Source organism: Psammomys obesus, unplaced genomic scaffold (assembly GCF_907164565.1).
Source record: "Psammomys obesus unplaced genomic scaffold, mPsaObe1.curated_primary_1811, whole genome shotgun sequence".
NCBI classification, from domain to species: domain Eukaryota; kingdom Metazoa; phylum Chordata; class Mammalia; order Rodentia; family Muridae; genus Psammomys; species Psammomys obesus.
The window spans coordinates 5,466,507-5,538,595 of record NW_026596460.1 but is presented as its reverse complement, the minus strand read 5'-3'; the positions used below and the strand labels follow the sequence as shown (position 1 = coordinate 5,538,595).

At 40.4% G+C, this 72,089-nt stretch overlaps 1 pseudogene; it reads left to right on the top strand.

Annotated features, from left to right (window-relative positions):
- The first annotated feature begins 49,508 nt into the window (after positions 1 to 49,508).
- LOC129669941 (sorting nexin-9-like) lies at positions 49,509 to 55,332 on the top strand (annotated as a pseudogene).
- Positions 55,333 to 72,089: the final 16,757 nt, after the last annotated feature.

Here is a 72,089-nt window from a genome sequence, read left to right as displayed (position 1 = left end):
GCAACAAAGACTTCATGGATTCATGCAGACTCTAAGCTCTAATGCAGGCAGGAGCATTGTGCTCAGCCGCCACTATTGAGTTCCCCTAGAGTACTGAGACACACAGCTGCATTCTCAGACCTACAAAGGCCAGAGAGCCATTACAGCAGCCCTCAGATACTGTGCCAAGGATCAACCAGTTATCCCTAGCTAGACTATCAAAACTGTGGGAATCCCTGATCTTTCAAGAGGGCTGCACCCACAGCGTCTGGACCAGAGCAATGCCTGCAGCCGCCATCCCAGACAGGGACACACAGCTTCTGGTCCAGAGTGAGGGACCCAGCCTCCAGACCAGAGCAGCACCCCCAGGCACCAACTCAACCTAGGTACACATTCTCCAGGCCCAGAGCGGAGCACTCAGCCTCTGGCCCAGAGACTTGCTGTACGTACCTCTCACTTTCCCGGACAGAACTGTGTGCCCCAGGATAACAGACTGAGTTTCCCTATTGGGAGAAAACCCCACAGCTAGGGAATCAGCAGGTTCTTCAAGAGGACTGTACCTGGAAATTTAGTGAGCAGCAGCACGCTAAATTTATAACGAGAAACCCAGCAGTGGGGCAGCTGTCTTGAGAACTTCTATGGGTACGAGGAGATTCCCCCCTGCCTAACAAAGACCACAGCTACTACACAGGGCTATAAACCTGAGGTAAGCAGTGGCAACTCCGAAGAAACACTGGCCATACAGTGACCATAACCAAAAAGCAGAGGAGGACTCCTTCAGGAAAAATCATCTTCTGGCCAAGGGGATTCTCCCTACCTCAAGACTCCAGGAAGCACAGAAACTAACAGCCAACACCTAAATCAGCCCAATGGGTAGAGGTCAGCATAAAAGCTCAACCAACAAAAGACAGAGCAATATAGCATCTCCAGAACCCAGCCATCCAGGGGCGAACAGCCCTGGACAACCCAGCATAATAGAAAATCAAGAAGATGACCTCACATCTATGCTGATGAAGAGGATAATAGAGGAAACAAATAAAATACGTAAAGAATTTGAGGAAGATAAAACCAAACAGATCATGGCTATCCGTAAAGAACTGGAGGAAGTTAAAGACAAGTAGATTATGGCCATCCATGAAGAAATACGGGAAGATGCAGCCAAACAGTTTGCGGCCATCAGAGAAGAAATAATTAAATCACTGAAAGAAATAAAAGAGACAGAGTTGAAGGAACTAAAAGAAAACAGGAAAATACAACCAGACAGGTGAAGGAAGTAAACAAAAGAACTCAAGACCTGAAGATAGAACTGGAAAAATTAAAGAAAACACAAATGGAGGAAATAATGGAAAGGAAGAATTTAGGGAAGAAAACAGGAACTACAGAGGTAAGCATAACCAACAGACTACAAGAAATGGAAGAAAGAATCTCAGGTGTAGAAGATACAATGGAAGAAATCGATGTATCTGTCAAAGAAAATGTTAAATCCAAAAAATTCCTGACACAGATCGTCCAAGAAATCCAAGACAATATGAAAAGATAAAACCTAAGAATAATAGGTATAGAGGAAAAAGAAGACTCCCTTCTCCAAGGCCCAGAAAATATTTTCAACAAAATCATCGAAGAAAATTTCCCCAAGTTACAGGAGAAGCCAATAAAGATACATGAGGCCTACAGAACACCCAACAAATTTGACCAGAAAAGAAAATCCTCCCACCACATAATAATCAAAACAGTAAGTATACAGAACAAAGAAAAAATACTAAAAGTTTCAAGGGAAAAAGGCCAAGTAACATATAACAGCAAACCCATTAGAATCACACCTGACTTTTCAACAGAGACTATGAAAGCCAGAAGGGCCTGGACAGATATCATGCAGACCCTAAGAGAACACAGATGTCAGCCCAGGCTACTATACCCTGAAAAACTCTCAGTCCTCATAGACGGAGAAAACAAGATATTCAATGACAAAAACAAATTTCAACAATATCTACACACAAATCCAGTATTACAGAAAACACTGGAAGGGAAAATACAACCCAAGAAAATTAGCTTCTTTCAAGAAAACACAGGAAATAATTAACCTTATTACAGTAAAACAAAAAGGAACCAAGCACAAAACCTTATGACCACAGCCAACATCAAAATCAAAGGATCTAACACCCACTGGTCATTAATCTCTCAACATCAATGGACTCAACTCTCCAATAAAAAGACACAGATTAACAGAATGGATACGTAAACAAAATCCAGCAATCTGTTGCATACAAGAAACACACCTAAGGCACAAAGATAGATATTACCTGAGGGTAAAAGGTTGGAAGACCACTTTCCACACAAATGGACACAAGAAACAAGCAGGAGTAGTCATTATAATATCTGATAAAATAGACTTTCAACCAAAATTAATAAAAAGAGATGGGGAAGGACACTTCATACTCATCAAGGGAAAATTCCACCAGAAAGACATCACAATCCTGATCTATGCCCCAAATACAAGAGCATCCACATTTGTAAAAGAAACATTGATAAATTTAAACCACATATAGATCCCCACACATTAATAGTGGGAGACTTCAACACCCCACTCTCAACAAAGGACAGGTCAACAAAACAGAAATTAAACAAAGAAACAATAACTCTGACAGAGGTCATGAATCAACTTGACCTAACTGACATTTACAGAACCTCACACCCAAACACAAAAGAATTTACCTTCTTCTCAGCACCTCATGGAACCTTCTCCAAAATAGACCATATAGTTGGTCACAAAGCAAGCCTCAACAGATACAGGAAGACTGAAATAATCCTTTTTATCTTGTCTGATCACCATGGAATAAAGCTGGACTTCAACAACAACAGAAATAGCAAAAAGGCTACACACACATGAAAACTGAACAACTTGTTACCAAATGACAGCTGGGTCAGGGAAGAAATAAAGAAAGAAATTAAAGTCTTCCTAGAAATCAATGAAAATGAAGACACAACAAATCCAAACTTGTGGGACACAATGAAAGCAGTGCTAAGAAGAAAGTCCATGGCACTAAGTGCCTTCAAGAAGAAATTTGAGACAGCTCATTCAAGCAACTTAATGGCCCACTTAAAAACCCTAGAAAAAGAAGAAGCACACACACCAAAAAGGAGTAGACGGCTGGAAATAATCAAACTCAGGGCTGAAATCAATCAATTAGAAACAAATAAAACAATTCAAAAAATCAATGAAACCAAGAGCTGGTTCTTTGAGAAAATCAACAAGATCGACAAACCCTTAGCCAAGCTAACTAAAAGGCAGAGAGACACCACCCAAATCAACAAAATCAGAAATGAAAAGGGGGTCATAACTACAGACACTGAGGAAATCCAGACAATCATTAGGACTTACTTCAAAAGTCTATATGCCACAAAATTTGAAAATCTAAATGAAATGGATAATTTTCTTGATCGATTTGACTTACCAAAGCTGAATCAGGACCAGGTAAATCAATTAAATAGTCCTATACCCCCAAAGAAATAGAAACAGTCATCAAAAGTCTCCCATCCAAAAAAAGCCCAGGATCAGATGGCTTCAGCACAGAATTCTACCAGACCTTCAAAGAAGAGCTAACACCAATTCTCTTCAAACTATTCCACAAAATAGAAACAGAAGGAACATTACCAAACTCATTCTATGAAGCCACAGTCACCTTGGTACCTAAACCTCGCAAAGACTCAACAAAGAAAGAGAATTTCAGGCCAATCTCCCTTATGAACATTGAAGCAAAAATACTTAACAAAATACTTGCAATCCAAATCCAAGAACACATCAAAGATATTATCCACTATGACCAAGTAGGCTTCAACCCAGGTATGCAGGGGTGATTCAATATACGGAAATCCATCAATGTGATCCACCATATTAACAAACTGAAAGAAAAAAAAAACACATGATAATCTCCCTAGATGCTGAAAAAGCATTTGACAAAATCCAACATCCATTCATGTCTTGGAGAGATGAAGTATACAAGGCACATATCTAAACATAGTAAAGGTGATATACAGCAACCTGATAGCGAACATCAAACTGAACGGAGAGAAACTTAAAGCAATCCCACTGAAATCAGGGACAAGACAAGGCTGCCCACTCTCTCCATATCTCTTCAACATAGTGCTGGAAGTCCTTGCTAGAGCAATAAGACAGTTGAAGGAAATCAAGGGATACAGATGGGAAAGAAAGAAGTCAAATTATCACTATTTGCAGAAGATATGATAGTATACATGAGTGACCCCAAAAACTCTACCAGGGAACTCCTACAGCTGATAAACACCTTTAGCAAAGTGGCCGGATATAAAATTAACTCAAAAAAATCAGTAGCCCTCCTGTATACAAAAAGACAAAAGGGCTGAGAAGAAATTAGTGAAACAACACCATTCACAATAGCCACAAATGACATGAAGTACCTTGGTGTAACCCTAATCAAGCAAGTCAAAGACTTGTATGAAAAAAATTTCAAGTCTCTGAAGAAAGAATTAGAGGAAGATATAAGAAGATGGAAAGATCTCCCATGCTCATGGCTTGGCAGGATTAACATAGTAAAAATGGCCATCTTACCTAAAGATTTAATGCAATTCCCATCAAATTGCCAACACAATTCATTACAGACCTGGAAAGAAAAATTCTCAACTTCGTATGGAATAACAAGACACCGAGAATTGCTAAAACAATCCTCTACAATAAAAGATCATCTGGAGGTATCTCCATTCCTGATCTCAAGCTGTACTATAGAGCAACAGTTATAAAAACTGCATGGTACTGGCATAGAAACAGAATGGTGGATCAATGGAATCGAACAGAAGACCCAGAAATAAACCCACACACTTACAGACACCTGATTTTTGACAAATGCCAAAACCATACAATAGAAAAAAGATAGCATCTTCAACAAATGGTACTGGTCCAACTGGATGTGTACATGTAGAAAAATGAAAATAGATCTATACTTATCACCCTGCACAAAACTGAAGTCCAAGTGGATCAAAGACCTCAACATAAAACCAGACACATTAAATCGGCTAGAAAAAAAAGTGGGGAATACCCTAGAACTCATTGGTACAGGAGAAAACTTCCTGAACAGAACACCAACAGTACAGGCTCTAAGAGCAACAATCAATAAATGGGACCTCATGAAATTGAAAAGCTTCTGTAAAGCAAAGGACACCGTCATCAAAACAAAGAGACTGCCTACAGATTGGGAATCATCACCAACCCTTTATCTGACAGAGGATTCATATCCAGTATATATAAAGAACTAAAGAAGCTGAAAAGCAGCAAACCAAGTAATCCACTTAAAAAATGGGGAAGAGAGCTAAAGAGAGAATTCTCTGTAGAGGAATATTGAATGGCAGAGAACACTTAAAGAAATGCTCAACCTCATTAGCCATTAGGGAAATGCAAATCAAAACAACCCTGAGATTTCACCTTACACCCATCAGAATGGCCAAGATGAAAAACTCAAGGGACAACACATGCTGGAGAGGTTGTGGAGAAAGGGGAACCCTTCTCCACTGCTGGTGGGAATGTAAACTGGTACAACCACTCTGGAAATCAATCTGGCGCTTTCTCAGACAACTAGGAATAGCGCTTCCTCAAGATCCAGCCATACCACTCCTAGGCATATACCCAAAAGAGGCTCAAGTACACAAAAAGGACATCTGCTCAGCTATGTTTGTAGAAGCTTCATTTGTAATAGCCAGAAGCTGGAAACAGCCCAGATGCCCCTCAACTGAAGAATGGATGCAGAAATGTGGTACATCTATACAATGGAGTATTACTCAGCAATGAAAAATAAGGAAATCATGAAATTAGCAGGTAAATGGTGGGACCTGGAAAGGATCATCCTGATTGAGTTGTCCCAGAAGCAAAAAGACACGCATGGTATATACTCACTCATATAAACATACAACATAGAATAAACCCACTAAAATATGTACATCTAAACAAACTAAGCAAAAGAGAGGACCCTAACTAAAATGTTCAATCCCCATCCTGAAAGGCAAAGAGGATGGACATCAGAAGAAAAAGAAAATAGGAAACAACCTCAGAACCTGCTACAGAGGGCCTCTGAAAGCCAGAAGAAAACAAGAAACAACCTTGGAACCTGCCACAGAGGGCCTCTGAAAGCCTCTGCAGTATAGACTATCAAAGCAGATGCTGAGTCTGATGGCCAACTGATGGGCAGAGTGAATGGAATTTTATGCAAGAAGTGGGAAATAGTAAGAGCTGGAGGGGATGGGAACTCCACAAGGAGAGCAACAGAACAAGATAATTTGAACACAGGTAACTTCCCAAAGACTCATACTCCAACCAAGGACTATTCGTGGAGATAACCTAAAACCCCTGTACAGATGTAGCCCATGCCAGTTCAGTGTCCAAGTGGGTTACATAGTAATGAGAAGAGGGACTGCCTCTGACATAATCTGATTGGCCTGCTCATTGATCACCTCCCCCTGAGGGGGGAGCAGCCTTACCAGGCCACAGTAGAGGACAATGCAGCCACTTTTGATGAGAACTGATCGACTAAGATCAGAAAGGAGAGGAGAACATCCCCTATCAGTGGACTTGGGGAGTGGCATGCATGCAGAAAGGGGAGGGAGGGTGGGATCGGCAGGGGAGGTGGGAGGGGCTTATGGGGGGATACAAAATGAATAAAGTGTAATTAATAAAAAATTTAAAAAAAGAAATGCAATACACAGGTGAAGAAAAATAGTCTCTTCAGTGAAAGCACAGGAAAGAATACATTTCATAAGAGGAAGAGGTGAACAGAGTTCATGCAGTAGAGAACTGATCCTGTCTAATACAGTAAATCAGAAGAGCCCTCATAATGCCAAGGAAGGTTCAATAGAACTATCAAATAGTTCAATCATAATAACCAAGAAAACCATGGGAAATAGCAGAAATATCTTGATAATAACTTTAAATAAAAATTCCATTAACAATTAAAAATGCTGAACAAGTGATGGGATAAAAAATAAGTTTCAACTATCTACTGACTACAAGAAGCATATCTGTGTAGCAAAGACATCCAAAAATTTATACCAAAATTATTGGAATAAAGCTATCAGTCAAATAAAAGCTGTAAATAATCTTGAGTCATGATCGTTATACTTGATAAAGCAGAATACAAAACTAACCATAAGAAATAATGGCATTTTCTACATATAAGCAACAGAACAACTCATCAAGAAGACATAACTGTAAGAAATACTGATTCCCAGAAGCAGAAAGACTCTATCCAGCAGGGCATCAAAACATATGCTGATACTCATAGCCAAACTTTGGGCAGAGTGCAGGGAATCTTATGAAAGAAGGGGGAGAAAGACCTGGAGGGGACAGGAGCTCCACAAGGAGAGTAACAGAACTAAAATATCTGGGCATAGGAGTCTTCTGTGAGACTAACCCTCCAAACAAGGACCACTCATGAAGATAACCTAGAATCCCTGCACAGATGTTGCCCATGGCAGTTCCGTGTACAAGAGGGTTCCCTAGTAGTAGGAATACGGACCATCTCTGACATGAACTCATGGGCTGACTCTTTGTTCACCTCTACCTGAGGGGGGAGAGGCTTTGCCAGTCCACAGAGGGAGACAATGAGGCCAGTCCTGATAAGACCTGTTAGACTAGTGTCAGATGGAAGGTGAGGAGGAGCTCTCCTGTCATTGGACTGGGAGAGGGGCATAGGAGAAGAAGATGGAGGGAGGGAGATTGGGGAGGGGATGAGGTAGGGGGCTTCAGTTGAGATACAAAGTAAAAAACTGTAGTTAATAAAAATAAAATAAAATAAAATTAAAAAAAATATTTTAAAAATCAGGATATTAATTACCTGTAGGGAGCAGTAAAATGGAGAAGAGATACATACCAATATGGTCTTTCAGAAATGTCATTTCTGTTTTGTTTTGTTTTTTTCTGTTGTAGTAAAATCTTTTTTAAATTTTTATTTATTATTAATTACAGTTTGTTCACTTTGTATCTCGGCTGTGGCCCCCTATCTCATCTCCACCCAGTCCCATCCTCCCTCCCTCTTCTCCCACTGTGCCCTCCCCTAGTCCACTGCTAGCAGAGGTTCCCCTCCCTCCTAACTGACACTGCCTGTCAGGTCTCATCAGGACTGCCTGCATCATCTTCCTCTGTGGCCTGGCAAGGCTTCACCCGCCCCCAAGGGGAGGTGATCAAAGTGCCCGCCACTGAATTCAGGTCAGAGACAGCCCCTGCTCTTCTTACTAGGAACACACTTGGAAAATGAGCTGCAGAAACACACAGCCAAATGTTGGGCAGAGTGCCGGGAATCTTATGAAAGAAAGTGTAGACAGAAAGACCTGGAGGGGAAAGGAGCTCCACAAGGAGACCAACAGAGCCAAAAACCGGAGCCAAGGGGGCATGCACCGACCGATAATCCAACCAAGGACCATGCATGGAGAGGACTTAGACCCTCTGCACAAATGTAGCCCATAGGCTGCTGAGTTTCCTTTTTTTTTTTTAATTGCTGACTTAACAATTCACTTAAAAATTTTCAGTATTGTATGTTTATGTTTCAGGAATTTCTATGCTTCTATATTCAATAATAAAACATGTTTTTAAGAATTCAAAAAAGGGTGATTTGACACGATGTCGGCGCCGGGACAACTCTCCTGACCAGCAGCACAGCAGGATCGGCACAGTGACCAGCAGTTAGAACTCGAGGCCATAAAACACAAGTGATTGTGTTTCCCAGGTGAGAGGATACCCCACGGTGGGGGATTCAATCAGCTTTAACTCACCCAGCTAAACTGTGGAAGAGATCCCAGTTCCACCAGACACTTGGTCGCCAGCCCAGAGCCACACGCCAGCGTGCTCTGATCACTGTCCCAGACTGAACTGTGGGCACCACAACATCAGACACTGAAATTTCCAGTCGAGAGATAACCCCACGGTGCAGGAAACAATTGGGACTGACCTTAGGTCACCCAGACCATCCCTGAAAAAGACTTGGGGTTTCGCAGGTGCCCAGCAGCCAGACCAGAGCCAGAGCCGGGGACCCAGGTGCCCGCACAGAGTTCTGCCTGCAAGCCTGATTCGCTGCCCCAGATAGAACTGTGGGCCCCAGGGCACCAGAGACTGAGTTTCTCTGTCGGGTGCAAACCCACAAGGAGGGGAAAGGCTGGTCTGACCTCAGAGCACTTAGCCGATACCACCACCCCAAAAAGGTCTCCGGAAAAATTACCCAGTTTCGGCAGATGCCCAGGCACCCAATCCCCAGAAACACCAAAAGGCAGAGCCACATAAGTCTGTGCCTGCGGATTCTACTCTCCATCACAGACAGAAAGGCTGTCCCCAAAGCAAAGACTGGGTGTCCCTATCAGGAGGAAACCCCACAGCAGGGGGGATCATCAAGTCCAATGCTCAGGATACCCAGCTCCAAAAGACTTTCTCAATTCACGCAGACTCTAGGCTCTAGCCTTCTACTGCAGGCATTGAGCGCTGTGCTCACCCAACATTATTGAGTACCGACAAGGCACTGGGGCACACAGTTGCATCCTCAGACCTACAAAAGCCAGAGAGCCATTACAATAACCCACAGATACTGTGCCAAGGATCAACCCGTTATCCCTAGATAAACTGACAAAACTGTGGGAATCCCTGGTTTTTCAATATATAAAGAACTCAAGAAGTTAAACAGCAACAAACCAATAATCCATTTTAAAAATGCGGAACAGAGCTAAACAGAGAATTCTCAGTAGAGGAATATAGAATGGCAGAGAAACACTTAAAGAAATGTTCAACGTCTTTAGTCATAAGGGAAATGCAAATCAAAACGACCCTGAGATTTCACATTCCACCCATCAAAATGGCTAAGATCAAAAACTCAAGTGACAACACATGCTTGATAGGAAGTAGAGAAAGGAGAACCCTTCTCCATTGCTGGTGGGAATGAAAACTTGTACAACCACTTTGGAAATCAATCTGGTGCTTCCCCAGACAGTTAGGAATAGTGCTACCTCAAGATCCAACCATACCACTCCTAGGCATATATCCAAAAGATGCTCAAGTAAACAACAAGGACATTTGTTTAACCATGTTTGTAGCAGCTTTATTTTTAATAGCCAGAAGCTGGAAACAGCCAGATGTCCCTCAGTTGAGGAATGGATAGAGAAATTGTGGTATATTTACACAATTGAATACTACTCAGCAATTAAAAACAAAGAAATCATGAAATTTGCAGGCAAATGGTGGAATCTAGAAATGATCATCCTGAGTGAGGTATCCCAGAAGCAGAAAAACACACATGGTATATATTCACTTATAATTGGATATTAGACATTTAATATAGGATAATCATACCAAAATCTGTATACTTAGGGAAGGTAATCAAGGAAGAGAAGATGAGTTAAGATGCTCAATCCTCATTCAGAAAGGCAAATGAGATAGACATTAAAGAAGGAGGAAACAAGGAACAGGGCAGGAGCTTACCACAGAGGACCTTTGAAAGGCTCTATCCAGCAGGGTATTAAAGCAGATGCTGAAACTGATAGCCAAACGTTGGGCAGAGTGCAGGGAATCTTATGAAAGAAGGGAGAGATAAAAAGACATGGAGTGGACAGGAGCACCACAAGGAGAGCAATAGAACCAAAATATTTGGACACAGGGGTCTTTACTGAGACTGATACTCCAACCAAGGTCCATTCATGTAGATAACCTAGAACCCCTGCACAGATGTAGCCCATGGCAGCTCAATATCCAAGTTGAGTTCTCTAGTAAAGGGAACAGGGGCTATCTTTGATCACTTCCCCCTATGGTGTGGGGGGGCAACCTTATCATGCCACAGAGGAAAACAATATAGACAGTCCAGATGAGACATGATAGGCTAGGGTCAGATGAAAGGGGAGAAGGACCTCCCCTATCAGTGGACTATGAGAGGGGTATGGTAGGAAAAGGGAGAAGGAGAGTAGGATTGGGAGGAGATGAGGGATGGAGCTACAGCTGGGATACAAAGTGAATAAATTTTAATGAATAAAAAAGTGAGATATTCAACATTTTTGCTATTATTCTTTCATGATGTTTATGACATTTGATATTATTTGATAGTTATTTAGTAAATTGAGAGTTCCCATGAATAGTGAATCAGTTTTTTAAATTTTTTTACTATAATATTTCATATTTATTTTTTAAAATTCTTTATTAATTACACTTTATTCACTTTGTATCCCCCCTGTGGTTCCCTTCCTCCTCCCCTCCCAACCCCTCCTTTCCTCCACCCTCCCCAAGTCCACTGATAGGGGAGGTCTTCTTCTCCTTCCTTCTGATCCTAGCCAATTACATCTCATCAGGAGTGGCTGCAGTGTCTTCTGTAGCCTGGTAATGCTGCTTCCCTCTCAGGGGGAGGTAATTAAAGAGCAGGCCAATTAGTTCATGTCAGAGACAGTCCCTGTTCCTAGTACAATGGAACCAACTTGGATACTGAACTGCCATGGGTTACATCTGTGCAGAGTCTTAGGTTATCTCCAGGCATAGACCTTGGTTGGAGTATCAGTCTCAGGAAAGACTCCTGTGCTCAGATTTTTTGGTTCTGTTGCTCTCTTGTGGACCTCCTGTCCTCTCCAGATCTTACTGTTTCCCACTTCTTTCATAAGATTCCTTGCATTCTGCCCGAAGGTTGTACTTAAGTCTCAGCATCTACATTGATAGTCTGCAGGGCAGAGCCTTTCAGAGGTCCTCTGTCTCAGGCACCTGACTTGTTCCCTCTTTTCTTCTTCTTCTGATGTCCATCCTCTTTGCCTTTCTGGACAGAAATTGAACATTTTAGCAAGAGCTCTCCCTCTTGATTAGTTTCTTTAGGTGTACAGATTTTGTAGGTTTATCCTATATTATATGTCTATATGAGTGAGTATATACCATATGTATCTTTCTGCTTCTGGGATAGCTCACTCAGGATGATCTTTTCCAGATCCCACCATTTACCTGCAAATTTCATGATTTTCTTGTTTTTTATTTGCTGAGTAATATTCCATTGTGTAGATATACTACAATTTGTGCATCCCTTCCTCCACTGAGGGGCATCTGGGCTGTTTCCAACTTCTGGCTGTTACAAATAAGGCTGCTACAAACATGGTTGAGCAAATGTCCTTATTGTTTACTTGAGACTCTTTTGGGTATATGCCTAGGAGTGGTATAGCTGGATCTTGAGGAAGTGCTATTCCTACTTGTCCGAGAAAGCACCAGATTGATTTCCAGAGTGGTTGTACAATTTTACATTCCCACCAGCAGTGAAGGAGGGTTCCCCCTTCTCCACAACCTCTCCAGCATGTGTTGTCTCTTGAGTTTTTTATCTTGGCAATTCTGATGGGTGTAAGGTGAAACATTAGGGTTGTTTTGATTTGCATTTCCCTGATGACTAATGAGGTTGAGCATTTCTTTAGTGTTTCTCTGCCATTCGATATTCCTGTATTGAGAATTCTCTTTTAGCTCTGTACTCCATTTTTTTAATTGGATTACTTGATTTTTTTGCTGTTTAACTTCTTTAGTTCTTTATATATACTGGATAATAGCTCTCTGTCAGATGAGGGTTGCTGAAGATCCTTTCCTAATCTGTAGGCTGTCTTTTTGTTCTGATGACAGTGTCCTTGCTTTACAGAAGCTTTTCAGTTTCATGATGTCCCATTTATTGATTGTTGCTCTTAGAGCCTGTGCTGTTGGTGTTCTGTTCAGGAAGTTGTCTCCTGTGCCAATGAGTTCAAGGCTCTTCCCCACTTTTTCTTCTAAGTAGTTTAGTGTGTCTGGTTTTATGTTGAGGTCCTTGATCCTCTTGGACTTTAGTTTTGTGCCGGGTGATAAGTATGGATCTATTTGCATTTTTCTACATGTAGACACCCAATTAGACCAGCATCATTTGTTGAAGATGCTGTCTTTTTTCCATTGAATGGTTTTGGCTTCTTTGTCAAAAATCAGGTGTCGATAAGTGTGTAGATTTTTTATGTCAGAGTCTTCTATTCAATTCCATTGATCCACCATTCTGTTTCTATGCCAGTACTGTTGTAAATGGTTATTAATATTTACTATTGGTTTATCTTCTAGTAAAGCTTGTTGCTAATCTTAGACAGCTGTATAACCAAATCACCACACAAAGACTGGGTTTTTAGTTAACCTAGAACACAATGTTGGGCAATATTTACTCCCTCCTAAACCTGCAATCCCTCAGTTTCCTAACATTTAGAGTTCCCACATTATACTTGCTTTTGGTGAAATCGTAGGTCTGGCTCATGCTCCACGTCCCCCAAGATCTCTCCGCTGTTGCTGTTCTTACACTGTTTTCTAAGCACAGCCCTCCTCAGGAACCTAAGAAGCCCATGGTTTGGTCAGTTTAGTCTGGGATAACTGGTTGCACCTTGGAGCAGTATCTGGAGGCTGATCCCTGAGACCGCAGGCTTCTGTAGGTCTGAGGCTGGAGCTCTGTGCCCCATTACCCAAGCGGTCATCAGTGGCAGGTGAGCACAGCTCTCATTCATGCAGCAGGAGGCTGGAGCCTGCGGGAGCCCAGAAACTTTTGACGATCTGGGTGTCCTGAGGTCGGACCTGATGTTTCCCCGCTACTGTGGGGTTTCCTCCCAACAGGGAGACCCAGTCTGTGGTGTTTCGTGGTCCACAGTTCTGTCTGGAGTAGTGCATAGAGCACACAGGCACAGGCAAGTGAGGGCTCCAACCTGGCAACTGGGAGCCTGCAGGAACCTGGGAACTTTTCCTGAGAACTTTTCTGTGGGGAAGGGGGGTCGGCTGAGTGCTCTAAATTTAGACCTGCTGTTTCCCTCACTGTGTGGTTTCCTCCCAACAGGGAAACGCCGTCTCTGGTGCCCTGGGGCCCACAGTTCTGTCTGGGATATTGACTCAGATAAGCAGGGAAGTCACTGGGCTGGCAGCTGAGCACCCCACTCTGGGCCGGCAGCTGGACCCTGGGACCTTTTCTAGAGATTGACTGGGTGACCTGAGGTCAGTCCTGATTGCTTCCTTCACTGTGGAGTTTTCTCTTGACTGTAAATCCAGTCTCAGGTGTTTTGGTGCCCACCGTTCGCCATGGAAAAGTGATCAGGACATGCAAGCATGTGGCTCTGGGCTGACGACCAAGTGTCCACTGGGACCCAGGAACTCTTCTGGGTTTTAGCTGGGTGACCTGAACCCAATTGATTCCCATACTGGGGGTTTCCTCTCACCTGGGAAACACAATCACTTGCATTTTAGGGCCCAGTTTAGGTCTGTTGGTTGCTGTGCCATAACTGTTGTCCTGCTTCTTAGACACAGTGTCCTCCTGGCACTGTCATCTTGGATCTTCCTCTTAATCTTTTTAGAAAATATTTATTTATTTTTATTTATGTGTGTGAGTTGATGACTGTGCCTAGTTTCTACAAAGACCAGAAGCTGGTGTCAGGTGTCCTGGAACTGGAGTAATAGATGGCTGTGAGGCACCCATGTTCCTCTGAAAGAGGTAAAGCAAGTGCTCTTAATCACAGAACTTTATCTCTAGCATGCAAAACTTCATTTTGTAACTCTTTTCTAAATGACCAAAGATAATATTGAAGAATTGTTAAAGAAATTGAGCAGGAGGTGAAGATTTTAGAAAACTGAAGAAAAAAGTAGACACAGGAGTGATGGTGGAAGCAATGTGTTTCGGTGAGTATTGGGAGTAAGCCGTCACCTTGAGGGACAGTTCACAGTCATCTCTTCTATATTTCTCATAAATGAGAAAGGTTGTTGATTGGTATCTTTTTTCATTCTCCTTACTAGTGCATTAGGTTGAGTCAAGGAGTGATTGGAGATAGGAACATGAGACCAACAGTATTTCTTGGTCAGTGCTACTCAGTCATATTTATCATTATTTCATTGCCATCTTCCTTGATGTTTTACTCTTCCCAATCTTTTTTTCCACCTCAATTTTCATCTTGATTCTTTGTGAAGACCCTTAGTATTGGCCTACCTGCTCAGATGGAAAGATGCCCTGGGACTCAGGAGCCCAGGAACCACACAGCTCTGAGGTGGGACAAAGTGCCTGTGAAATGGCATCCTAACACACAAAACTCAGCAAACAGACAACTCTGAGAGGAGGCTTCCTCAGCAGAGATTTTGAAGCTCCCAGAGGAGGGTATCCCCAGCTGAGGTGAGTTGCTCAGGAACTTCAGTCCTGCTCCACTTTGTCACTACTTCCCTTCTTCTCTTTATTGCTTTTTAGCTTCTTCTGTTGAGAAAGTCACATGAGCCTGCAAATCTCATTTAAAGAAATTTATTGGAGGAGAGTGTCAGGGGGTGAAGAAATAAATCCAGGAAAAAACAGCAGGAAACTGAGGAAACAGCCTTTATATAGAATTTCCTAAAGAGTAGAGCTCTCTAGGGCAGAGCTTTCCAGGATGAGGACTGATGAAATTTCAAGTCCTGAGCTTAGAGAAGTTTAGGGATTGGTGTGTTTTCCTGAACTGAGATTGGTGGGGTTTCCTGCTCAGGGACTACTGGCTTTTTTGTTGAGACTTTTCACCTAAAATTATCATAATCTGGGAAAGTCCCATGGGGGTGGGGTTAGAGAAGACAGTTACAAAGGTTGAAAATACCATTATGATAGTTAGAGAGGTGTGGGAGAGGGGCAAATTGACTTATGACTTAAGGGGTTTGCAAAGACTTGAACTATGAGCCAAACAAAACAACTTTGTTTAAATAAACTATGAACTTCTACTGAGGGGCCAGATTCTTAGTACTACTTCCTGGCTAGTAGGGACAGACCATGTAAAGCTCCTTGTCTTGGGGAAATGGCTAGTTTACATATTGTTGCCACAGAGATGGCAACAGAGCTCACAGACTAACTCTGGTTTATACATTATAAGAGGGCATTTGTAAGGCACTCTGGGAATTGAGACAGTTTTTAGTTTGTCCTACATGACCTCTTGGACTTTTTCATAATTTACCACTTTAAGGGCAGCCTTACTAACTAAGTCTGGCCAAGAGACAAGTTATGAATTGAGCCCTAGTTCAAATGTCCCCTGGGTATTGTAATCCCATCCACAGTCCCAGCTGAGAACTGCTTCATTCCTGGTGGGATGGACAGCATCAGTTTGATGAATTTCGTGTGTGTGTGTGTGTGTGTGTGTGTGTGTGTGTGTGTGTGTGTGTGCCCTAGCCTGATCCCAGACTTGTCTGTGCTCCTCAGGGGAAAAGTGTTTGTAAGATTCATGTAGACATTATGGAAGGCAAGATGATAAGATTGGGCAATATACTGGAATTACTTAATAAAGGTGGGATAATTAGCAGTATAGGACCCCAATCTCTTCTCTATTTGTGAGAATTAACTTAATTAAAAGGGGACATGTACTCTGACCAAGTCTTAGCAACTTCCCACAAAAAAAGACCAATGGCTGGTTTAGGCAAGGTGCAGGGAGGTAAAGGAGGTCCTTTATCAGAGCAGGAACTAGTAGCAGGAAAAATAGGGACTGCTGGTATGCTCAAAGTAGATGCCCAAGAGAGTTCATTTGGGCCACCTGTTGCTGAAGAGAGAGAAAGGGAAACTAGGTAGCTGGAGGAGAGAGAGATCTAGGTTTTGGCCAATAAGCAAGAGCTTCATTGGCCAGATCAAAATAGAATAATCTTGTTCAGGCTTCATAGCTAAAAGAAACTGTGGGAGAGGGGGGGAGACAGGAAAAATGGAAAGAAGGCTTGGAGCAGAGAAAAGAGAAGGCTTGAACATAAGGAATCTCTTTCGAATTTTCTGATTGCTGGCAGTGTTTGTAAAAATCCCAAATGTATTGAAATCTAGGGTGTTGTTTTCTGGGCATTTGGATTGTTTAATGCGTATTGAGGCCAAATTTGATTGCAAAGGTGAATAAATTTGGAGCCCTTCAGGTGCCAGATAGAGAGGTTGGATTTTTTCTAAAAGGATTCTCAAGGGTGAATAAGAGGGTATAGAAGACTCTGTCCCCATGAATGAGAAAGGGAAAAGAAGAATGACAAGCCATTCAGTGGGACATCACACACTCAGTGGGGGTCAGAGCTGAGGTTGGCTAAGCCCAGAGAGATTTGGTGCCTGATACCTGGTACCAGGACTTTTGATACTGCCCAAAGGCAAAGGGCATGAAAAGCAGAGGCCACCATTTGCTCTCTGTAATTGTCAATTAAACATCCAGCCAATGCTGAGCAATGGAGAGAACAGGGTGGGACATCCTGGTCCAGAGGGGAGGAGAAAGAAAGAGAGCAAAGATCGGCAGGAGAGGAAAGATGAACCAGACCTAAGATATGACTAAAAACAAGTATAATGAGGTAAATCTGAATGGGAGGAAACTATGCTGGCTTGGAGGTTTAGGATGGAGTAACCATTGACCAGCATTGTGCTCTAGGTTAATTAAATAAAACCTAAGCTTTGTGTGGTGAATTGGGTATATAGCTGGTTTAGGAATAACCACTGTTTAACTAAAAATAAATCAATAATAAATATTAATAACCAATAACAAGAGCCTAAGGAAACTGCAAGGTTGCAGCTCTGAGAGTGTTGAGATAAGCTCAGGTAAAGAGGGCAGGAAGGGTCTCCATAGCCCAGTAGGACCTAAGGGAACTACAAATTGCAGTTTCAATGGTGCAAGAATGGGGTCAGGTGAAGAAAGCCAGATGTGGCCTTAAAAACCATGGCTCAGGGGTACTTCTTTCTCCAAGAATACCAGAGAGTTGCTGGACACTCAATGATTACTTCCTCAGACCCAGGGAAGCCTTTATTCTGACCAGAATTGGAAGCTTAACTAATTGTCATTGGTGGGTGGGGTTTCAAGCGATCAGTGAGCTGGAACGTGAGTCTGCTGCAGGCCAAATGGAGAGGGACAGGATCCCAGTGTGGCTCAGACCACAAGGGGACCACAAAGCACCAGGAGAGCCTATCCAAGTCACAACAACAAATGTTGGCCTCTCTTTTTAGATGGGGAGGTGTCCTGGGACTCAGGAGCCCAGGAACCACACATCTCTGAGAAGAAAACATATCTCTGTCAACGGGGATAGTAAGACAAGCAGACTGAAGAACCTCACAGTTCTGAGTTGGGACAGTATCCCAATGGAAGGGCATTCTGAGAGACAAGGAACCGGGAACCACATAGCTCTGAGAGAAGGCCACATGCAAATGCGTTGCAGCTCCCAGGGGAGGGTATCCCCAGCTGAGCTGAGAAGCTGAGGAGCTCAGAATCTCAGGCCCACTCCTTCTTCATTGTTCTATCTCCTAAGGGAGCTCTCAGTTGTGATTATTAACATTTTCTTGCCACCTTCTTTGATTTTCACTCTTCCCATTCTTTTTTTTTCCACTTCAATTCTCATCTTGAGTGGTTGTGAAGACCCTTAGTCCACAGCTCAAAGCCCCCCTTACCAATCTTCTTCATGACACGTACCTTTTGAGTAGAATTTGTAACATACATTTCTAACATTTTCTGAATTTTAAAACTATATACAAGAAATCACCTTTATTTTAATATTTCATTTTCCTGTTAACTATCAAGTATTCTCTTACAGATGTGCATTTTTGTACATTGTTTGTAATCATGATTGTGAGCTCAATATTTTGCCTGTTTCTTCAGAGAGACCTTCTTATTCAATGAAAGTAGATTATTCCTATAACAATAAAAAGGTAGAAACAAAATCACATGAAGTCAAAAAGTAGAGAGAATGAGAGAGAATGGAAAGGTAGAGAGAATACCAAGGGCCAAGTGTTAGGAGACCATGTTTATTATTATTATTATTATTATTATTATTATTATTATTATTATTATTATTATTTACATTTTATTAACTCTGTATCCTAGCTGTATCGTGCTCCCTCATTCCATCCCAATCCCACCCTCCCTCCCTCATCTCCTCCCTGCCCTTTTCCAAGTCCACTGATTGGGGAGGACCTCTTCCCCTTTCATCTGACCCTATTTTATCAGGTATCTTCAGGACTGGCTGCAAAGTCCTCCTCTGTGACCTAGCAGGACTGCTCCTCCCTTGGCGGGGGTGGGGAGGTCAAAAAGCCTGCCAGTAACAGGACAGGAGCCTACCACAGAGGGCCTCTGAAAGAGTCTACCTAGCAGTGTATCAAAGCAGATATTAAGACTCATAACCAAACCTTTGGCAGAGTGCAGGGAATCATAAGAAGGGGAAGTCAATATGACATGGGAAGGATAGGAGCTCCACAAGGACCAAATATATCTGGACACAGGGGTCTTTTCTGAAACTGACACTCTACCAAGGACCATATATGGATATAACCTAGAACCTCTGCTCAGCTGTAGCCCGTGGTAGCTCAGTAACCAATTGGATTTCCATAGTAAGGGGAACAGGGACTACTTCTGACAAAGACCATGCTTCTAGTCAACATACCGAACGTCCAACAGGATGAAGCAATTGTAATTCAGAATAAAAGGTGGCATTCCCGGTCACCTGGTGCATATGAGGCAAAGCTACAGTTTCTTTGTTCCTAGTCAGCATTCCATAATAGGCATTTATGACAACAATTGTCCTTGGTGTGCTTCATTTTCTTTCTGCGTTTATCTAAAAATTCCCCAGTGTTTTCTTCCTTCCAAAAGTGAAGTACTAGGATTTTACATCCCCAGAGTCTGCCAGATCCATTGTATGGATCAACCCAGCTTCATAGCAATAACTGATTTACCTCAGCATTTTTTCTTCCTCTGACTGCTCTTTTGGTCCAGCAGACAAAAATTTGATTTCCCAATGCAGATCCTCTTGATGTCATCCCTTCTGTTGCCCAGTCCTCTGCCTCTCTACAGAAATGTTCTCCCTTGGCAGGTAAAATTTCCCCATCCAAACCTCCCTGGGATCATTACCATCTGGTAGATTCTCCTTTCCCACATGATTCTGTGCACTGCTAGTGAACTCTTATTTCTGTAACTCAATGATTTTTTTGTTATCAAAAGTCATATAACATGTTACATACCATTTTCTCTTTGTAGGAATTGGAACTGGATATTTCTTTCCCACTTAGTTATAGATTTGGAGAATAAATTTATCACAAAGGTACCTTGTGTAAAGAAACAGGTATAGAAAGAGCAGGATATAGTAATAAGGTTCTGAGTTTTTACTTTTGTTTAAAGAACTCTGCTCCAGGTTTGGTCAACAGAGCCCTGAATATTGGAGTTGATTAACACATTGGCTTTTATTGTACTATTTAGATAATCTTTCTATGGATAATTTATTAGTTTTCTTTTTTGTTATTTGAGTCAACATGTTCACTCTATCGCTAGGGAAGTCTTGAAATGCAATCCTTTGCTTGCACACACAACATTTAAATTTAGAGCTCAATTATATCCTTTCGATAACTTATTCCAAAAATATAGGCCAAGATCAACTCACCTGTCATGTTGGTAAAAATCATTTTGAACACAATCTTCTAATAGTTATGCTTGTTCAGGTCATGTTTAGGCAGCCATTAGGTATCAAGACATAGGTTTGAGAAAAAACATATTGCCTCAAGTAAAACTCAGCAACAAATAGTGAGAATCTCATATGTGCCCCTGTCAATTTGGAACATATTTTAGGTAGGTGATGAGGAAAATGAGTGTCTTACCTATTTCTCTTCTCTTACTGATCTACCTAGTCTATGAGTCATGTATTGAACAAGGGTGGACAAAATAGTCACCTGTATTATGAAGTTTAAATGATAGTCTTCTAGGTTTTTCTAGTTCATTATAATATTGGCTATAGTTTTTTTCTTTTATTTTGTTAAGTTACTTTTATTTCTAATCCTTTCCGATCATTTTATTACTAAAAGATATTGAAACTATTTTCTTTTTTTAACTTTTATTAATTACACTTCATTCACTTTGTATCCCCCCATAAACCCTACCCTCTTCCCCTCCTAATCCCACCTTCCCTCCCCCTTCTCCATGCATGCCCCTCCCCAAGTCCACTGATAGGACTTCCTTCTCCTTCCTTCTGATCCTAGTCTATCAGATCTCATCAGGAGTGGCTGCATTGTCATCTTCTGTGGCCTAGTAAGGCTGCTCCCCCTCAGGGGGAGGTGATTAAAGAGAAGGCCAATCAGTTTATGTCAGAGACAGTCCCTGTTCCCATTACTAGGGAACCCACTTGGACACTGAACTGCCATGGGCTACGTCTGTGCAGGGGTTCTAGGTTATCTCCATGTATGCTACTTGGTTGGAGTATGAGTCTCTGGAAAGACCCCTGTGTTCAAATTTTCTGGTTCTGTTGCTATGCCTGTGGAACTCCTGTCCTCTCCAGATCTTACTATTATCCTCTTCTTTCATAAGATTCCATGCACTCTGCCCAACATTTGGCCATATGTCTCAGTATCTGCTTTGATAGTCTGCAGGGCAGAACCTTTCAGAGGCCCTCTGTGGCAGTTTCTTAACTTGTTTTCTCTTTTCTTCTTCTTCTGATATCCATCCTCTTTTCCTTTTGGTATGGGGATCGAGCATTTTAGCCAGAGTCCTCCCTCTTGATTAGTTTTTCCAGGTATACATATTTTAGTAGGTTTATCCTATATTATAAGTCTATATGAGTGAGTATAAACCATGTGTGTCTTTCTGCCTCTGGGATAGCTCACTCAGGATCATCCTTTCCAGTTCCCACCATTTAACTGCAAATTTCATGATTTCCTTGTTTTTCATTGCTGAGTAATATTCCATTGTGTAGATGTACCACAATTTCTGCATCCATTCTTCAGTTGAGGAGCATCTGAGTTGTTTCCAGCTTCTGGCTATTAAAAATAAAGCTGCTACACTTAAGCAAATGTCCTTATTGTTTACTTGAGCATCTTTTGGATATATGCCTAGGAGTGATATAGCTGGATCTTGAGGAAGCGCTATCTTTTTTGAAGAACTTTTTGACATGCATTGACATGATCAACCAGCATCTGTTCTTGATTCTTTTTACATAGTAACCATATTTTTACTTTTTTATGAATATTCAGTTTGAATGACCCTACTCATATATGCTTATATGTATATGTGTATGTGTGTGTTTGTATACATATATATACAATGTATTCATATGTTTTTAACTTCTTCAGGAATTTTCCATAATGCCATGATGAACTTACTCAAATACCCTTTGTACAGGATAACCAGTTGGTGTACTTTTTTCTGGGAAAGACTGTTTCTCCTATTTCCAGCATTTCTCCATTCTCTGTAGTTCTTTCATCATGTTAGATGTCATGTGAGCTTTCCCCATTCCATGTAGGCATGTCTATTGGTATTATGATGTTTAGGTAGCAATGTATTGTAACTTCATTCCTGAAGCTTGTGACATTTCTAGAAGACCCAACATCAAAGCAAACTTCTAGTTCCTCTGGCTCTATTTTCTTATTTTTCTGGCAAATCTCTGAGCCTTAGGTGCAGGAGTTGTGCTGTAGATGCATCAGTTTGCATCCTATAGCCACGGTTATAGCCTGAAAACATGTTCATACAATAAAATAATAGGAACTAAGTGGGCTTGATTTATGTATTTAGGAGCATGTGTATGTGTGTAAGTGTATGAGCACAGTCACTCACACACCACACACACACACACACATACACATCACACCACATCACCACCACCAACAACAGTAACAACAATTTAAAAATAGGCCATGAATTTAAAAGAGAAGAGGAAATGTGCAGAGGGAGATTTGTAGGGAGGAAAAGAAAGTGGGAACTTATGTAATTACATTGTAATTTCAAAAAGCAAAAAGAAGTAAACTACTATTCTCAAAAAATGTCTTTTCTATATGCATGGAGGTAATATGACTCTTAACGTTCATTTATTTACATTTTTATTGTATTCATTGATTTGTGTTATTGGGTTATTCTTGAATCCCTAGAATAAAATCAAATTGTCAATGACGTATGATGTTACTGAGTTACAAAATTTAGTTTGCAAGTGTTTGGTTGAGTTTTATATGTGTGTCTATTATGGAGATTGGTTTATAGCTTTCTATTTTGTTTTTATCTTTATCTGCTTTTGTAATCTGCCTAATACTGCATTCATGACATGAATTTCATAGTGTTCCTTCTCTTTTCATCTCATGGAATGATTGGGAAATATTAGTGTTATCTTGTCTTAGAAAGTTTTGTGAGCTGTGCATGGTACCACATGCCTTTAATCTCAGCACTCAGAGAGGTAGAGGCAGGAGGATTCCCATGAGTTCAAGGCCAACCTAGTCTATAAAGTGAGTTCAAGACAGCCAAGGCCACACAGAGAAACCCTTTCTTGAAAAACAAACAAACAAAAAATAAAAGAAATATTAGGGGGAAGAAAGAAAGGAAAGAAGGAAGAAAGAAGGAAGGAAGGATGAAAGGAAGAGGGAAAAAAAGTCTTGAATGCAGCAGTGAAACCATTTGGTTCTCAACCTAAAAATATCTATGTGTTCTGTTCAGGAAGTTGTTTCCTGTGCCAATGAGTTCTAGGCTCTTCCCCACTTTGTCTTCTAACCGATTTAGTGTGTCTGGTTTTATATTGACGTCTTTGATCCACTTGGACTTTTGTTTTGTGCAGAGTGATAAGTAAGGATCTATTTGCATTTTTCTACATGGAGACATCCAGTTAGACCAGCACCATTTGTTGAAGATGCTGTCTTTTTTCCATTGTATGGATTTTGCTCTAAGATCACCAATCAATGCATGAACTGGACCTAAACCCCCTATATAAATGTAGCAGATGGGCAGCTTAGGCTTCATGTGGGTAAGGGAAGTGGTGACTTCTAGTAAGGGAAGTGGTGACTGCATTGGACATAGACTCACTTACTAGGTTTTAGATCACTTCCCTCTTGTGGAACTGCCTTGCCAGGACACAGGAGAAGAAAACATGATTAGTCCTGATGCAATTTGATAAGCTGGGGTGGGTGGAAAAGGGAGGCTCCTTTTCTGAGGAAGAGGTGAGGGGGGAAGAGAGAGGGGCCTAGTAAGGGAGAAGAGATGGGGTTACAACCAGGATGTAAAGTGAATAAAAAAATAATTAATTAAAAATAGACATGGCTGCTATTCCCCCCTCCCTATTTTTTTGATGTTCTGATTGGTTGGACAATTTGATAATTCTTTTAAACCTTCCTTGTTATTATGAGGGCTTTTTGGTTTGCTGTGTTAACATGATTGACTTTTTTGACTCACCTCTGTTCATCTGCTCCTTTCATGAAATGTATTCTTTTCTGTTCTCACTGATTAGGCTGCCTTTTTTCTGCCTTATATGGCATCACAATTTTCTACAATGTTAGTTTACCCTGTATTGCTTTAACTGCTATTTGTCTTGAAAATTTCTTATTTCTCTATTTTAATTTTCTTAGTATAAACAATGCCAGTTGACAGTTATTTTCCTTCACACTTGTAACATAACACTTCAAGTATTACTTTTTTTTTAAGGTTGCTGGCAACAAACCTGTTTCTTTCCCTGTATAATAGTTGACATTTTTGAAAAAACGTTTTTGATAGTTTCTTTTATTTTACTTTCAATCTGATATACCATCTTCTTTTGAATTTGTATTCAAGAGTAAAACCAGTAAGATATAATAATTTGAGAGTAATTATGATGTTAGCTGCAAGAGAAGATCTTTGTGCACTACACTTATGTCTATTAGAAGTTTCAAAACTCAAGTGGGTGCTGTGCTACACACCTGTGATCCTAGGTCCTGGGGAGGCAGAGGCAAGTGTATCTCTGTGAGTTCGAGGCCAGCCTGGTCTACAACACCATTCCAGGACAGCCAAGGCTACACAGAGAAACTCTGTCCTGAAAAACTAACAAAAATGCAAACACCAAGTTTCAAAAACTCTAAAATACTTGTTGGACAAATTGTGCCATATATATTAATAGTATCAACTAATTAGTAAAGGAAGGGAGAATAAGAAAGACACAAAGGGAAAAGAAAGACTAACCAAAAAATATGTGTGTGACAGAGATGTGAAAGGTAATAGTAAATAGTTTTTAGATAAAGAGAAGCATAAAAGCATTTTAATTCATTTGAAAATTCAAAAACTACTAAACAATTAAATCAAAAAATTAAACAGTAATAAAAAAGAAAACAGATTTTAGACATATGGTACAGGATAGACATACTGCAATGCACAAACCCCAAGAAGGTAAGTCTCATAGACATCTTGAGCTTCTTGTCAGCCCACTAGTTAAGGGAGCAGAGAAGAGCTCTGACATAGACTTTGTTGCCTGCTTTTTGATCAGTTCCTCCATGGGACTTCCCTACAAGGCCACCGGGGAGGAAGATAACTCAGTCCTCATAGGAATAGGTGAGCTGGGGTTGTCTGGGTAGGAGGACTTCCCTATCCTGAAGAATAGGGGATAAGGGATATAGGAGGGAGGGTGGGACTAGAAGAAGAGAAGAGAGGGACCTATGACCAAGATGTAAGTTGAATTAATTAATAAAAAGAAAAAAAAGAAACAGTGAAAATTAAAAATACAGTAAGTTGAAATAGAAGGAATTGTGCCCACAGTATCTATGTCTCCCTAGTTGGAAAGATATAGTTTCTAATTTTTCTTTTTTTAATCTCTTATTTTTTTCTTTCTGTTGTGCTGGAAATTTAATTTAGTGCCTCCCAAATCCAGGTAAGGACTGTACCACTCAATTTATATTCCCATCCCTTTCTTTCCTTTTCTTGTTTCTTTGTTTCTTTCTTTGTCTTTCTTTCTTTCTTTCTTTCTTTCTTTCTTTCTTTCTTTCTTTCTTTCTTTCTTTCTTTCTTTCTTTCTTTTTGTTTCATATATATCACTCCCCAAAAGTGTTGGGGAGGGGTACTAGTCTAAGAAATTCAAACAAGTCAGATCAGTGTTTCTTTCCAGAGGTTTCTGTTACTTAAGACTACTTTCTAATGAAATTCCTCATTCTTATTTCCCTATAGCTGGCTCTTTCTGTCCAACTAGCAAGTGTGTGCTGGGCTTCCTTTGATTGAGTCTCTGAGGTAGTGTGGAGATTCTTTCCACCCACATTACCCTTTGTCTGTGCTTAGGCGACTTGAGAAAGTTCCACCACCAACTTCCTGTCATCCTATATTCTATGTCCTGGCAGTAAGCAGGTTGGGTGTGGGGAGATGTGGTTAGGGAGAAGTGGAGGAACTGGGGTGTGAATGTGATGGTATGTGGGTTAGAATGTGAGCAGATTTGTTCAACTTTCAGCTTCAAACTTTCTTATCACAATATTGCTTTTTTTGTCTCCACTGTCATTGACAGTAAAGATCAGTTGCTCTGAGTATGATGCTGGTGTATGACACTACACTGTGTACTTCTGATAACTCTGATCCCTTTCTGTTCAATCAGTGGTTGAGGTGTGGGGAGAAAATAGGAATCCTGGAATGTGTGGTATGTTAAGGGGCTGTTAAGTGGCAGTGTATCCTTGCTAGAGTGAATATATTGTTCCAGGAAACAGAGTGGGAGTGTTATCTCTTATTATCACTTCCAGTTGTGAACATGCTGGAAGATCAGGTATGTATATAAAATATTTGACAAAGTAATGCCAGATGACCATCCAAAAGCTTTGCCACTCATGTTTCCAGCTTACCTTTTTTCACACTTACACTTGGCCTCAATCAACTCAGTGAATTTTCCTTACTGCAGGAAATTCAGACACAATACACAAAATGACTGGCCATCCAAATGTACCATAAACTCTGAGTCTACAGTTCTGACCAGTAGTTGGAAAGAAGATAGGTATAGATCAGATGGTTGAAGTGTAATGGTAGAAGAACTTGAAATCTTTCCTCACACTTTGAATTTTTAACATTACACAGCAAACAATTGTTCATTCTCCTTTGGGCATTTTTGCTTCCATGATAAGAAGTGAGACCCAGTCCTAACTTCTCTATATAGGATTTGATGCTTATTACATTGTTATTTGTGAATGTGTCCTGAAAAAACAGTGTTAAGAATTCTTTGGCTGTTTGAGCAGAATCAGCAGTAATTTTGTAGGAAAAGGATGCAGACAGTTCATTACGAAATAGTAGAAGTTAACTTACCACACATATATTTTACCACAAAATTCATTTCATTCTAAATTATTTTACTACAGAGATAATTATTTTACTACACAAGAAAGGAACACTCTACCAGTTTATATTGTTACAAGGATTTCATGTGTAATATTCAGTATGGAGACAGGTATTGGGAGTTGGATCGCGCCATCCTTATATATGTGCTCATATTTCACAACTCTCACCTTCCCTTGTAGGACAGCATTTTCTACAGAAAGGAAAACAGAAATGTTAAGTCGTGAACTCCATATAGCTTCATTCACACCCCTTCCTCGTTTCAGCACAGTTTCATTCTACTTCCTATATGCAAGGAACATTTTCTGTTTGACATACCTTTCCTTATTTTCAGCATATTGTATTTCCTCTTTGCCTTCCAGTTTGGTTTCTTATAGTAATCCTGTTTCTTTCCTCTTCCCCCTGCTAAAACTGGTCCTTTTATTTTATTCCCACTCTGATGCAACCTGATATTCCCTGTTATTGGGCATTCATAAACAGATATAAAATGCTCCTACTTACCAGAGACAGGAATCTTCCAGGAGAATCTGGATATGGTACATATGCAAGTAAAATACCTTGGCAGAGCAGAAATGTACTTTATGTTTGGAGTGTCTGTAGTATTGATTTCTACCTAAATCAAAAGGGGGGGATTAAAGAGTATCAATACAGGAAAGGTAGTCTGGGATTAATCATTAAGCAAAACAAGCAATTCCCAGGGCACTATGGGAAAGGAAGACCATGTCCTTCCTCTTAGCTGTTAAGATACACTAGATGCTTAGGGTGTTATTTATAATTTATCTATCAGATTCAACGTTAGTCCCATTCAGTGTAAGAATGAAAATAACTAGTTTTTAGCATAATGAACAACTGAAGTTTAAAACGTTTGTTAGAAGTTGCCGGATATTAAATGTTTCCAACTAATGGGGTGAAATTGTGTGTGTGGAGGGGGTGCGCGCACGCATGCTTGTGTGTTTAAATCTTCAGCTGGTGTGTGGGATGTATTGATGTTGCTTTTTATGTAGGGCATTAGTTGGTTTTCATCTAGCCTTAGGCTGAAGATCTCCAAGTCAGAGTCAAGGGGGAATTATACAATCATCTCCAAAACCAAGAAGTGTTTTAAGGCAGGAGACACCAAGTTGTCTACTGTGCTGTAGAGAAATGACTATGACAAAGACTAACAACCAAACATACTTCATAAATCAATCTCTCTGAGTGTGAGTGAGTTTCCTAGCTTTGTGAATCAGTATTCTTTATACTGAGTTTTCTTTCTGTCACTGTGAGATGAAGGTATGGATACTTGTATCCCTTGCATGAGTTTATAAGTCTTTATACCTTTTGAGTCAAAGTTATCATTTTTGACAAAAATAACATTTTGTCATACAAATGGAAATAAACCCAGTTTGAAAATTCTTGACTGACTAGTATTTAGACATTGTTTTTCTTCAGCTAAAAGGTATACATCTTTTAATCAATGGTCAGATGTAACTAAATATTTCTTCTATGAGGGTTAAGCAATCTACTGTATTATAAATAGAATGGAAAAAAAACTTCAGGATATCTGCCTAATATTGGATTAAATTTTTTTTCAAGCATCTTTTATTTGGATAAATATCAGGAACTGTTATATTTCTGTTATGACTTTTGGCATAATTAATATTTCCCATTTTTATAATGATTTCTTAATTCAGTTTTTTTAATTTATTTGTTTTTATTTTATGTTTCTGAGTAGATGTGTGTATGCTCAGTGCTCACAGACCAGGAGATGGTGTCCCATGCTCTGGAACTGGAGTCATGAATGGCTGAGAACCACCAGGGGTGCTCTAAAAAGCAGAAGGTGCTCTTAACACCAGAACCGTATCCCCAGCCTTCAAACTTTATTTTTATGTTTTTTTTTTTTTGCCTCTTTTCTAAGAGACAAACAATAAGTTTGTAGAAATTGTTAAAGAAATTGAGCAGGAGTTGAAGAGTTTGGAATAACTGATGTAGAAAATAGAACCAAAAATTAAGGTGGAGGCAATGTGTGTCTGTGCTTATTGGGAGCAAGTAAGCCCTCACATTGAGGCACAGCCCACAGTCACCTCACTCTTATATTTCTTACACCTTCCAAAGTATGTTGATGTGTATCTTATTGGTTCTCCATCATTACTGCGTAAGGCGGAGTCAGGAGGTGAGTAAAGGCAGGAAGATAAGACCAACAGTGTTTTCCTGGTCACTAACATTCAGTCAGTTTTTGTTTAACTGTCATCTCTCTTTGTTGTCAAGCTTCTCCTTTTTTTCTCCTATATTTACATCTTGTTTCTTTGTAAAGACAGTTAGCCCACAGGTAAAAGCCCCATTCACCAATCTTCTTTATGCCACTATTACTTTAGCTTTAGAATGGAATTTGTAGCCCATACATTTCTAACATGATTTCTATGAATTTCAAATCTCAATATAGAGAAAAACTAAAAGTAGAGTATTTAACAGCATTAAATTTCTTGAAATTTTCTTATTATAATACTTCTCTTTTTATTTTTTTATTTTTTATATTTATTAGTTTATTTACTTTGTATCCCAGCTGTAGCCCCTGCCCTCATTCCCTCCCAATCCCACTCTCCCTCCCTCATCTCCTCCCCTGCCCTTCTCCAAGTCCACTGAGAGGGAAGGTTCTCCTCTCCTTCCCTCTGACCTTAGCCTACCTCGTCTCATCAGGACTGACTGCATTGTCTTTTTCTGTAGCCTGGTAAGGCTGCTCCCCCCTCAAGGGGAGGTGATCAAAGAGCCAGCCACTGAGTTCATGTCAGAGACAGTCCCTGTTCCCCTTACTAGGGAACCCACTTGGACACTGAACTGCCACGGGCTACATCTGTGCAAGGGTTCTAGGTTATCTCCATGCATGGTCTTTGGTTAGAGTATCAATCTCTTTTTAGGTTAATTCTCCATTATTCACTTACTAGTATGCATTTATCCATATTGTTTGTAACTGTGAGTTCTACTATAAATTCATTTGTACCCTTCATCCAAGAAAGTCTCATGGTCAATGAAAGTGGATTGTTCCTGTAACAATAGAATAGGCAGAAAAACAAAAACATATTAAAGTCCAAGACTCAGGTGTTCTTGTATAGACAGGCAGAGAGAGCACCAGGGGTCAACTGTTGGGAGACGGTATGTCTAGCCAACACACACTTCCAACAGGTTGAAGCAATTGGATGTCAGAATAAAAGGTCTCAGTATCTGGTGAATGTGGGGCCCTGATCTGGCACAGCTAATTTTTCTTTGTTCTTAGTCAGCATTCCATAGTGGAGATTTATGACTTCGTGGTTTACCATGGTGCACCCCTCCTTCTATTTTTCTTCTCCAGTTATCTAAAAACTCTCCAAAGCTTTCTTCCATCCAAATGTAGAAGTAGTAGAAAGATATCATACCCCAGAGTCTGCCAAATCTATTAAATGTGTCAACCTAGCTTCACAGTAACAGCTGATTCACTTCAGTATTTTTTTCTGAGATCACTTCTTTTTAAATCAGAGGTAAGGAACATCAAAATTTCTAGTTGATACAAGGTTTCCAACTCAAATCCTCTTGCTATCATTTCCCATGTTGCCCAGCCCTCTGCCTGTCTTAGAGAAGTTCTTCCTTGGCAGGCAAAATTTCCCCATCCAAGTTTCCCTGAATCCATCTGGTAGATTCTCCTTTCCCAAGTGATTCTGTGTATTAGCACACTCTTATTTCTCCACATAACTCAAAGTTTTTCTTTGTCCAGGGTCATAAACAACACTACTACCATTTTCTTCTTGTACGAATTGGAATCTGACATTTCTTTCTCTCTTTTGTTATAGACTTAGATAATAGATAATCATCAGACAAGGAACCTTACGTAAAGAAGCATAGAAACGGTGGTGCGCATGAATGTGCTTTCCACCACTGGCATATCATTAGGGCAGATATTTTTGTCCTTACTAGTGTCTACCACTATTGCAAAATGTACAATTCCTGGAAGAGATGAAGACAAATGTCATCTCTCAGACACTCTAAACTCTTTTTTTTTTCCTTCTAAGACCAGACAACTGCCTCCTGTGATTCAGTTTCCCCCCAATATTTTGAAAATCACCCCACTTTTAGCCTTTCTCACTCTATGCCTTCTACAGCTTCAGAGCCCAAGAATTGTTTTGATTGGCTACCTTTCCACTCTTCACCCCTGTTTTGCCCTTCTATGCTTTCACCTGGACATTCTGTAGCCATGTTTGGGTTTCTAATCTTTCCTTTTGGGCAGATAGTTATTTCTACTTACTTGTAACTACAAGTCACAGAGGTGAGAGGATAATCATTACAGAGGCAGCATGTTTGTACATAGTTGAAGGCACCTTCCAATGTGTCATTGCTTACAAGTTACCTTTTGACCTGGTGGGGATATGTGGCCCACTCTTAGTCTAAAAAAAAAATGGAATGAAGAAAGCAATACAAGAGATGAAATAGATGAGATGTGGACTAGACACACCTACACCTTATAGCCATCACTGTTGGGTCATTCCACAGCCTAGTTTGCCAGGCTCTCTCTCTTTCCACCTTCAGACTCATGCCTGAGAAGATTGACTGTGAGACTGAGGAGGATGCAAGCGAATCGCTAGGCAATGATCACTGTGGCTGTTTCCAGAGGGAAGACTTGCCCTTGGTACCAGCTAGAGTTTTGGAAAATGACTCACGTGAACTTCTCCTCTGTGACCCTGTGAGATGGCAGGGCAGCTGCTTAAGGGCACATGCCAGGACAAGGCTTTGTGAGAATGATGGCCAAGGCCCAGATGCAGCCCCTTCTGGCTTTTTGACAATTCAATTAATCTCTAGTTCCCACTACAAAATTAAAAGTTACTCCTTCTGCCCATGTCTGGACATTATTAGATAAGCAAATAATTCTTGAGGCCACTTTCTTTGCTTTTTAAACTTTAGAGGGCTTGTCAACTTAAGACATCAGACAACTGAGTATATCAAGTCCTGCCTAACAGAGTTTTGTCCTGCTGTTATGTCTACCCAAATGGACCTGTGAATAAAATTCAGTAAGTAAGAAAACCAATGGGAAAATTCCTTTGAATGAGACTTAACATTTCTCCTGTAATTACAGACATCAATGCAACACAGTGATTCACGATTATGTATAATTTTTTTACTATAAGCAGAACAAAGGCAATTCCTATCAATTTTCAGATTCTGTTATCTTGAAATACTGTCTGCACTTATTTTTACCTGGAACATATGGTCATTATCAGGGGGGTGGTATGAGTAGAGCTGAGAACACCTGCTGTATGTCCGTCTTTGAAGTTTGCTCAGATATCTGACAACTCTATACTGAACAATGATATTCCCCAAACAATGGTAGCACTGGGATGCTACTCAGGATGGGATAACTTGTAGAGCCCCATTATGATATTAACAGCAGGCCATGTTTTCTTTTAACTGAATTTGCCACAAGATCCCTTTATGAAAGGGAGATTTTAAGCACAATGTGACTGATACAATAAATCAGCATCCGATGAATGTGCCGCACATCACCTGTGGCTTGACCTCTAAAGCCATCAGTACAAAATCCTTCTCTAGGCAGACCCAGCCACAGCTACCACAGATGGTGACTTCATGAAGGTAATTCAACTCTGCTTGCATGTCATAGTTATCAGACAGCTAGCATGGCCAAGCCACCTTAATGGTAAGGCTTATTTCAACACGGGCCTCTTTGCCCCAGGAAGACTGCTTTCTAAACTGGAACATGCAGGACTTCTCGGGGTGCTTGCGTCAGCTCCTTAAAATCTTGACATTTCCACTAGGGTAAGACATTTGACCAAGCTTCTCATACCCTATACCTATGGGTATAGGCACAAAATCGAGAAAGCCAGAACTCTGGGCCTGCTGACAATATCAAGATCTCTAGTTTGATTGGGTAGCTCTGTTTCTCCATCCCCTTGGGCTTTGTCTTTATTTCTTCCTTCCTTTCACTCCTTCAACTTTTCTGCTTTCTTTAAACATGGACTCTCAGTATGCTTTCAAGTCCTAGTGTGAGTTTTATTATAGGTCCTAGTGTTCACCTTTTGTTTTTATCATGGGATTAATATCTATAATGTTGGTTTGGGTAGGCCAACCTGAGACCATGGGTCAGTGACAAAGACTCTCATTCTCATTTATTTCTGCCAAAGACACTCAAAGCTATTAAACTCACAGACCTCTTTACCTTTTCAAGTTAAACTGAGCAAAAATCCAAACACTGGATAAGAGCAAGACTTTATAACCAGATCATTATATTCATTGGGACCTTTATTTCTCAGGCAAGCTTATACATGAGAGGAAATGTGAAGGGAATGAATGGAGGCTATTAAAAGAATGGAAACAGCCATGAGATCTTTGATATTCCCCCAAGGATAGATACCTTTGCCATCTAAAAATCTACACAAAAATGTGTACAGGTTTCCAGGCCAGGAACAGACTCCTTTCTAATGGTTTTCCTGCAGAAAGAAAAAGAAGGTTTGGCTTATGCAGTTTTCTCTGCTTTGTTGACCCCCAGCTGTAGTAATGGAAGCAAGAAGAGAGTGGCCTCACCGAACATGTGTGAGAGACCCTGCATAGTGGAGAAAATCAATGACACCACCGTAGCAGTGGTGTCATTGATGCTCAGCACAGGTTTCATATACCGATGAAGGAAGCAGCAAGCTGGAAGGTGGGGGCATGGACTGAATCACCTAATCACTCTCCTTTCCTTACTCCTGACCTTTTGAGGGAAAGATTGGCCCCAGCCCCATGGAAATATATCATCAGCCAAGTCAATTGTTAGAATGTGCACAATATGTTTTCCTTAATTTCTCAATGTCAGAGACCTTTTTTACAGGTTCTTTTGTTTTGTTTCCTTTTGTTAACTAATGTATTGTTTTTCCTCTCTGTCATTCACCTCTGTGTCCTATTCTTTAGCTTAAGCCACTGCTTGTTTGGTCTTGACAGACAGTGGCCTTTCTGCACGGCATGTCCCAAACCACAGCTGCGTAACACAGTCATCAAAGATTTTGTAGTTAATTCAAAAGGAGATGCCACACACACACAGGCACACATACACGCACACATGGACACGCACACATGGACACGCACACATACATGCACAGGCACAGGCACATGCACAGGCACAAAAGTGCACTAATGACTTTTTCCAGCTCTGTAAATGATACATAATAATGTTTTCATAATTTATGATAAATTTGATGATAATGTCATTCTCTTGCCAATATAATTGTTGAGAAACCCTGTCTGTCAGATAGCTTTTAGGGAGAAAGGGTAAATAAAACTTGTCATGCTGTAAGCCACGAGAAACCCACTAGCTTTAAGAAACTAGATAGACCTCCCCCCACCTTCTGACTAAATGACTCAAGAGGCTGGCAGAAGAGGTGAACCCTGATACAAAGGGAAGGGATGGAGGAATAAGGTGAAACTTAGTTTTTAAATTAAAAAAATAAAAGGTGACATGAAACCAATAGGACCATGAAGAACCAGATAAAGAGTGGCCCCCAGAGGGGTTACAGAAGGCAGCAGACATGTGGGTAGGGCAATTGCATAGCAGTGTTCTAAACATTCTCTATGAAATCCCTCACTACATCTATGTAGCAGTTTCTAATTTCACCCCATTTTACAAATGGTCCAACTGAAGCACAAGAAAGGCAAATTCACAGCACAACGTATAAGACAGTAACCAAATTTGGGGTCAGGTTTTGTGAAATCTGAAAATTTTGATTTACAATACTTAAGCAGCTTCTTTCAGAGGCAGGACACAAACCGACAAACATAAAATACAGAAGATATTGAAGGAAGAACCAGCAAGAAAGAGCCTGTTAGGTTTCCCATTCACTCAGAGTAAATACCAGTTGTGGATGCTGTCAAGTGTTGGACTCAGGAGGCCTGATTCTAGAGCTGGAGTGTTGACTCACTGTATGGCTGCTCATGAGAATCAGCTTCAGTGCTGGTAACTGAAAAAGCTGGGCTTCAAAATCAACTAGCTCACACCAGAGTCCACGTCCTTATAGTATTTGCCTATCCTGTTCTTGATGAAACAATAAACAGACAGACAGACATAATTCTAATACATTTATTCATTTTCCCCTTCTCCTCACCACCCCCTGTGTGTGTTTGTGTGCCCATGTGAGATAAAGCGCATGTGATGGTTAGTGGACAACATGTGGGTGCAAGTCCGTTATCTCTTTCCATCATGCATGTCCTGGGAACTGACTCAGGTCCTCAGGTATGATAGCAAGGCCTTTACCCATTGAGATGTCTCCCCAACCTTTGCAGTAGTATATAACTTGAGAAAAGGTAGTAGGGTTTGCTGACAACTGCGTATGACCTCAGGATTTGGGAGGTGGAGGCAGGAGAGTCGGGAGTCTGAGGTCACCCTTAGGTATGTAGCGAGTAAAGGCTAGGCCTGTCGAAAAAACGAATAAATAACTACAGAATATTGAGAACAGAAAACTCACATAAGTTTTAATAACTTGCCCAGATCATTCAGCCAAAACCGGCAAACATTCTATTGAAACCTTTGTGGAAGCAAATCCGGACATGCCCGCATGCTCATGTCTCCAGTTCCTCTTAACTAGTGAGATTGTAGAGGTTAGAGAGCTCACCTCATGTGGAGAATACAGTGAAATGTGTGGCCCAGGAGATATATAGAACAAAACTCTCATTGCAGGTTTACAATGCCGATCAGAGTCCACCTGAGAGAAACAGAAATATAATTGTGCGTGTGTGCATGTGCGGGCCCCCAACAATGTGCTAGCTGCCTTCGTGGGCTAATACCAAGAGTATATAGACTTAGTACAATAGCGCTCATTTATAGCTTTCATAAAATAGCTAAAAAGGCATCCCCGCTCTTAGAACATCTGTTAGGCCCATCTCTAAGCTCCCGCTGGGCATTAGAATCCTATTAAAAGGAGGGTGATTGAAGAGAGGATAACAGAGGCTGTACTATTTACTCTTTTTGTTCCTGTGACAAAACACTTGGCAAAATTAACTTAAGGAAGGAAAGGTTTACTTTGGCTCACAATTTGAGGACACAGTGGGAAGGCATGGTGTCAGACTGTCGGACAGCTCTCATACGACATCTACATTCAGAAACAGAGATGAACTGTGGTGCTCAGCTCACATTCTCATTTTTATTCAGTCTTGGGCCCAGCCCAGGGAATAGTACAGTCTGCTATGCTCACCTCAGTTAATCCATCTAGAAGTTCCCTCTTAATCATGCCTAGAGGTTTGTCTCCTGCCCAATTGTTAGTCAACAGAAATCATTGCAGAGCTTTATGGTCATTACTCCAAGGTGACATGCCATTTGTCCTGTTTTTCTCTTGGGTTTTGTATCCACCTTGAACTGCAATGCTGTGCTTTCAGGACAGAGAATAGTTTTGGCGAAGCTTCTATTTCACTGCAGAAGTATAACACACATCTTCATTTTTAGGAGACAATATAAAATGCTTCACCAATATTTTATGTTGTCAACCCTTTTGGCCTTGGTGTTTAAATCATTCTTCCCCTCAATATATGTATGTATATATGTATGTATGTATGTATGTATGTATGTATGTATGTATGGATATATGTGTGTGTGCATAGTATGCTTGCATGTATTTGTATGCATATTTCAGACAGAGGTAGAAAGACACCCAGCCTTTTCTTCAGTTGCCTTTTGTTTTCTTTTTTGAGGCAGGGTCTCTCACTAAATTTTTATATCACTGATTGGCTGCCTGACTAGAAAGTTAGAGTGATTCATCTCTCTCTGAGTCCTAAGTGCAAGCACCACATTCAGCTTTTATGTGGCTGATGAAGAAAAAAACTCAGCTCTTTGTGATGACATGGCAAACACATTACCTGCTGAGACATCTCAGCCACCTCCATCTATTTGAGCTTGGATTTTCTCTTTTGATTTATATTGAATTTAGCAAGAGTTTACTTTTAATTTTTATGAATACTGATGTCACTTAATCCTTTAATCCATTTCCATTTTATGAATAATCTTGCCTTTTTTCATATGGCTTGTTTGTCTTTAATTATGTTTTTCTTTGATTTTTTTTATTTCATTTTATTTACTTTACACCCCAAAGATGCCTCCTCTCTCCTCTTTTTCCTGGGCCCCTTCCCCTCCTTCCACTTTCCCCTCTCCCTTTCTCCCTAGATACATGGGAGCTCCCCTTACCCCCATATCAACCCTCCCCATCACATCAAAACTGAGCATATCCTCATCCCTGAGACCAAGCAAGGCAGTGCTGGTGGGCGGAAGTGATTAAAAAGCAGGCAATAGAGTCTATGTTGGTGACAGCCTCCCAACATCCTTACCAGACACCCCATATGAAGACCAAACCTCCCATCGACCACATATATACAGGGCTCCTAGTCCAGACCATGTCTCAGTCTCTCTAAGTCCCCATGGGACTGGGTTACTTGTCTCTGTCAGTCTTCTTGTGAGGTTCCTGTCCCCTCCAGGACTTTCCATCTTTCTCCCAACACTTCCACAGGACCCCCAGAGTTCTGCCCCATATTTGGCGGCAAGTCCCAGCATTTGTCTGACTCTCTGCTGGCTGGAGTCTCCCAAAGACAGTCAAGTTAGGCTCCTGTCTGCAAGCATAGCAGCGCATCACTAGTAGTGTCAGAGGATGGCTCTCTACCGTGAGTCTCAGGTTGGGCCAATTATTGGTTGGATATTCAACAGGGGGGTAGATGAAGACTGAAGTGACCACCTTCTAGCTAGGCAGGACTAATGGAAGGAGGGAAACAACAACCTACTGACAAAACCTTTGATCCAAAAATCACCTTGCCTACAAGAAGTGCAGGGATAAAGAGAGAACAAAGATTGAGGGGTTGTCTTTTATTACTAATAACAGGCTTTATCTACCAATTCTTTGCACAAGTCTTCTTATAATATTAATTCCACTGTCTTGTTTTGTTTTCTTCTTATATTGCATCTTCATGAACACAATTCTTAATTTCTTTTGCCCTTTACCATTGGTATTTTCTATGTTGGCTTTCACTGTGTTAGTTATATGCTTATTTAGTAACTATAATTTTATACTAACTAAGTATGACAGCTGATACAGAATACAAAAATTATTTTGTGGTGTTTTTCTTTAACATTTTTATTTTATGTTTATTTTTTTTATTTTGTACATACCATGCATCCTTTTGAAAAAAAATGTTATAAAATTCTGTAAAAAAAAAAAAAACAACTGATATTTTATTATGATCATATTGACATTGTAGAAGGCTTAACAGTCTTCTAAATGAGGTTACTGAGCCCATGTGTTCCATCTCTTCTGTTGTTGACAATGTAGAAAAAAAAAAGTTTCATGTTGGAAGTTGAAAACAAACTGCTTACAGACATTAAATCTGCTGATGTCTTAAACTCAGAGTTCTACCATAGGTTCCAAGGACTGAAGTAAGATTGTCAGGATTGGTGGCAAGTACTTTTACATGCTGAGCAATTTCACTGATTTAAAAAAAATAAATGTTCTATGTGAACATCGGTACAGTTTACATGTCAAATGTCTTCTAACAACTCACATTTTTGAGGCTCCAACTCTGAGTTGTGAATGGAAGAGATGTCAGAGTGTTTCAGGACAGGGACATACTCGGGTATATAATCCCTAGAGCTGTGTTTTCAAAATCCTAGCTCACACGGGTCTCTCTTGTACTTTTTGCAATGATTCTTATAAAAACCCGAGTTTGCCCCTTCCACCACTTTTAGTTCAACATGTAATCATTCGTTTGTCCTCACATGCACAGCTGCAGTTGGTATTTGAATCATTAGTAATGAGGCTGAAGTGTGTCAATCAAGCTTCTGCTACACCATTTGGAATTTTGGCCTCTAAAATACCAGACAAATACAGCATTTCTTCGTATAAGTTTATTTGCATTTGGAGGTTGGTTGTAGTAATACAAACACATGCATTTTGGTACAAACATGAACTTTATTTATTTGGGTGACACACAGTTATTTCTGTAATAATGTGTCATATGTGTTACTAAAATTCAGCGCACTGTGCAAATTTTCACAGCGAAACCCATTTTCCAAAGTAGTAGTTTGAGTAGTATGAGTTTTCAAACCTACTAGTTTATGCCCTAACTAAAATTGCAATATAAATAATGGCTGGTCTTGAGTGAATAGACCTTCATGGGTAGGTAATACTGATGCAAGCAGTCATGGGTTTTTAAATGAAAACTTCATGTGAGTTGTTTGACAATCAGTCTGGAGAGGCTTACAAAACAATACAAGTTGTTACTATTGCTCTTAGTTGCCTACCAAAACTACATGATAAGACCTCATTGCTGAACACACCATACATGGTAGGTATAGGACACAGAAAAATAAAACCACACGAGAACTGGGCACTTCCTCCATGTTGGACAGTGTTCATAGTGTTAAAAGATCCTATGTAGTCTTTTGTGGGAGAAGTCATCAACAGTTTTATCCAACTGTGTCCCCTGCATTTATAATACAGAAACAAGATATGCCTTCTGATGCCTAAACTTGGAGGGAGGCATGGGAGGAGATAAGGGATGGAGGGTGGGATGAGAGGGAATGAAGGAAAAAATGCATATCAGTAAAATAAAAATAAAATAGAAGATAAAATTTAAAAAAAAAGACCTGACATGGCAAATGCGGTTTAATTCATTTTATGTTGGACATCTACTGCTGGTCATGTAGGCTTCCCTTCAGAGTATTTAGTTTCCCCAGTGAAACTCCTTGGAATACCCTAAGTTTTCATTTGCAAGTGGTTATCAAATGGAGATTGCTCTGAGTTAGGGATGAGGGCATGTGTCCACTTCTTTCATCTCTACAACTATATACAGCTGAATTTCATTGAAGTTTTGATTTGTGTTTACTCCAAGACTAGTGATAATAAGACCACTTCTTTTTTTTTACAATAAAAATGTTTTTTTAATTTTATTTTTTTCTAATCAGTTACATTTTATTAACTCTGTATCCCAGCTGTATCTGCTCCCTCATTCCTTCCCACTCCCACCCTCCCTCCCTTATCTCCACCCTGCCCCTTTCCAAGTCCACTGATAGGGGGGGACCTCCTCCCCATTCATCTGATACTGTTTTATCAGGTATCTTCAGGACTGGCTGCAAAGTCCTCCTCTGTGGCCTAGCAGGACTGCTCCTCCCTTAGGGGTGGGAGGTCAAAGAGCCAGCCATTGAGTTTCTGTTAGAAATAGTCCTTGTTCCCCTTACTATGGGAAACCAATTGGTTACTGAGCTAGCACAGGCTACATTTGAGCAGAGGTTCTAGGTTATATCCATACATGGTCCTTGGTGGAGTGTCAGTCGCAGAAAAGACCCTGTGCCCAGATATATTTGGTCCTTGTGGAGCTCCTATCTTTTCCCCATCAGACTAACTCCCCTTCTTTCATATGATTCCCTGCATTCTGCCAAAAATTTGGTTATAAGTCTTTGTATCTGCTTTGAAAACACTGCTAGTTAGTCTTTCAGATGCCTTCAGTAGACTCCTGTCATACGTTCAATGCACATCCCATCTGTCTTTCTAAATGAGGATTGATGATCTTACCCCATGTCCGCTTTCTTGATTATCTTTTTTAGCTGTATAGATTTCATTATGTTTATCATATCTTATAGGCCTATATAAGCGAGTATATACCTGTTTGTCTTTCTCCTTCTGTGATATTTCAATCAAAATGATCTTTTCTACATCCCACCATTTGCCTGCAAATTTCATGATTTCCTCCTTTTTGATTGCTGAGTAGTATTCCATTGTGTAAAAATACCACAATTTCTGTATCCATTCCTCCGCTGATGGACATCTGGGTTGTTTCCAGGTTCTGGCTATTACAAATAAAGCTGCTATAAACATGGTTGAGCAAGTATCCCTTTTGTGTACTTGAGCAAAGTTTGGGTATATACCTAGCAGTGGTATATCTGGGTCTTGAGGAAGCACTATTCCTAATTGTCTGAGAAAGCGCCAGATAGATTTCCAAAGTGGTTGTACCAGTTTAAATTCCCACCAGCAGTGGAGGAGGGTTCCCCTTTCTCCACAACCTCTCCAGCATGTGTTGTCACTTGAGTGTTTCATCTTGGCCATTCTGATGGGAGTGAGGTGAAATCTCAGGGTCGTTTTGATTTGCATTTCCCTGAGGGCTAACAACTTTGAGCATTTCTTTAAGTGTTTCTCTGCCATTCGAAATTCCTCTGGCCAGAATTCTCTGTTTAGCTCTGTTCGCCATTTTTTAATTGGATTACATGGTTTGTTGCTTTTCAGCTTCTTTAGTTCTTTGTATATACTGGATACTAGTCCTCTGTCAGATGAAGGGTTAGTGAAGATTCTTTCCCAATCTGTAGGCAGTCATTTTGTTTTGATGATGGTGTCCTTTGCTTTACAGAAGCTTTTCAATTTCATGAGGTCCCATTTATTGATTGTTGCTCTTAGAGCCTGTGCTGTTGGTGTTCTGTTAAGGAAGTTGTCTCCTGTGCCAATGAGTTCTAGGCTGTTCCCCACTTTTTCTTCTAACAGATTTAGAGTATCTGGTTTTATGTCGAGGTCTTTGATCCACTTGGACTTTAGTTTTGTGCAGGGTAATAAATATGGATCTATTTTCATTTTTCTGCATGTAAACATCCAGTTGGACCAGAACCAATTGTTGAAGATGCTGTCTTTTTTCCATTGAATGGTTTTGGCTTCTTTGTCAAAAATCGAGTATTCATAGGTGTGTGGGTTTATTTCTGGGTCTTCTATTCAGTTCCATTGATCCTCCTTTCTGTTTTTATGCCAATACCTTGTAGTTTTTATTACTATTGCTCTGTAGTACACTTGAGATTGAGGGTGGAGATACTTCCAGATGATCTGTTGTTGTACAGGATTGTTTTGGAGATTCTGGGTTTTTTGTTTCTCCATATGAAGCTGAGAATCTTTTTTTCAAGGTCTGTAAAGAATTGAGTTGGTATTTTGATAGGAATTGCATTGAATCTGTAGATTCGAAATGGCCATCTTTTGGCAGGATGGCCATTTTCACCATGTTAATCCTACCAATCCATGAGCACAGGAGATCTTTCCATCTTCTGAGATCTTCTTCAATTTCTTTCTTCAGAGACTTGAAGTTTTTCTCAAACAGGTCTTTCACTTGCTTGGTTAGTGTCACCCAGAGGTACTTTATGTTTTTAGTGGCTATTGTGAAGGGTGTTGTTTCCCTAATTTCTTTCTCGGCCCTTTTGTCCTTGGTATACAGGAGGGCTTCTGATTTTTTTGAGTTGATTTTGTATCCTGCCACTTTGCTGAAGGTATTTATCGCTGTAGGAGTTCCCTGGTAGAGTTTTTTGGGGTCACTCATGTATACTATCATATCATCTGCAAATAGTGACACTTTGACCTCTTCCTTTTTGATTTGTATCTCCTTGATCTACTTTAGTTGTCTTATTGCTCTGGCTAGGACTTCAAGTACTATGTTGAAGAGGTAGGGAGAGAGTGGGCAGCCTTGTCTTGTCCCTGATTTCAGTGGGATTGATTTAAGTTTCTCTCCATTGAGATTGATGTTGGCTGTAGGCTTGCTGTATATTGCCTTTACTATATTTAAGTATGTGCCTTGTATCCCTGATCTCTCCAAGACTTTAAACATGAATGGGTGTTGGACTTTGTCAAATGCTTTTTCAGCATCTAAGGAGATGATCATGTTGTTTTTCTCCTTCAGTTTGTTTATGTGGTAGATTACATTGATGGATTTCTGTATGTTGAACCACCCTTGTATGCATGGGATGAAGCCTACTTGGTCGTGGTGGATGATATCTTTGATGTGTTCTTGGATTCGGTTTGCAAGTATTTTATTGAGTATTTTTGCATCAATGTTCATAAGAGAGATAGGTCTGAAGTTCTCTTTTTTTGTTGGATCTTTGTGTGGTTTAGGTATCAAGGTGATTGTGGCTTCATAGAATGAGTTTGGTACTGTTCCTTTTGTTTCTATTTTCTGGAATAGTTGGAGGAGAATTGGTGTTAGCACTTCTTTGAAGGTCTTGTAGAGTTCTGCACTGAAGCCATCTGGCCCAGGGCTTTTTTTGGAGGGGAGACTGTTAATGACTGCTTTAATTTCCTTGGGGGATATAGGGCTATTCAGTCTTTCTGCTTCAATCTCCTTGGGGGATATAGGGCTATTCAGTCTTAATGTTGGAAGATGGAATCTATCAAGAAAATTGTCCATTTCATTTAGGCTTTCAAATTTTGTGGCATATAGGCTTTTGTGGTATGACCTAATGATAGTTTGAATTTCCTCAGTGTCTGTAGTTATGTCACCCTTTTCATTTCTGATTTTGCTGATTTGGATAGATTCTCTCTGCTTTTTAGTTAGTTTGGCTAAGGGTTTGTCTATCTTGTTGATTTTCTCAAAGAACCAGCTTTTTGTTTCATTGATTCTTTGCATAGTTTTATTTGTTTCTAATTGATTGATTTCAGCCCTGAGTTTGATTATTTCGAGCCATCTGCTCCTCTTGGGTGTCTCTGCTTCTTTTTTTTCTAGGGTTTTCAGTTGGGCCATTAAGGTGCTTGTATGTAATATTACAAATTTCTTCTTGAAGGCACTTAGAGACATAAATTTTCCTCTGAGCACTGCTTTTAATGTGTCCCATAAATTTGGGTATGTTGTGCCATCATTTTCATTGACTTCTAGGAAGTCTTTAATTTCTTTCTTTATTTCTTCCTTATCCCAGCTGTCATTGAGTAACAAGTTGTTCAGTTTCCATGTGCGTGTCGGCTGTTTGTTATTTCTGTTGTTGTTGAGGTCCAGCTTAAGTCCATGGTGGTCAGATAGAATACAAGGGATTATTTCAATCTTTTTGTATCTGTTGAGGCTTTCTTTATGACCAATTATATGGTCTATTTTGGAGAAGGTTCCATGCGGTGCTGAAAAGAAGGTATACTCTTGAGTTTGGATGAAAAGATCTGTAGACGTCTATTAGGTCCATTTGATTTAGGGTCTCTGTAAGTGTTTTTATTTCCCTATTTGTTTTCTGTCTAGTTGATCTGTCCCTTGGTGAGAGTTTGGTGTTGAAGTCTCCCACTATTAAGGTATTAGGATCAATGTGTGATTTAAGCTTTAATATTGTTTCCTTTACGAATGTAGGTGCTCTTGTATTTGGGGCATAGATATTCAAAATTGTGATGTCCTCTTGGTGGATTTTTCCTTTGATGAGAATATAGTGGCCCTCCTTATCTTTTTTGATTAACTTGGGTTGAAAGTCTATTTTATTAGATATTAGGATGGCTACTCCAGCTTGTTTTCTGGAACCATTTGCTTTAAAACATTTTTCCAGCCCTTTACTCTGAGGTAGTGTTTATCTTTGTTGCATAGGTGTGTTTTTTGGATGCAACAGAATGTTTGATCCTGTTTCCACAACCATTCAGTTAGTCTGTGTCTTTTTATTGGGAAGTTGAGTCCCTTGATGTTGATAGATACTAGTGACCAAGAATTGTTGCTTACTTTTGATTTGGGCTTGGTGGTGTCACTGAGTTTCATTGCTTGTATTCTTTTAGTTTTTTTGTTGTGTAGTTATCTATTTCCTCTGTTTCCTTCATTGTAGTTGTTTTCTTTGGTTTGGAGTTTCCCTTCTAGTAACTTCTGTAGAGCTGGGTTACTATGTAGATATTGTTTAAATTTGGTTTTGTCATGGAATATTTTGAATTCTCCGTCTATGTTGATTGAAAGTTTTGCTGGGTATAGTAGTCTGGGTTGGAATCTGTGGTCCCTTAAGGACTGTATGATTTCTGTCCAGGCCCTTCTGGCTTCCATAGTTTCTGTTAAGAAATCTGGTGTGATTCTGATAGGTCTACCTTCATATGTTACTTGGCCTTTTTCTCTTGCTGCTTTTAGAATTTTTTCTTTGTTCTGTAGGTTCAGTGTTTTGACTATGATGTGACGTGAAGAATTTCTTTTCTGGTCTAGTCTACTTGGTGTTCTGTAGGCCTCTTGTATGTTTATGGACATCTCTTTCTTTAAGTTGGGAAAATTTTCTTCTATAATTTTCTTGAAAATATTTTCCGGACCTTTGAGCCTGATGTCTTCTTTTTCTTCTATTCCTATTATTCTTAGGTTTTGTCTTTTCATGGTGTCCTTTATTTCTTGGATGTTTTGTGTTTGGAACTTTTCTGATTTTATTTTTTCTTTGAGAGACATGTCAATTTCCGCAAGTGTATCTTCGGCTCCTGAGATTCTTTCTTCCATCTCTTGTATTCTGTTGGTGATGCTTACCTGTGTAGTTCCTGATCTTTTCTCCATGGTCTCCAGCTCCAGGTTTTTCTCTATTTGTTTTTTCTTTATTGATTCTAATTCTGTTTTCATGTCTTGCACCATTTTCTTCATCTGTTTGAGTGTGGAGTCCTGCTTTTCAATGATAGCTTCTATTTTTTTGTCCGTTTCCTCTCTATATATCACTAATTGTGCCTCTACTTCTTTGGTTATAATTGCCTGTATTTCTATGAGAGCTTTGTTTGTTTCTTCTTTATTTGCCTTCATTTGTGTGAACATTTCTTTAAGAGCTTTGGTCGTTTCTTCTTTGTTTGCCTCAATTTTAGTGGTCATTTCTCTGAGAGCACGATTTGTTTCCTCTTTGTTCATCTCGATTTCTTTGGCTATTTCTCTGAGGGCTTTGTTCATTTCATCTTTGTGGGGCTCTAATAGCTGGAGAAACATAGTTTTGAGGTCGTTTTCTTGTATATCTAATGAATTGAAGTGTCCATTGTTTTGTGGGGTTGTTGGTGAGGTCATTATGTCCTGATTTTTGTTGGGTGTGTTCTTACGTCTGCCTCTAGCCATCTGGGTTATTTATAATCCTCACTGTTTGTTCCTCGAGTTTGTAGTTCGGGCTATGATCCTCTCTTTCTGTTTTCTAGACTGTTTTTTTAGGAAGATGAGAGAGGTTCACTGGTTTGGCAGTGTGCGTTGTGGTTTCAGTTTTGCCTAAGTAAGGAATGTGACGCTGGCGCTATTCGCATTCACTTTTAGCGGGCGCAGTATGCATGCGCAGATTCTCTGACTATTGCAGTGGCCTGCAGGCCACTATCATGCAGTTCTGTCTGAGATCCAGGAATTGTTTGCCTGGATTACACTGGTGGACCCACAAGGCAGAAGCTTCAACGTTGGGGTCGCTATCCCAAGAATCCCTATGATGCCCACATTAGGGGTGTGAGTGGCAGGGATCTCGTCTGGTTGCTTCTGTGGAGAGGCCCTGGGTCTGGGGCAAACTCTCCCTAGAAGGCTCGCTTACTCTCTTGCAGGACCAGTTGGAATGCACAGGGGTTCCACTTGCTCTCTACTCTCTGATTTGGTCCTGCTGCGAAAAATGCGTAGGCTAACATTCAGCTCTGTGGCACTGTGGCAGTGGGACTCAGTGTCCACCTTTCCTGTGTGCTACCTCTCTGTCCTTTCCCTCTGCCAGGAGGGGTTATGTTGACTGGTCCCGGGGTAGTGCAGGAAAGAGTTGGATTGAGTGTTCTCAATTCCAGATCCCGGGCCCAGATCTCTCTGCCAGAAGCAGCCTGGCAGTAGAACCTATGTTTGCTGATCCCGAGAGAGTACCAGGTAGGGTTGAGTGTCCTCAGATCCAGAGCTTGGGTTTCTCTGCTAGGGGCCGCTGGGTGAGCTGGAGAGGGGGTGCTGTGTCCTGTGGCAGGCTGCCTCTCTGTCCTTCCCCTCTGACCTTCCCCTCCGCTAGGGCAAGCTTATGGCAGTGCTCTCAGGGGAGTGCCATAAGGGGTTGGGACTTCTCAGTCCTAATCCTGAGCTGGGGATTCTCTGCCAGGGGCTGGGGGGCCACCGGTGCTAGGACTTGGTGCTAGTCCTTATTGCGCTGGACTCTGAAGAGTCTCAGGATGTGTTGAATGACCACAGTCCCAGATCCCGAGCTGAAGTTTGTTCGCTAGGAGCAGCCGGCAGCACTGGGGTCCCGGCACTGTGAAGCCACTGTGCGCCTCTCTATCCTTCAACTCTGCTGCGGCAGGGTTAAGGCAGTGTTCGGGCACTCGGGGGATTGCCCGAAAGGATTGGGATTTCTCAGCCCCAATCTCAGGTTTTTTTGGTTTTTGTGGGTTTTTTTTTTTTTTTTTTTGGTGGGAGCTGCATCTCTCGCTGGGGCTGGGGTGCAGACAGTGTGGTCTGTGGTAGATTCTGCTGGACACCTCCTGCCTCCTCCGAAGAGGGAGTAGGGTGTTGGGTGTGCGGAAGTGCCTGGGGATCACCTCTTAGGGGGTGTCTCCTCCCGGAGGAGTCTACCGTGACCTGATTCTAAAAGGACTCAGATTATGTTTAGTCTCTTTCTTCTTGGAAGTCTAGATACCTCTGTTCTGGGTTGATCAGCCCCTTCACTCACCAATTTCCGCTTTGCAGGTCCTCTCCCCTTCAGCTAAGCTGCACACTAGCCGCCGCCATCTTGGAAGTCTCCAATAAACATGTTTTTATTAAGAATATCAAATGTATACATTAAAGATAAAATATTCTAACAAATAATGCTGACTAACAACATAGTCACACTCAAAGACTTAACTAAGCGTATGTTATTTTTTGTATTAATTACAATTTATTCACTTTGTATTCCAACTGTAGCTCTCTCCCTCCTTCCCTCCCAATCCCACCCTCCCTCATCTCCTCCATACCCCTCTCCAAGTCCACTCAGAACAAAACAACAGTCTACTGATTGGGAAAGGATCTTCACCAACCCTATATCTGACAGAGGGCTAATATCCAGACTAATAAAGAACTAAAGAAGTTAAAAAGCAACAAATCAAGTAATCCAATTAAAAAATGTGATACAATGCTAAACAGAGATTTCTCAATAGAGGAATATAGAATGGCAGGGAAACACTTAAAGAAATATACAACATCCTTAGTCATCAGGGAAATAAAAATCAAAACAACCCTGATATTTCACCTTACACCCATCAAAATAGGTGTAAGATCAAAAACTCAAGTGACAACACATGCTGGAGAGGTTGTGGAGAAAGGGGAACCCTCTTCCACTGCTGGTGGGAATGTAAACTTGTACAACCACTTTGAAAATTAATCTGGCAGTTTCTCAGACAATTAGGAATAGTGCTACCTCAAGATCCAGCTACACCACTCCTAGGCATATATCCAAAATATGCTCAAGTACACAAGGACATTTGCTCAACCACGTTTGTAGCAGCTTTGTTTGCAATAGCCAGAATCTGGAAACAATCCAGATGTCCTTCATCTGAAGAATGGATACAAAAATTGTGGTACATTTACACAATGGAATACTACTCAGCAATTAAAAATCAAGAAAATCATAAGACCATTTCTTATTCTTTATAAAAAACTTTTTTCTTTGTATTTATTTTTTATAATTTATTCAGTTTATATCTCAGTTGTAGCCTCCTCTGTCTTCTCTTCCTGGTCCCACCCTCCCTCTCTTTTCTCCCATATCCTCCTTCCCTATTCCACAGAAAGGGGAGAACCCTTCTCCCCTACCGTCTGACCCATGCCTATCAAGTCTCATAAGCACTGCATGAATCCTTTTTCTCTGTGGCCTGGCAAGTCCTCTTCTCCAGGGCAAAGTGATCAAAGAGCCATCAACCAAGCCCATGTCAGAGACAGCTCCTGCTCCCCTTGCTAGGGAATCCCACATGAAGACTGAGCTGCCAATTGGCTACATCTGAGCAGGGAGTCTAGGTCCACTCCATTCATGGTCCTTGGTTGGTGTATCAGTCTCTTCAGGCAGCCTTGGGCCCAGATTTGTTGGTCTCAATTGTGGAACTTCTCTCCCCTCCAGATCCTCCAGGTCCCCTTCTTCCATAAGATTCCCTGTGTTCTACCCAAGGTTTGGCTGTGAGTCTCAGCATCCACTTTGATCCCCTGCTGGGTGGAGTCTTTCAGAGGACATTTATAGGCTTCGAGCCTATTTCCTGTCTTCATCTGCTTCTGGTATCTATTCTATTTGCCATTATGAATAAGAATTAAGCATCCTCCCTAAGATCCTCCTTGTTATTTTGCTTTTTTAGGGCAATGAATTTCAGTATGGTTATTTTGTATTATATGGCTCATATCCACTTATAAATAAGTGAGTAAACACCATGCATATCTAAGCAGATATAAGCTATATAATGAAGAATAGCCAAGACCCATCTATATCTTCTGGGCATATACCCAAAAGATGCTCCACCATACAACAAGAGCATTTGTTCAACTATGTTTATAGCAGCTTTATTCATAATAGCCAGAATCTGGGAACAAACTGGATGTCCCTCAAACGAAGAATGGACAAAGAAACTGGTACACTTTCACAGTGGAATACTAACCAGCTATTAAAAACAAGAAAATCATGAAATTTGCAGGCAAATGGATGGAACTAGAAAAGATAATTCTTAGTGCGGTAACCCAGATCCAGAAAGACATGTATAATCATATATTAGTCATATGGTATAGGATAAGCATTTCTTATTATTACTACTGATTTGTATTTGCTCATTTATGGAATCATAGACTCATTCATGGAGCCTTTTTCTGTTCCTATATATTCTCCTTTATCAAGAAGTACAAAAGTAATCAAAAATACATCTTCAGGAAGTAACAGTAACATGATAACTTCTACCCCAGAGATGCATCTAGCAGCAAACAAGAGGATACTTGTGCACATCTCAGGATTCCAGGTGAAGATGGATTACTCTATGGACCAGCATGAAAGTGTTTGGTGGCTCTGTATTCTGACTGATAGAGGTACAGCTCTGAGAAACTTGGTAACAGCATAGTTTTACAGTCAGCAGAGTCAGCCATCCTGCCAGGCTCAAGTCCCCAGCCTGCTCTCCTACAAGGCTGTGGCTCTGTGTTCACATGTTCTTTAAGATTATGCTTTTAAAATGAGAGGCTCTAGCCCCAACTAATGTGTTTAAACATATTTATACTATTTATCATAGTTGTAGAACCTTTGGAAGTTGGTCATTCTGGACACAGTGAGTCATCAAAGGTAAGCATTAAGAGCTATAGACTTGTAGCACTTCTAACCTGAAGTCTCTCTTCTTCATGGTCAGACACATGAGAAAGCCACTGCTGTAAACTCCTATCACTGCCATGTCTTCCTCACCATGATGAACTATATCTTCAGAGTTGTGAGACAAAGTAAATTCTGATGTAAGTTGCCCTGGCAGATATTTGGTTACAGTGATAAGAAAAATAATTTGAGTTAGGGAGACAAAATTAAGTATGCCAATATATACAAATGGGAACATATGTCCTCACCTAACCTCTGTGGTGTAGTAGCAGCTCAGCTAATTCATGGAGCTCTGCTTGAGTATTCCTAACATTGGAATGACAGAAGAGTTGCATGGGTCTCTGAAGATGGGAATATCTGACTTACTGTATTCCTGGAAACTGAACATCATGCCTAGAGATGGTATACAACCTCGGGTATTGCTTTCAGATCTTTCCCCACTGCAGATTCCATACAGCACTACCATACGGTCAGAGGAAGCGTCCTTAGCTAGTTGATCAGAGGATGTGGCAGACCTCATTCTTCCTGCAGAGCACTGACTGACTACAGTTTTGCCACTGGCCTCTCCTGACTCAGAAACCTCTCAGGGCATAAACAGTAACGTACTAACACTAGAGAACCTTATAGCGGTGTTTCCTTGTCTGGAGTTAATCCATCCAATATTCTAAAGTGGACTAACCAGAGCAGGTGAATTTCTACTAATGAATACTAGTGAAACCTGAGGTAAAATATATAGGCACCAGTGTTGGGGAACCAGGAACTACTGTTTAGAACAATCCAGAATGCAATTCAGAGAGTTACAAGAAACTATATATAAAAACTTAAATGATATCTGGAAAATAAAACTTTATGTTCAAAGTAAAAATTTTGACAAAGAGAAACAAAGAATAGCCTGAGAGATAAAGAACACAGTAACTGAGGTCAGAATGTCAGTTTGTAGCTTCAGTCCCAGATTTGCTCATGCAAAAGTATCATCGAGCTCAAACCAATACACTGGAATTGTTACTCAAAGGAAAGGAACAAGAAATAAGAAGGCTTATGAGCATTATCAAGACATAACCAAGAGACTAAAGGTTTATTACGGGGACATTTCATTACAAAATAAAGAATAGGAACAGAAAATGCATTTATGAAAGGAACAGTTGAAGTTTTCCTAAATTTAGTGAAAGATTATGATAGAGGTAAACTGTGAAGTCTTTCCCCAAATTTAACCCAAAGAGAAATTCACAAACTCATATCATGATCAACCATAAAAAATAAAAAATTAGGCAGACGTGGTAGCACATGCATTGAATCCCAGCACTCAAGGAAGCAAAGGCAGGCAGATCTTTGTGAACTCGATATTAGCCTGGTCTACAAAGTGAGTCCAGGACAGCCAAGGCTACACAGAGAAACTTTGTCTTGAAAAAAAAAAACAAATTAAAAATGAAGAATGCAATGAGAGATGAGAAACATCAAGTTTAAGAAAGGACATATATGTAGTAGCTCTCAGCAGACTTTTCAACAAAAACCTGCAGTCCAAGAGAATTAAATTATATATACAAAATTCTGAAGGTGTTGTGCCAGATTCGTGAGACCCCAAAAGACCAGCACAAGTAGAGTCTGTTGCAAAACACATGAGGATCTTTTTATTAGAAGCTATCACTTGGACTCATACCCTCACTTCCAGAGCGTTTGAGAGCGAAGAGTTAGATGGTTGATTTAAAGATTCTGGTTCCTTCCAGAGTGCAGGGCAATGCCTGCCTGGTAAGCATCTGTTGGTTGAAACGCAAAAAGGGATGTTGCATTTTAAACTGATTGGCTATAGGAAGGCTCCCAAACCATTAATGGTCTGCCTTCCCTTGTTTGGCTGTCCTAGGGGAGGGGCCGGTTCCCTAGCAACTGTATCTCTAGTGGGCAGGAAAAGAATACAGTTAGGCTAGTTCCTCCCATCAGATGGCTGGACATATCTCCACCTGTCTGGTCTTTGTGCAGGCTTGCACTTTAATTCAACAACCCCCCAAAATACCTAATTTTTAATTCTTTAGTCTCTCAAAGGAAAAGACTTTTCCAGGCACAGCCATGGACTTTCAGAAACTGCAGGCTCCAACAGCAGAAGTGGTAGTTGCCTAGCTCACTGTAGGGGAACTGAGCAGCTGGGTCCCTGAACTGTGGACCAAAGCCACCATCGCTCAGGTTATGTATGATTTTGCCGCTGCCTGAAAACAATGAACTGACAGTTAATGAAAGAGAAATCTTCACAATTACAAACCAGAATGCTGGTGGAGGATGGCTGGAAAAAAGAAAAAGCAACAACAACAACAAAGGAGAACAAGGGCTTGTTCCTACAGACTATGTAGAAATTTTACTGAATGATGAAAATGATCAGTTTCTTGTGGAAATGGTGGCCGATCAAGCTTTGCTTGATTCCTTCTCAGCCAGCATGACTCAGGCCAACAGCAACAACCAGGTTGCTGGTAGTAATGACCCCTGGTCAGCTTGGAATACCCCCAAATCTGGGACAGTTCAGATGCCTGGCCACCAGGATAGACCGGACTAGTGCTCAAAGGTACAGTGCTATTAACTAGACACTGCCGTCAGGCCTACCAAGGCCCTGCCACTGGTGACAATGGTGAGCAGGATAAAGAATGGGACCACCCCAAGTCCTCATCACCTTACTTTAAGAATTCAGAATCAGTGAGTATATGACATGCATGCCTTTCTGTTTCTGGGTTACCTCATTCAGGATGATCTCTTCTAGTTCCAATCATTTGCCTAAAATTTTCATAATTTCTTTGCTATTAATAGATGAGTAGGATTCCATTGTGTAAATGTACTTCTGTATGCATTCTTCCATTGAGGGATAGCTAGGTTGTTTCCAGATCCTGGCTATTACAAATAAAGCTGCTATGAACATAGTTGAGCAAATGTCTTTATTGAAGGGTGGAGCATCCTTTGGGTATATTCCTAGGCATGCTATAGCTAAATCTTGAGGTAGAACTATTCCCAGTTTTCTGAGAAGGTGCCAGACTGATTTCCAAAGTGATTGTAGAAGTTTGCACTCCCACCAGCAATGGATGAGGGTTCCCCTTTCTCCACATCCTCTCTAGCATGTGTTGTCACTTGAGTGTTTGATCTTAGCCATTCTGATGGGTGTGAGATGGAATCTGAGAGACGTTTTGATTTGCATTTCCCTGATAATTAAAGATGTTGAGCATTTCTTTAAGTGTTTCTTTGCCTTTCGATATTCCTTTATAGACAATTCTCTGCCTAGTTCTGTACCCCATTTTTAAATTGGATTATTTGGTTTGTTGGTGTCTAATTTCTTGAGTTATTTATATATTCTGGATATTAGCCCTCTATCGGGTGTAGGGTTGGTGAACATCTTTTCCCAGTCTGTAGGCTTTAGTTTTGTTCTGTGGACAGTGTCCTTTGCTTTACAGAAGCTTTTCAGTTTCACAAGGTCCTGTTTATTAATTGTTGATCTTTAGAACCTGTGCTGTTGTTGTTCCATTCAGGAAATTGTCTCCTGTGCCAATAAGTTAGAGAAACTTCCCCACTTTTTCTTCCAACAGATTTAGTTCAGACCTAAAGAAGTTAAACACTAAGGAGGACCCTAGGGAGGATGCTTAATTCTCATTCAGAATGGCAAACAGAATAGACACCAAAAGCTGTGGAAGAGAGGAAACAGGTTGAGAGCCTATTATAGAGGGCCCTCTGAAAGGCTCCACCCAAGCTGGAATCAAAACAGATGCTAAGACTGATAGCCAAAGTTTGGGCAGAGCACAGAGAGTCTTATGGAAGAAGAGGGGGTGAGAATAGAGAGACATGAAGGGGACAGGAGCCCCACAAGAAGACCAACAAAGCTAAAGAATCTGAGCCCAAGGGTGTTGCAGAGACTGATGCACCAACCAACTGAGAACTATGCATGGAGAGGGTGTAGAGCCCCTGCTCAGATGTGACCAATTGGCAGCTCAGTCTCCATGTGGATCTCTGAGTTAGGGGAGCAGGAGCTGCCTCTGTCATGAACTAAGTTGACTGCTCTTTGATCACTCACCCTGGTGATGCGGCCTTGCCAGGCCATGGAGGAAGAGGATACAGGCAGTCCTGATGAGACTTGATAAGTTATGGGCAGAGGGCAGAGGAGGAGAACTCCCTTTTTCAGTAGACTAGGAGAAGGGATGAGGGGAAGAGGGAGGGAACATGGGAAGGGGAGGATTTGAAGGATGGAGCTTTAATCGGGATATGTAATAAACTGTAAATAAATAAATAGGATTCAAACTCTGCTGAAGCATAGGTATCCAGTGGGAAAACAGTTGTCCAGGTGCCTCTTCCATGAAGCTGCCTCTTAAATTTCATGGGTTTGCAAAACTTGTCATGGAACAGTACTTGTTGGCCAAGCAACTAGCAAAACCCAAAGAGAAAATTCCCATCATTGCTGGAGATTATGGCCCAACGTGGCTTTAGCCTACCTCTACATTTGACTGTGTGGTAGCAGATCCCAGGAAAGGTTCCAAAATATACAGTCTGAAGAGCTACACTGAGTATCAGCTAACACCCACTAACACTAATAATTCTCTAAACCACAGATATAAGCACTTTGATTGGTTGTATAGGTGTCTCCTGGTTAAGGTTGGGTCTGCCATTCCAGTCCCTTCTCTCCCAGACAAGCAGGTCACAGTCTGCTTTGAAGAATTTATCAATATGCTTACTGACCGCCTCCAGACCTGGATGACCAGGATGTGTCTGCACCCCTGTTGTGTTGGAAAGTGAAGTTTTCCAGCAGTTCTTGAGTTTCTGAGATGAGAAGGAAGGGAAAACCGGAAAGAGGAATGCTGAGTAGGGCGAGCTGTGGGAGTCATGATATGCTCCACCATGAAACCAGGGGCTCCTGACTTGGACTTGATAGAGACAGAACAGAAGTGTGATGCTGTGGGGAAGTTCACCGAGGCGTGGATGGCGGTGTGAAGGATCTGCTGACGGTGGAACAGGAACACTGGTGGCGCTGCTCGGGCCCCTTAACCAAGCCTTATCAGAAGATAGGAAAGGCTCTGCAGAGCTTAGCAGCAGTGTTCAGCTGAAGCAGTTATCAAGGTGAGATGGACCTGAGTGATGCAATAACAGAAGTTGGGAAGACCTTCGAGGAGATGGCCAGCCTTGTGGCTGCCAAAGAAGGCCCTCGACTTCCTGATGGAGGGCGACCACGAGTACAAAGGCTTTCTCGGCGGCTTTCCGGACATCATTCGTGCTTACAAGGGAGCAATAGAAAGTGAGTTGGTACCATGTCTTAAGTTTTACAAGCTGAAATGAATCACTTCCACAGTAACCGGATCTTCTATTACAACAGTGTCGTCTGCCTCTACCTGGAGCAGAAAGTCTATGAAACAATCGCGGAAAAGCTGAGGCAGGCCCTCAGCCACCCTACTGTTATATAGACCAGAAGAGAACACGAAAGAACTCTGAAGTGCATCTTTCTGACTGGGGGTAGTGCAAATCACTTCCCCCCCTATATTACAAAAGAAAGGAAGAAAAGGAAAAAGAAATAAGCTGACAGAAACCTGTTTTCATCATTAGACAGCCTAAATGCACGTTTTCTTTGGATGGACTTCTTTTTGGTTCATTTTGACACACATTACCCAATGGAAAATGTCTACTTTTGGAAAAACTTAAATTTATCAAGATTTTGGGTGGAAAAATAGGGTTTCTCCTCCTGGTATTTTACATAGAACCATAATTTTATACATTACCTTGATCTTCCAGTTCTTAGCTAATGTCAGATACTAATTGCTTTCTTAAAAATATTTACTATGCCAGAATAAAAAGTGTATCTTTTCATCCTGAGTGAGGTATTCCAGAAGCAAAAAGACACACATGGTATATTCTCACTTATAAGTGGATAAACTCACTTATAATATAAGATAAACATACTAAAATCTGTACACCTAAAGAAGCTAAGCAAGAAAAAGGAACCTGGGTAAGATGATCAATCCTCACTCAGAAAGGCAAATGGATGGACATTGGAAGAGGGAGAAAGCAGGGAACAGGACAGGAGCCTATCACAGAGGGCCTCTGAAAGACTCTACCCAGCAGGGTATCAAAGCAGATGCTGAGACTCATAAACAAACTTTGGGCAGAGTGAAGGAAATCTTAGGAAAGAAGGGGGAGATAGAAAGACTTGGAGGGGACTGGAGCTCCACAAGGAGAGCAACAGAACCAAAAAATCTGGGCACAGGGGTCTTTTTTGAGACTGATACTCCAACCAGAACCATGCATGGAGATAACTTAGAACCTCTGCACAGATGTAGCCCATGGCAGTTTAGTATCCAAGTGGGTACCCAAGCAAGGGAACAGGGACTGTCTCTGACATGAACTCATGGGCTGCTCTTTGTTCACCTCTACCTGAGGGGGAAGCAGCCTGACCAGGCCACAGAGAAAGACAATGCAGCCAGTCCTGATGAGACCTGATAGGCTAGGGTCAGATGGAAGGGGAGGAGGACTCCCCTATCAGTAGACTTGGAGAGGAGCATAGGAGGAGATGAGGGAGGGAGGGTGAGATTGGGAGGGAATGAGGAAAGGGGCTACAGTTGGGATACGAAGCGAATAAATTGTAATTAATATAAAAAATAAAATTAAAAAAGTATATCTTTGTATATTCTTTCAGTCTTTGGGGTCCCTGCCTGTTTGGGAAAATCTGCACACCCTTTACTGACATAGCTTCAGTTCAAGTGCTCACAGGTGTGGGCAAACAGAGAGGGTTCCCAGATTGCTTACACCCTCAAGGTGCATGGGGTGTAGCCCATCACAAGTTGTAATTGGTGGACATAGCAGGTGAGTAGACACCAAATGCCCACCGCTGCCCACAGGGTCAGTTTTCCTGTGGAGCTCTTGTATAAAGTTCAGCACTCTGTTTGCACTTCTCCCTAGTTCAAGGTTAAGCATGTTTTATGCTAGAAGAGTGAGTCAGAAAAGGTGACTTGCCCCGGCTACCCCAGGAGGGTAGCCACCCTATTCCTATGCCTGGGAGCTCCTGGGGGAAGAGCCAGCCATATTCCAGAATGAGGGATGGAGAGGTGCCAGTCGCCTCCTTGTTTGGAGCAGCAACAGCTGGTCAGAATTCTCTCAAAAGATGAACCAGAGTCCAGCAACTGCTCCCATCCCACAGAACAGGGAGGCTAAAGAACTGAAGTGGATGGCAGCTTGAAGGATGTGTGGCAGCGAGCTGATGATGAGCAGAGAGTGACACTGTCTGTGGCTGTGTGTCCCCACCTTCAGACAGTCCTGGTCCTGTGAGCTGATAGCACAAAGCACACACTGGCTCCTCCCTGCAGACAGGAGTTCCCTTCCAGAGTTGCCTTACAATTTGATCTACTGCTTTCACTTTTCTGAGCTGGCAATTATATTATAGTGAATGGGAAGTCTGGACCAACATAAATAAATGAAACCAAAAATAGTGAGAAAATCCAATAAACATGAATATGAGAACTTATTCCTTGATATCATGTGTTTTTGTTATTGTTTTATAATTTTCCCATACTTGATTTTTCTTTTATAAAATTCCATAGAACAGTGTTTATGGTACAGCCATTTAATATATGTACAAATTATAAAGAATATGTATAAATACTTTACATAAATGTAAGAGCATGTAGAAGCCAGTATATAAATAAATTGTTTTAAAAATGTATTTTAAAAAGAGGGGTTTTTTTGTTGTTTGTTTTTGTTTTGTTTTGTTTTGTTTTGTTTTGTTTTTCAGAAACAATAGTCCTTTCCAGGTTAGGGAGACTTTGGTGCTCACATCACCAACCCAGCACTTGAGAAGCTCAGGCAGGAAGATTGCCCGGAGTTGGAGATCAGCTTAAGCTACAAAAACTTGCGTAAAACAATAAACAGATGAAGTACATGAGGAAGATGTAAAGCTTTTCCCAAATGAAAACCAAAAACCTCATTCATTTTTGTCTCACAGACATTTCTAAAGCTGTTCATTAAGCTGAAATCGAAAAATGCTGGAGAATTACGTAAAACAAAGTAAAGTTTAAAGTCAGTGGTATCCGTAAAATATAACCTTATATGACATTCTGTAATACTTTGAGTGTGGTAAGGAGGGGAATTTGATCTTCAGCATGAGGATTAAAAATAAAACCATTAAAAATAAATATAAACAGGTTGCAAGAAGTTGTAAAATTTGAAATCAGCATTATAAAACAAAGTGACCCTATAGTTTCTGTAAGTGACATAAGTTGCAGTGACCTTAACATAGCTTGTTATAAGTATTAGTTGTTGGAACTAAGAGAACATCTGTGGTTAAGAGACGTTTTCTGCTTCTGTGAAATCTCACTCAGGATGATCTTCTCCAGTTCCCACCATTTGCCTGCAAATTTCATGATTTCCTTGTTTTTAATTGCTGAGTAATGTTCCATTGTGTAGATATACCACAATTTCTGTATCCATTCTTCAACTGAAGGACATCTAGGTTGTTTCTAGCTTCTGGCTATTGCAAATAAAGCTGCTACAAGCATGGTTGAGCAAACGTCTTTGTTGTATACTTGAGCATATTTTTGATATATGCCTAGGAGTGGTATAGCTGGATTTTGAGGAAGCACTACTCCTAATTGTCTGAGAAAGCATCAGATTGACTTCCAAAGTGGTTGTACACATTTACATTCCGACCAGCAGCAGAGTAGGGTTCCACTTTCTCCACATCCTTCTCAGCATATGTTGTCACTTGAGTGTTTGATCTTACCCATTCTGATGGGTGTAAGATGAAATCTCAAGGTGATTTTGATATGCATTTCCCTGATACTCACTCATAAATGGATATTAGATATAAAATATAGGATAAACATACTAAACTCTGTACACCTAAAGAAACTAATCAAGAAGGAGGACTCTGGCTAAGATGTTCAATCCCCATTCAGAAAAGCAAAGAGGACAGACATCAGAAGAGGGTGAAAACAGGGAACAGAACAGGAGCCTGCCACAGAGAGCTGCTAAAAGGTTCTACCTTGCAGGGTATTAGAGCAGATGCTGAGACTTATAGCCAAACTTTGGGTTGAGTTCAGCGAATCTTATGAAAGATGGGGGAGATAGTAAGACTTGGAGAGGACAGGAGCTCCACAAGGAGAGCAACAGAATCAAAAAATCTGGGCCCAGGGATCTTTTTTGAGACTGATACTCCAACCAAGGACCATTGATGGAGATAACCTAGAACCTCTGCACGAATGTAGCCCATAGCAGTTCACTGTCCAAGTGGATTCCATAGTAAAGGGAACAGGGACTGTCTCTGACATGAACTGATTGGCCTGCTCTTTGATCACCTCCCCCTGAGGTGGGAGCAACCTTACCAGGCCACAGAGGAAGACAATGCAACCATTCCTGATGAGACCTGATAGGCTAGGATCAGAAGGACTTGGGGAGGGACATGGGTGGAAAAAGGGGAGGGAGGGGGGTTGGGAGGGGAAGAGAGAGGGAGCCACAGGGGGATACAAAAGTGAATAAACTGTAATTAATAAAAATAAAAATAAGAAAAGAAAAAAAAGTGATGTTTTGTTCTTGCAGAAGACCTTGGTTTGGCTCCCAGAATCCACAACTATCTATCACTCCAGTCGTAGAAGGTCAAACACCTTCTTCTGACCTCTGTGGGCACAAGGCATGCATATGGTGCACGTACATAAATTCATGAAAAACACTCACACACCTAAACAAAAGAAATAAATCTAGAAACAAAAGTATTAGTTGTTTTTTATTGAAGCCTTGGTGAAATCAAGAGGCAAAACTATAGTACTTGTTCAAAACAATAACAAAAAAATTCCAACTGTTCCACTTCAGAAAGCTGTCAGGCAATGGAAGGGAAGATGATGATTATTGAGGTATTATAACCTCAAATTAGAAGAAATTTAAACAGGAAGAAAAAAAATCTCAGGATATCTCTTAGCAACCAAAAACTGTGTTACATAATGAAAATAAGTCTTGCAGTCTGTGTTGTCTTAAAATATGTGGAAGCCTATGAGCCCTACTTCTGCTGCCTATAAAGACCAAGGAAGCTACTTAGATAGTGATGTAGATGACTAAAGACGCACAGTTAAGAAAGGGAGACATGGAAGGCTTCTGTGACAACCCTAACCCCACCACCCCTCAAAAAGTAACATGAAAGGAAGCTATGAAAGGGAACACTTAAAAAGTGTGATAATGATTCTGAAATGTACACCTTTCCACAATTGATATCTTTAAGGGGGTTACAGAAGGGGAAGAGCTCATTTCTACTTAAGAGGCAGGCCACTGAGTGTTTGACCATGCTTCAGGAAGTATATTTGGATAAGATAAATTAGAGTTGTTTTTGTTTTTGTTGTTGCTGCTGGTGCTGTTGTTGTGGAGAGGAAGGTAACAAAGGCAGGAAGGTGGACATGGAAGGACTGGGAAGTGAGTGTAATTGGAGTGTATTATATGAAATTTCCAAAAAATCAATAAAAATATTATGTTGAGTAAGGAAAACAAAGAAGAATGAATGGGGAAACACCTATATGGAATTGTCAAAATTAACCTTACTGACTTATTAGCCTAATAATAAAAATGGTGGTCTATACTGGTTTAAAAAAAAAAAAAAAGATAGTAAATGCACTCATCTATCTGTAATTGCCATAACTGGATTGTTCTCCAATAAAAAAATACAAAGTGACTGAATGAACTAAAAAAAAATTAATAGCTGGCTTTACATTGACTGCTGTCTTCAACTTACTATTAAGAGATCATAAAACTGAAAGTAGAAGGATAGAGAAGGTAATCTACATAAATGAAAACATAAAAGAAGTAATAAAGTAGTAAAAACATGTAGTAAAAACAGACCTTAAACTTTAAAAATTCTAGATGAGATGAGAGAAGTTAATTGCATAACAGCAAAGGGATAAGTTTATCTAGGCCACAACAATTACAAATACATGTGCCTAACATTGAAGCACCTACATATATAAAACAGCTACTTAATGACCTGAAGAGGGAGAGAAAGAGAAGTTCAGTAACTGTCAGGATGCCACTTTAAAAGACAGGCAGATCATCCAGTCAAAATCAATAAGAAAACAATAGGCTTGAATGACATATCAACCAAAATGAAGCATATTCACAAATCCAGGCAATTGCTCCTAATAACAACACAAAACATATTTTTTAATAAACTTAATGTCCTAGGAGAGATTGTAGAGTTTGTTAGCCTGGGTATAGTCAGCCTATAACTCCATTTTAATAAAGTATAACTCCATTTTAATAAAGAGCCATCTTGACTGGGAGCTGAATTCAGGTACCAGAAATATCACAGAATGTACACTTGGCAGAAAACAAAGTTAACTCTTCTAGAAACAGCCTCCAGGAAATAATACAGAATAAATGCTTCATAGAAAATAGAGACATTCTCACTGGCAATAATCAATGGGAATCGGTTGAGAATCGGGTGGGAAAATTCTCCCTAATGTTTCAGATATAGTTTAGAAGAATACCCATTGTGATTATATGCCTTAGAAATTGTGATTAAGTGCCTCCGAAAAGGTATCTCGCCCCTCTTTTACCTAATCCTGTAACATCAAGGCATGTCCTCCCCCCACCCTCGTTTGCTGTCATGGAAACCCCCTGATCACAGACTTTCCCTTTAAAAACCCTGCTCACTCAGAGCTCAGGGTCCCACTTCTCTACTGCTGCATGAGTGAGACTTGGGTCCCGAGTTCCATCGCTCTTGTAATAAAGCTCTCTTGCTATTGCATCAAGTAGTCTCCTGGTGGTCTCTGAGGGTCCCGTGAACCTTGCATTATAAGATCAAATGTTAGGACAGAAAACAATTCACAAAATAAGACTATCATGATTAAGGTCAATTATGAATACGAAGCAATCTAGAATCACTTGGAAGATGGAGCTGTGGGCTTGCTTGTGGGGGATTATTTTGATTACATTAATTGAGATGGGATCAGAGGACAGTATTAAACTAAGTATGTAGTTGTAAAATGTCCTTTTTAATTTTTGATTTGATTTATTTGAGTCTTGCAGGCTCCCGTGAATCTCATCTTGAGGTGTCCTATGTCATCTTAATTGAATTTGAAGTAGATGTTGGTGCCCCTGTATCAGATTTGGGTCTAGAGCTTTCAGCTGGTCAGTAATACAGCTGTATCACTGTGATGGTGAGCATGCTGTGCCATCTGCTGTGATGTTCACTACTCACTTTATTAAGCATGAAAATGCCATCCTTAATTGTCTGTCCTATACATTTTGTTTTCTTAAACTAATTCCTTGAAAAGTATTGTTTTTAGAAATAAAATAACAAATTAAAGACCATCTTGTGGTGGCATATATGCATATTTTCTGAACTCAGGAGTCTGAGAATGAGACTCACAACTACTGGCTATGTGGCAATAGCTGGCTTCAAAACATAAACAAGTAAGCATGTAGTCAGGTCTACCCTAACTATACAGCATCAATGGTGTGTGTCACAGGAACACCAGAGCTCACCCTCCTCTCTCCATGACAGGACTTCTTGGCTTTGATTTCCCACACTTTTCATATGCAGTGAGGTCTTAAGTTTATTAGTTTCATGGTTCCCACTGTCTGGTACCCTGGCAGCCTGGTGGTGTTCTCGGGTTTTATGCTTAGCCACGGCACAGCTGTGGTATGAACAGTTTCTCCATGAAGTTTGGGCTGGGAAGAGCTAGCTATTGTTTTTGCTGTGGCTATTGTTTTTGTTTTGGTTCTTCGGATTGGTTGCATTATTTGATAGTTCTTTTGAACCTTCCATGGTATCATGAGGCTGTTCTAGTTTGGTGTGTTAGACATGATAGATATTTTTCCCTCAATATCCTCTTGTCATCTGCTTCTCCCATGAAATATATTCTTTCCTGTGTTCTCACTGATGAGACTGTCTTCTTCCTCAAGGTTAACAGCATTCCCTTAAGAATTTTCTGTAGTGTTACTTTAACTTATACTTGTCTTGAAATATTGTTATTTCTCTATTTTCATTTTCTTGGTATAACAATGAGAATTGACAGCTATTTACCATCACACTTGAATTATAACACCTCAAGTTTTTCTGTCTTTTAGAGTTGCAGGCAATAGATCTGATATTAGTCTAATGTTTCTGCCATTTCTGGTTGACATTTTTCTCTTCTTACCGTTTTTTTTTATTGTTTTATTTTACTTTCAGTATGATATACTATTTTCTCTTGAATTTATGTATTCAAGAGCAAAACCAGTAACAGATACAATCATTTGAGAGCAGTTATGATGTTAGCTGCAGGAGAAGGGATTTGTATACTACACTTTTGTCTCTTACAAGTTTCAGCATCTCTAAAATACTTGGATAAATGTTAGTTTATACATAGTTTTCTTTGTGTCCAACAGTATCAATAATTAGTGAAGTTTGGAGAGAATTAGAAAGGGGTTATGGCAGTAAAGAAAGCATACAATGAAGGATATATGTGCTAGATATAATTATAAGGCAATAAAAGGTATTATTTTTAGGTAAATAAAAGATAAGTATAAAACCTTCTAATGTAAATATAAGATAAAACAGAGAATAATTAAAGTAAAATTAAAATACTAAGAATACAGAAACTGAAGTTTAAATTTAAGGTAAAAAAAAAAAGCTAAGATGAAACAGTAGGTTTTATGCGACAATCTATATTTTGTCCCTGTTGGAAAAACATATTTTTAATTCCTATTTTTTAAAATTTTTCCCCTTACTTTGTGCTAGGAATTGAATTTAGGACCTCCCAAATCCAGGCAAAGACTGTACCACTCAGCTACATCTGCATCCCATGTTTCTTTTCAGATAGATAGATAGACGGATAGATAGATATTGATACGTGTATATATATATATTTATATATCCCTCCTCAAATACGTCTGTATATTTGGTGGGGAGTACTAGTCTAAGAAATTCAACCCAGTTAGGTCAGTCTACTGAAATTCTCCCTTCTCATTTACCTATAGCTGACACTTTAGGCAGATTAGCAAGTCTGGGCTGGGCTTCCTTTGATTTGATTGAGTTTCTAAGGTAATATGGAGATGTGTCTACCCGTATTTACCTTTGTCTGTGCTTAGACACCTGGAAAAAGTTCTAACACCAAATTCCTGTGATCCCATATACTTTGCCAAGGCAGTGAGAAGATTGGGTACGGGGAAATTGTGGTTAGGGAGAAGTAGAGGAAGCAGAGTGTGAATGTGAAGGCTGGTGCACTGGGATGGTGATGTGTTTGTGCATCTTTCATATTCAGATGCCTTTACCACAATACTGCTTCTATTTGTCTCCATGTCAATGCAGATTAACAACTATAGCTCTGTATCGAGTTCTCTGTGTACTTCTTGTGATTCTGATGCCTTTCTGTTCTGGGCAATGGTGGAGGGAGGAAAAGGAATTAAGGGTCCTAGAATGTACAGTGTGTATTTTGGAAGCATGGCTGTTAAATTTCACTGTATGTATCCTTCATAGAGAGAATATATTGACCCAAGAAACAGAGAGTGGAAATGTTATCTCTTATCATCACTTCCAATTGTGAACATGTTATAAGATACCAGACCATTGTTCAAAAGCTTTGTCAATATATTTACTCCCACGGGCAGCAATTCATGTTTCCATCATCCCTTTGTTCACATTCTCACTTGGCATCACTCAAGTCTCCCAATTTTCCTTACTTCATAAAAGTCAAAGACACAATACACAAAATGACTGGGTATCCAAATGTACCGTAAGCTCTGAGTCTTTTTCTGGCCAGTGGTTGAAAAGAAAGGTTTATATCAGACAGTTGGAAGGAAAGCTGGGTGTAGTTGAACTGTAATGGTAGAAAAACTTGAAATCTTTCTTCAGTTCCACTTTGAATATTCTGTGTTACTCTGCAAACAGGTGCTCATCTTATCTTTAGTCATTTTTGGTACTATGCAAGTGGCAGGATCTAGTCCTGAATCACTCACTAGGAGTCAAAGGACCTATGGTGGTGGGAGGCGAACACCAATCTACCTACAAAATCTTCGAACTAACGTTTACCCTACCTACAAGATAGGCAGAGATAAAGATAGAGTAGAGACTGACGGAATGACCAAGCCATGCCTGGTTCAACCTGTTATCCATCCCATGGGAGAGAGGAACCCTGACACCATTAATGGTACTCTGCTATGTTTACAGACAGGAGCCTAACTGAGGTCTCTGAGCACCCCCACCCCAACCCCACCCAGCAGCTGATTGAATCAGGTGCTGAGACTCACAGCCAAGCATCAGATCGAGCAGAGCTCTGGGAATCCTGTGGAAGAGAGAGAGGGAAAGGATACAAGGACCCAGCAGAGACAAGAATGCTGCAAGAATACCAACAGTCTACTCACCTGGACCCATGGGGGCTTACAGAGAAGGAAGCACTAACCAAAAAGCATACATGGACTGGACATAGGCCCCATACACATATATAACCTATGGAGTGTCTGATCTTCATGCGGGTTCCCTAGTAAGCTGAACAAGTGCTAGTTATGACATGGACTCTATTGTGTGCTTTTGATCACTTTAACCTATCCGAGATGCCTTGCTTGGCCACAGTAGATGAGATTTGATGTGCTAGGGTAGGTTGGTGGGAGGGGTTCCCCTTCTCTGAGGACAAGGAGAGGGGAGGATAGGGTAAAGAGGATGGGATGGAGGACCTGGAAGAAGGAGGGGGTGCTATGATCAGGATGTAAAGTAAATATATAAATTAAAAATAAATTTTAAAATGCTTAGCATATCATTTTTGTGAATGTGTCCTGGAAAAACAGTTAAAGAAACCTTTGCCTATCTGGTCAGATACAAAAATAATTTTGAAGGAAAAGGATGCAGATAGTTCATTGTGAAGTGTAGAAGTTTATTTAAAATATAGATATTTCACCATAAAATTTATTACACTCTTTTTTTAAATTTTGTTATAGTGATATATACACGAAAGGAATACATTTCCCAGCAGTTACTGCAGTGGCCTGTATCTAATGGAGGGGAGGACCTTCCAATTTACGCTATTTTGTGTGTAATATTTTCTTATGTAGGCAGTTATTGGAAAATTAGTGTTAAAGAAACCTTTGACTTTAGTTCTCCTCCTGCCTGGGAGAAGCAAGATGACTGCCTGGAATGGTGAGAACCTTACAAGAATAGCACACCCTGGGAACAGCTGATGGCTAATTCAACTTTCATTCCAGATAACAAAGAATATATACCCCTAGGGGAGAGGCTAGGGGGATCCAAGAAAAGGTGAACATAATTGGTTGAAACTAGGCAATTCAAGGATGCTTGATTTGCATTATACAGCACACTTGGACAGTAAGAGCAGAATGCTAGTTCTTGATTAACATATAGATAGGTGCAGGGAGGGAAGAACCAGCAGGGAGCTGTGTCAGAGGCTGTATTTCAAGTGTGAGTAGGGGAATCTGTAATCTAAAGGCACTCTCCAGATGAAGGCAAGCAGAGAGCAGGAGCCCCTGCTGAGGGGAGGGAGTTCAGCCTTTAGAGCCAAGCTCGTGATGGCTATCCAATCTAGGCAAGAACTGCAACATCAACCAGCAGGGTACCTCCAACCAACATTTAACTGTCTGGACATATACGAAGTAATCTGGGGGGAAAGGATGCAGACACTTCATTGTGGACAACAGATATTTTTTCATAGAGTTCATTTCACTTTATTTTATTTTAATACTGAGATACATACATGAAAGGAGTATTCCTTTCAGTGTCTATTTCGGTGAAATGGATGTACACGAGACCTTCCAGCTTATATTCCTACAAACATCTTGTGGGCAACATTTCCCATGTAGACAGTTATTAAGGCTAGGCCATCATCTTCATGACATATGCTTTTATCTGACACAACTTCCACCTTCTTTTGTAGGACAGCATTTGCTACAGAAATGAAAGCAGAAGTATTAAGTCATGAACTCCATAAGCTTCTTCCTCACCACCTTCAGGTTTAGCACAGTCTCATTCCACTTCCTATATGCACCACAGAGTTGCTATTTGGTACCCTTTCTGTTCCTTTCGGCTCCTTCTGTCGCCTCATTCCCTCTCAGTTTGGTTTCTCGTTAGTACTCTAGTAACTTTCCTTGTCTTCCTGCTACAACATGGTCCCTTTGTATTCCCACTCTGAAACATTCTGACATTCACTGTTCTCTGACATTCATAAGCAGGTAGGAAATGTTCCCACATACCAGAGACATGAATCTTCCAGAAGAATTTGGCAACAGAACAAATGCAAGCAATATACCTTGCATGAGCAGAAAGGTATGTGATATTTGGATTGTCCTCAGTACTTATTTTTACCTGAAGCAAAGAAAGTGGGGAAGAGTTAAAGAGTGTCAATACAGGGAAGGCAATATGGAATAGACCATTAAACAAAATAAACAATTTCCATGGCACTATGAAAGGAAGGATTAAGTATTTCCTCCTGGTGATCAGGATATATTAGATGCTTAGTGTGTTATCTGTAACTTATGTGTGAGATTCAACTTAAGTACCCATTCAGTGTAAGAATGAAAACAACTGACTTTTTTTTGGGGGGGGAGGGGAATTGTGAGCAACTAAAGTTTAAAAGTTTTGTTAGAAGTTGTCAGATATTACATGTTTTCATCTAATGGAGTGACACTACCTGTGGTCAGGGGAGTGTGTGTGTGTGTGTGTGTGTGTGTGTGTGTGTGTGTGTGTGTGTGTCTATGTGTGTGTGTGTTTATACAATACCAACTCTCTGGTTTAGTTTTCCTGCTTTATGATACAGAACTTGCTACACTAAGGTTTTTTTTCTGTCATTATGAGACAAAATTATTGATACCTGTGTCTTTGTACCTTCTGAGTGAAAAGTATCATGTTAGACATAATATAAAATGTTTATTGTACAAATAGAGAAAGTCTCAGCTTGAAAATTGTTGGTTGACTAGTAGTTAGACATTGTCTTCAGCCAAAAGGTATAAATCTCTTAATTAATGATGAGATATAAGTAAAGATTTCTACATGGGTTAATGGACCTACTATGTTAAAAACCAAATAGAGAGAACTTCAGAGTATCTATCCTATCAGATCAAAATGTAGTCCTAGCATCTTTTATTTTGGGCACATATCAGGGACTATTATATTTCTATTATGGCTTTTGTTATGACTAAAAATTTCAAGTCTTTTTTGTAATGAGTTTTTAATTCAGTTTTTTTTTATTTTGTTTATTTACTTATTTATTACAATTGATTCTGTTTTTATCCCTGCTGCAGTCCCCTCCCTCATCTCCTTCCATGCCCCTTCCCTAGTCCACTGATAAGGGAGGTCCTCCTTCCTTTCTATCTGACCCTAGCCCATCAGGTCTCATCAGGGCTCACTGCATCATCTTCCTCTGTTGCCTGGCAAAGCTGAACCCCCAGGGAGAAGTGATCAAAGAGCCAGCCACTGAGTTTATGTCAGAGACAGCCTCTGTACCCCTTACTAGGGAACCCACTTGGAAACCGAGCAGCCAATGGGCTTCCTCTGAACAGGGGGTCTAGATCCTCTCCATGCATGGGCCTTGGTTGGAGCATTGGTCTCTGAGGCCTCTCTGCCCCCCTGGATTTTTTGGCTCTGTTGTTCTCCTTGTAGAGTTGTCCCCTCCAGGTCTTTCTATTTCCCCCTTCTTCCATAAAGTTTCCAGCACTTTGCCCACAGTTTGGCTATGAGTCTCAGTACCTCCTTCGATACCCTGGTGAGTAGGGTCTTTCAGGGGTCCTCTATGGAAGGCTCTTGTCCTGTTCCTTGTCTTCTCCTACTTCTGATGTCTATCCTATTTGGCCTTCTGAATGAGGATCAAGCATTATCCCTAGGTTCCTCCTTGTTGTTTAGCTTCTTTAATTCCAAAAAAGCTAAATTCAGATTTTTTTGGTTTTGTTTTTGTTTTTTTAAGATTTACATATTTTTTATTTTATGTTCAAAAGTGGATGTGTGTACTCAGTTTCCACAGAGACCAAAAGATGGGGTCAGAAGTCCTGGAACTGGAGTCATGGATGGCTGTGAGCCACCCACAGTGCTCTGAAAGAGCAGTAAGTCAACCTCTCTTCCCATACTTGTCATGTTGATGAAAATGATGATCTATAATTTAGTCAGAAAACTCAGTTTGAACACAATCTTTTACTTGTCACCTAGCCATTTAGTGTCAGGATGTAGACTTGAGAAACTACATATTGCCTCAGAGATTAGAAAAGTGAAGATCAGAGCCACCAATAGTTGAGAATCCAATATGTGTCCCCATCAAGTGGGAATGTATTTCTAGGAAGGAGGTGAGAAAAAAGGAGTGCCTTACCTATTGTCCTGACCATATGCCATCTCCAGAATTAAGCACACAATCAGGAGATGTATAACAGCTCGAGGTTGGTATAGGTTTTGAAGAGAAATCATCCTGTAAGAGTTGAGACTTCTGAGCCTTGATTATCTAACACCCAGATCTCTCCTTATCTTTGCAGCAGGAAGACAATGAAGAAGGTGGACAGGTCTTCCCAGTTTAAGTAATCATATGTTGGGATCCCTCCTATTACCACCTTGTTTGTTCTTCTATAACAAAGGTCAATATTCAGTTGAAACTTCAGAATGAATATTCATATATTGGGATCCCTCCTATTGCCACCTTGTTTGTTCTTCTGTAACAAAGGTCAGTATTCAGCTGAAACTTCAAAATGAATTATAGTAAATAAGAGATAAAATTTTCTCTTTTGTAGGTATGAAATTAGATTGTTATTAGATTATTAGCATGGATCCAGTTCCAATTTTCATAAACAAGATCTGTTCTTTTGTATTCTTTCCTTCCTAACTTGCTCTTACTGTGGAGTTATGTAAACTTTAATCACTTCTTTTTGTCTCCTAGATACCATAAAGTCTCACCTCCCTGTTAACTAAGAGAACCCCAGCTCAAATATTGTCTACATTTAAGCAATGACTTAGCATATTATTACTATTTGGCTTTCTTGATTTGTGTCCTTAGGAAATTATGGTCTTCCCTTAACATAGTGTAAGCTTCTGGAAAATTCAAGTCATATATTTATGTAGAATTCACATGTGAATAGGGGGTGTATAAATATTTGATATAATTTTAACTATAACATCAGAGAGCAAGAACTTTGACACCTTCGCTTCTTGTGTATTGTTTCTTCCAAAAACCTTGGGTTCACATTAAATATGTAGGGGATATAATCTAGAAACTTCTAGGATGGGTCTTGTCTTTTTAGTTCTCTACTTCTCTAACTTCAGTTACTGTTCAGCCAGCTTTACCCACTTGTGGGGAGTTCAGGTGTGAAGAGAGATGCCAGACTCCATTTTCAAATGAAATTTGTGATCACCTCCATTGTGCTAGAAGAAATAACGAAGCTGAAGAAACTCTTGGAGAGTTAGAATCCATGGATTTGGCCACCTACCATTGAAATAGTAGGATCATGGTATCCTGTGGTAGATGATAAGATGCTATCCAAGAATGGATGGATTGGAATAGCTCAGAATTCAGAGTGTCTGCTAGTTTATGATTGTCCTTGAAATACAGTCTTGAGCTTAGAGGATCTAGAGATGACACACAGTTTGAGATGGCCTCTGCTCTGATTGGTTTTTTATCTTGTCAGTGTGGCCTACTGATTGGGAGGAACTACTTCAAATGTCAGATGACATTTTTTAAAATAAACTCATTTAATAAACTACCTCACTTCTCCTTTTATTATACTTTTTGTTACATAAGAATTTTAACTCTTCTGTCTCTTTTTTAAAACTTTTATATATGTAAAGCCTTAATATTTCAAAAATTAGCTCAGTATTATGTTGAGACTTTGTAATTTTTAAAGTTTTTAATGACTATAGATCAAGAATAGGGGGAAGAGTATGACCTGGACCAGCAGGCCACTCTTCAGTGGCAGGGTCCTGGGACAGAGTACCAGGAGATTAGAAGATAAAGATAGAACTTAGAAAAGTTTTTTTTTTAAGTTTAGGATCAGGAGGTCTTGAAAATCTATGTCATATGCCAAGCAATCTTATTAAGAAGTACAGTATCTTATACACTGTTTCCAGGGGTGAAATGGGATGAAGTCATTAGAAAGTACAGTATGTTGAAAGGAAATCAGCAAGAAGCTAATTCAAGAATGTTGCAAAAGAGTAACATGGGAATTTTTTTATTTTTAATTATACTTTATTTACTTTGTATCCCCCGTTTAGTTCCTTCCCTCATCCCCTCCCAATCCTTCCCTTCCTCCCCCTTCTCCACACACTTCCCTCCCCAAGTCCACTGGTAGGGGAGGGTTTCTTTTTCTTCCTTCTGATCCTAGTCTGTTAGGTCTCATTAGGAGTGGCTGCATTGTCTTCCTCTGTAGCCTGGTAAGGCTGCTCCCCCCTCAGGAGGAGGTGATCAAAGAGAAGGCCAATCAGTTCATGTCAGAAGCAGTCCCTGTTCTCATTACTATGGAATCCACTTGGACACTGAACTGCCATGGGCTACATCTGTGCAGGGGTTCTAAGTTATCTCCATGCATGGCACTTGGTTGGAATATGAGTCTCAGGAAAAACCCCTGTGCTCAATTTTTTTGATTCTGTTGCTCTCCTTGTGGGGTTCCTGTCCTCTCCAGATCTAACTATTATTTCCCTCTTCTTTCATAAGATCCCCTGCATTCTGCCCAAAGTTTGGCCATAAGTCTCAATATCTGCTTTGATAGTCTGCAGGGCAGAGCCTTTCAGAGGCCCTCTGTGGGAGGCTCCTAACTTGTTTCCTGTTTTCTTCTTCTTCTGGTGTCCATCCTCTTTGCCTTTCAGAGTGGGGATTGAGCATTTTAGCCGGAGTCCTCCCTCTTGATTAGTTTCTTTAGATGTACAGATTTTAGTAGGTTTATCCTATATTATATGTCTATATGAGTGAGTATATACCATGTGTGTCTTTCTGCTTCGGGGATAGCTCATTCGGGATGATCCTTTCCAGATCCCATCATTTACCTGCAAATTTCATGATTTCCTTGTTTTTAATTGCTGAGTAATATTCCACTGTGTAGATGTAGAATCTTCACCAACCCGCTATCTGACAGAGAACTAATATCCAGTATATATAAAGAACTAAAGAAGTTGAAAAGCAACAAATCAAGTAATCCAATTTAAAAAATGGGGAACAGAGCTAAACAGAGAATTCTCGATAGAGGAATATCAAATGGCAGATACCACAGTAACTGCAGAGTCTATGTGAGAATAAAAATGTGC